Source organism: Macrotis lagotis, chromosome 1 (assembly GCF_037893015.1).
Source record: "Macrotis lagotis isolate mMagLag1 chromosome 1, bilby.v1.9.chrom.fasta, whole genome shotgun sequence".
Taxonomy (NCBI): Eukaryota; Metazoa; Chordata; class Mammalia; order Peramelemorphia; family Peramelidae; genus Macrotis; species Macrotis lagotis.
Window position 1 is genome coordinate 239,714,346 of NC_133658.1, and position 58,864 is coordinate 239,773,209.

A 58,864-nucleotide genomic window follows, 5' to 3' on the forward strand; every position below is an offset into this window, starting at 1 on the left:
ATATATTTATAGTTTTAATAGTAGTTTGGACCTTGAATACCCTCTGAAAGGAAATCTGAGCTCCTCGCAGGGGGTCTACACTTTGAGAACTACTGCATGAAGAAAAGGATTCCTGAAGGTATCATTATTGGTTTAGAAAACTCCAAATTAGCGTTATGTTTGGTTAAATATTTCTCAATTTTTTGGGGGGGGGTTAAGTGGCTTGGCCGAGGCCACACACTAGGTCATTAAGTGTGTGAGGCGGCATTTGAACCCAGGGCCGGTGCCCTCTCCACTGCCAGCTCTCAGACTGTGGACCTTAGCGGCTTCCCCGAAGCCCTAACGCGTCCGGTGTTCAGATTCATGAAGCCCGAGGCGCGGCGCTGGAACTCGGCTCTTCCGGCCTTTTTTAGGGGAACGAGGGCTTACTAGCAGAGTTCTGAGACTCGGTCGCCCGCGCTCACTGGGCGCCGGGCACCGCTCCCGCGGGCCACAGGCTCTGCCCAAAGCAGGGGGCTGCCCACCGGAAGTGGGCCTTCCGTTTAGCTGAGGGCTCTTCGGCTGGGACGGCGCGGGACCAGTCGGACAAAGGTCCCTCATGGAGGGAGGAGGAAGGGAGGGAGGCGCCTCGGATGGCGGAAGCGGGCCGGCCCCGCCCCGCGAGGCCTAGTCGGCCCGACCCCGGGCCGCAGCCCGCCTCAGCCCCGCCCTCGGGGGCCCGCGGCCGTTAGAGGGCGTGGCCTCAGGCCGAGTCTCGCGGGAAATTCCGTTGGCGGGGCTGTTGTCCCCGGCGGGAGAGCGGAGGGGCAGTTGCTAAGGAAATGACTCTTAAGCACCGCCCCGTCTGGTCGGGCGGGGTCTCCTCCCGGAGCGATTTCCGGTTCCGTTCCCCCTCAGATCCCTGGGTCCCGTTACCGCGGCCGCCGCCTCCTTCGGCCCCCGGCCGCCGTCCTCCCTCGCAGGCTTCGCGCCTCTCGCCGGCACGTCGCCTTGGCCACGCCTTGCTTCCTGCCCGCTCCCCGCGGCGCGTGCCCCCGGAGCTCCTGCACCGGGACGGGTCACGGCTTCCCTCGCCCGCCCTGCCCGTCTGCCGGGCCTTCCCTCGTCGAGATGGGCGCCTATCTCTCTCAGCCCAACACGGTGAAGAGCTCTGGGGATGGGGAGGGCACCGGGGGCTCGGGGGGACACGGCACCCCGCGCCTGCCGCTGCCCTACGGCTTCTCGGCCATGCAAGGCTGGCGCGTCTCGATGGAGGTAATTGTGGGAGGGTGGCAGCTCCCCGCCGGCCGGGCAACCGCCGGGAGACGGGAGGCGGGAGGCGGGCGGCGGGCGCCGACCTCACGTGGAGTAGGGGAGGCACCTTGCCGGCCCTCGGGGTTGGGGTGGGCAGGCCCCGGGGCGCCCGCACCGAGCCTCCCGGGCTCCTCGGGGCAGCGGCCGCGTGAGCCCGGGTCTAGCAGCCAACCTCTCCCGCCCGGCCTGCCCACCTCTCTCCTCATTTCTGAGGACACGGTGACTTTTACCCCCCCACCCCGAGTGTTGACAAGTAAATATACTGTGTGTGTGTGTGTGTTTAGACATAAATACATACAAAACGGGAAGGCCTGCTTTGGGCAGGGAGGCCGCCTAAATGGAATGCTGAGCAAGCATTCTGTGTTGGAATTCTCCAACTCCCCAGTTGCTGTTGCTTGGCACCGTGTGGTGTTAATGCCAAGGCCCCAAGCTTGTCTTCCAGAACCTGTCATGAAGAGTGGCCCTTGTGCGGTGCGAGATTATTTCCAGCATTTTTTTTTTTTACATACTGTCTAGATCTCAGCTCAGTGTTTTTCTTTATCAAACTCCAAAAATTAGTTTTTGTCGCGGTTCGGCCTACTTTGCCTTTCTTAACAAACTTTAATCGTTTTAAACTTTGTTTTCTGTGACTTGACCATTTTTCTTCTTTTGCATGTTTGCAAGGAATCCTTTTTATTCCCTTTAGGGCGATGGAATACAAAGAAAGTTGTTGAGTTGGAATCATGTATGAAAATATAGAAAACAATAATGAGGTATTGGTACTAAGAAAGATGACAATAAAGATAGATACATCTTCTTTAGCACTTCTTTCCTCTTTAATGATTTATCTTCTAGCTCCAAAAGAGAGGTGTATATGGGTGGATGGGGGGGGGTTAAGAGGGAAGTAGGTCTAGATGAAAGACTGGAGTGAGACAACCGGGTTAATAGAGGTTAAAACTGATGTTTTATCTCTCAAGGCATTCTTGGGGTTTCCCCTTTTGCCCCTTCTCTGGATTTAACTCTAGAATGGAAGCATGGAGTTAAAGCAGTTTTGGTTTCAGCTAATTTTGTAGCTGAATAATATATTTTGGCTGTTACAACCAAGCTGTCTCGATAAATTCTGAAGGGGACTGAATGGACTGATATCTTTGTACTGTTTATTTTCCTCAATATTATAAGTCCTTTAAGGTCAGGGACATTGTCTCCCATTTTTGTATAATTCTCCACCATGCACAGTGATACAAGGTAGATGCACAAGTTGGAACTTTGGGATAGTTTAGAGGTCAGGTTTGCCTTAAGGAAAGTGAGTTGGGTGATTTGGGGAGGTTCCTTTCACTTTTACAGTTTTTCCATTGAGGGTCTTTGTTTTGGCCTTATAGTTTGTTTAGGATGTATATGAAAAATGGCAAGATTTTTTCCTCCAGGGTTCCTCATTCCATACATTTTCTCCCTGTTAAATATGTGAAATAGTCTTTTTTTTTATCTTTTCTATTTCATTTGTTGCCATTCTTTGGCAACAATATTTCTGGTTTCTTATTTTAACTTAATTGTCTGAATCTAGATTCACTTCCTACATCCTACAGTATTCCTTTTCATTTTACATTTTCTGTATTTTGAGATTTATATCTTCCTCAGCTTAACACCTTCAATTAATAAAATTTCCCTACTTAACCTACTTAACCTGCTTGATCTTGTTGGTTTAGATTTGGGAAGTTAATTATCCTAATAAATCTTACATTTGGTAAAGCCTTGTTGCATCTTGAGGATTCTTATTAGTTACAACAGTCTGTTGTAATAAGGTTGGAATATATTACAACTGCTCTAAGTTTTTTTTTTTTTTAGGTTTCTGCAAGGCAATGGGGTTAAGTGGCTTGCCCAAGGTCACACAGCTAGGTAGTTATTAAGTGTCTGAGGCCAAATTTGAAGTCAAGTACTCCTGACTCCAGGGCCAGTGCTCTATCCACTGCGCCACCTAGTTGCCCCTCTAGGTTTTTTTTACTAACCCTTTTTTATGATGTGATAAACTAAAATTGGCATGGTCTTGATTAGAGAACACCATGACTTCTAGTAAAATTATTGACCTGCTATCTTTGGAATTCCCTAGAAATGATGCTCTAATTCTGTATCTTAAATGATTTATCATGATTCCTTTCACACTGAGAACACTTTGTACTTAGAATGGAAGATTTGGAGTAGTTGAACCATTAACCTTGGTACAAGAGTTAATTTCAGATATGTAGTGGATTATATAAGATATGACTCCAGGGTTTGATATAAAAATGTGAGTCGTGGTGGTGGAAAATTTTAAGGTGCCTGATAGGCAACTAGGTGGCTTGATGGACAAACTGCTAGGCCTATAGTCAGAAAGATCTGAGTTCGAATGTGACCTTAGATAATTATTAGCAGTATGACCCTAGTCAAAGTCACTTACCACTTAATCCACTGGAGAAGGAAATGGCAAACCAATATCTTTGCCAAGAAAACCCCATGGACAGTGTTGTCATGAAGAATCGGACACAACTATACAGTGACAACAGCAGCAGTTTCTAATATTGTGTCATTCATGTGGGATGATAAAAGGGAAGCTGTGTTTAACTAAAAAGAGTCCCTTAGGCATTAGAACTGATGTTTCTAGATTGGAATCTAATCCTCTGGTAGTCAGAAAGCAGTGGCTACATTTGCTGAACCAAACTGGAACTCACTCTACCTAGAGTGTGGCATTTCACTTTTAGAAAGTTTTAAGAGACCTTTTGTTTTTTAAATATACCATCTCCTCACTATCTTTCAGAGAGCCCTGAAGGCTGTATTTGGAATCTTTTACCTCAGACTTTTTTTTTTTTTTTTTTTAGGTTTTTGCAAGGCAAAGGGGGTTTAAGTAGCTTGCCCAAGGCCACACAGCTAGGTAATTATTAAGTGTCTGAGACCAGATTTGAACCCAGGTACTCCTGACTCCAGGGCCGGTGCTTTATCCACTATGCCACCTAGCTGCCCCTACCTCAGACTTCTGAGACATTCTGAACAAATTTATTTCCAACTCTTAGTCCTTCCCTTACCTCTTACAATCTCTCTCTGTTCAATTATCCTCTCGAGGCTTTGCACTGCACTTTTAGAGGTCCTTAAGGACTTAGATTTGTGTGTAAAAACTTGTGGAGAGACAGGATCCAGGTCTATTATCTCTCATGTCCATGTGCTACTTTTAACAAGGATGTTGTCTCTAGAGGTACAAAACCACAGAACAAAACTTAAATGTCATTGCTAAGTGGAACGTTCCAAATGAACATTGAACAGTAATTCCTATTTAATGAATGATTTTTATTTGCTTTTTCTGGACATGTAAAACCTTGTAACCTATAAAAGATCCTCTGAGAGGGAGGGGGAAAATGAAATTAGGAAATAAGCATTTAGTGAGCAGCTAGTTGCTACTGTGTGTTGTTTGAAATTATTTTCTCATTTGTATCTATAACAAGATGCTATTATTATACCCATTTTATGCTTGAGAAAACATGAGACAGACATCAGAGTCACACTGATAGTAAGGACCTCATACTGGATTTGAACTTGGTTCTGTTTTGGCCCTAAATCCATTACTCTTCATTGACCCATATAGTAGTGCCAATAAACTTTGACTCATTGTAATCAGTGGTCTTCTGTGTCCTCCTGAATATTTAATGCTTTCTGGAAATGTTAAGTAGTTGTATATGTTATATCATTAGAAATTGTCATGTTTCATTTTTAAATATTAACATTTTAAATTGAGTCATTATGTGCAGAGGTAGAGACTAAAAGGGCTGGAGTTAGACCCACAGGTAATATGAAGATGATGCAGATAGTGTGTTCAGAGATAGCCTCAATTTCTGAGCAATAGTCTGGTGTGAAGAAGGACTCAGAATATTGGAAGTTTTTCCAAGGAGTTTATAATGGTCACTTTTAAGAATATTTGAATGACAAAGATCATAAAAAAGGGAAATGTACAAAAATATTGATAGCAGCTCTTTCCTTAATGGCAAAGAATTGGAAATTGAGGGTATGCTCATCAATTGGGGGATGACTGAATAAGTTATGGTATATAAATGTAATGGAATATTATTTTTCTATAAGAAATGATGAGCAGACTGATTTCATAAAAATCCTGAAAAAAACTTCATGAACTAATGCTGAGTGAAATCAGCAAAACCAGGAGATTGTTGTACTCCTTACCAGCAACATTGTGTGATGATCAACCATGATAGACTTCTTAGCAATATAGTGATCACAGACAATACTAAGAGTCTTGTGATGGAAAATGCCATTCACTAAGAGAAAGAACTATGGAGTCTGAATGCAGATCAAAGCAAACTATTTTCACTTTTTATTTGTTTTTTTCTCATGCTTTCTCCCTTTTGTTCTGAATCTTCTTTCACAACATGAATAATATGGAAATAAGTTTAACATGATTGTGCATGTATAGCCTATATCAAATTGCTTGCTGTCTTGGGGAGGGGAAGGGAGGGAAAGAGAAAATTTTACAAAAATGATTGTTGAGGGGCAGCTAGGTGGCGCAGTGGATAGAGCACCAGCCCTGGAGTCAGCACTGCCTTGGTTCAAATCTGACCTCAGACACTTACCTAGCTGTGTGTGTGGCCTTGGGCAAGCCACCTAACCCATTGCCTAGCAAAAACTAAAAAAAAAAAAGATTGTTAAACTACATATGTAATTGGAAAAAAATTTTTTTTAATACTATTTTAAAAAAAGAATGGTTAAAATACTGTTTAAAAGAAATACAGAAATACAGTGATTGGGTTGTGTTGAAGATATGATGGCATCTCATTATAGGGCCTATTTCCCAATGAACTGTTTAATCAGGTGTTGGCTCTGCAGGGCTTTCAGTTGTGGCCCTAACATTTCCATTCTCACTATTCTAAGAAGTAGAGTTTTCAACATTTCATTATTTATTCATTCATTTTTGTTGAAATGAGGTAATAAAGACATTTTTTTCAGTTTCATATTATCTCTTTTCCCACCCTTGAGAAGGCAAGAAATACAACATACATTTTACATATAAGGCATGTTGCAAAAAAAAAAGAAAAGAAAAAGATTATGCTCCAATCTCCATCCAAGACTCCATCCATTCTCCCTTTAGAGGTGGATAGCATTTTTCATCATAAGTCCTTTGGAGTTGTCTTAGATCATTTAATTGATGAAAGTAACTAAGTATTTCACAGTTGATCATTCTTTTTGTTGTGTTTTTTGTTTTTTGGGGGGGGGGTTGCAAGGCAAACGGGGTTAAGTGGCTTGCCCAAGGCCACACAGCTAGTTAATTATTAAGTGACAGAGACCGGATTTGAACCCAGGTACTCCTGACTCCAGGGCCGGTGCTTTAAAGATCCACTACACCACCTAGCCTCCCCTAATCATTCTTATAGTATATGCAAAACATTCCTGTATCAGTCATCTTCTGAGAGGGAAAAGACAAGACGTCTTAAGAAAAGAAAAGAAAAAAGTATATGCTTCAGTCTTCACTCTGAGTTCATCAGTTCTCTATCTGGAAGTGGTCAGCATTTTATATCATGAGTCTTTTGGATTGTGATAACTTAGTTGATTATTCTTACAATATTGCTATTATGTGTAAATTGTTATTTTGGTTTTGCTCACTTCACTTTGCATCAATTCACATAAGTCTTCCCAGATTTTCTGAAGCCATCCCTTCATCATTTCTTGAGCACAAAAAGTATTCCATCACATTCAAATAGCAAAATTTCTCAATATTTTATTTAGAAAATGTGATAACTTCTTGTAGGCAAAAGACCATGTCATTTGTTTGTAAATACTTAATATTAGTGATTTGCAGGCGGTAGTTACTTATTAATTACTTAAAAATTAATGAATTATTAAACCCTTACAATATCTGAAGTGGTTGTCAATGAGTGAATGAATGAATGAATGAATGAAAGAAAAGTATTTATTAAGTGCTAAGTACCGGGTATATAAATAGAAAAGAAAGATGCTTCTTTCCAAAGTACTCAAACTTTAATAGAAACAACATGTATAAGGGGTTTCAACTGCAAGTCAGAAAAGTTAGGGTCCTTAGGGTTCAGTGGCAGTAATGTATCTTCTTTAATGTCATTCCTGTTGATAAAATCCTATCTGCTTCTGATGTTGAACGTTTTGATAATGCCAAGGTATCAGGAACTTTCATCTCCAGGTCTTTGGTAGATATGGTTCCTGAGGAGCACTCACTAAAGCAGTTGTCAGGTTATGTTCCACAGGTATTGATTCCAAGGGTGATGTCTGAAAGGACTGGATTGGAAGCAGGACCACTAGCCTGGGAGAGGCTGCAACTCCTGGGACTGACATGTTCATTAGTTAGTTGGAGGTTGATTTTGAGTGAGTCCCTTTTCCATAGTGACTCCTCCCCTCAGTAATGGTTAGGAGGTCTCTGGACTAAGTTGTAAGCCTAACAGTCCAGGAAGCACTGCTAGGCTATCTCAATTAGAGAATAATGAATTATGACCATATCATCATTATTATGATATAAGATGAATTGATGATCTCTTTCTATACTTCCTTCTTTACTGTCTTTTTCTATTTTTACACAATTTTGGTTCTTTAGGAACAGTAAAACTATTGTGTATACCTTGATTTGTTTCTAAAAATATTTTTTATATACTTTATATTTAAAAATATAGTTTTCAAATATTTGTTAATAAGTTTATAATAGAATTTACTTTAACAGTTTTGTTGATATATTTTATAAATTGCCTTAATTTTGGACTATATTCCTTCTCCTTTTCCTCCTTATGAAACTGTCCCTTATTAAAAAGGGGAGAAGGATAAGAGGGAGGCAGTTCAGCAAAATAAACATCAACCAAATATATGTAACCTGGAATTAACTTTTAAATAATTGGAATTTTTATTACAAATGGGGCTTCTTGATTTTAATGATAATATTCATTGCTAGATTCCTCAAATTCTTCTGGAAGATCTAAAAACTGATTCTTAACAGTCTCTGGGTCTTCTTCCCTCCTTTTTTTTTTTTTTTTTTTTTTTGCTGCTATCACTACAGAGAGAAAAGGGTTGCATAGTGAAAAATATTGTGTGCTTTGCTTGTTTCATGTATTGACAATAAAATAATAATAATGATGATGATGATGATAATCTTAGTGGCCAACTTTCTGGTGATAAGCCTCTTTATCTAAATATCTAGCCTAATATCTTCAGACAGTCTTTCACTGAACCTAAATCTGCAAATCTTGTATTTTTCCACCATAACCTTCAGAAATCCAGGATCACCTTATGATGGGACATCAAAGTAGAATTTTGATGGAATCTAGCATATCTTAATTTTTTGCCAGTTTGAGGCAGTGTGGCATACACATAGTGCATAAATAGCAAATCTAACCTGGGAATCAAGAAGACCTTAGTTCCAAGTCTTGTCTCTGGCCCATATCACTTAATATAGAAGTGGGCAAATTACTTAACCTTTCAGTGCTCCCAAGCAACACTCTAAAAGTGTAATTTACAGTTTAGTTACTAAATTGTTTAGCTAGCATTTCCACACCTGTAAGTTTCCTATATGAAGAAAATCTTAGGGGGGGGGCAAGTAAAATTTCAAACAGAATAAACTATTAACATCATAGTGAAACTAGATTATATTTTCTAGATTTAGTGAAACTGATACACCATAACTTTTTTTTTAGGTTTTTTTGCAAGGCAAATGGGGTTAAGTGGCTTGCCCAAGGCCACACAGCTAGGTAATTATTAAGTGTCTGAGGCCGGATTTGAACTCAGGTGCTCCTGACTCCAGGGCCAGTGCTCTATCCACTGCACCACCCAACTGCCCCTCACTGTGCCACCTAGCCGCCCCTCACACCATAACTTTTTTAAAGAAAAAATATTGTGAAAAAAGGAGTTTAGTTTACCTCATTCAACTTTATCTTATCAGTTTCTTTTTTGACCATCTTCTGATTCTTTATTTTTATCATCGTCATAGACTTATAATTTGAAGACATTTACAGATTGTGACATAGCTCTTGGGTTTTTAATATGCTTAGCTCTTAATGATATAGATCAGATAATGTGATTAGAGAAATCTGAAGAAGAAATCAGAATCTGTCTTGCAGAGCCTTGCCCACAATATAGTAGGACTCAGGTACTTGCTAGTATCCTGAACTCTAGACTTCAGTGCCTAAAGATTCACTTTAATAATTCAATTCAATAAACATTAGATATCAACTATGTGCAAAGCAATCTTTGTATTGGAAAGAATAGAAGAAATTCAGGGAGTTGATCCCCAAAACAAATGGAGGTGAAAATAAGAAAACATTTGATTTTGTCTTTTAAGCATTCAAGTTTCTTCATTATGTAACATGCCTTTCAGGAAATTGTAAGAACTGATGAATGTTATTACTGAAACTTTATCCATAGACTTCAAAAGATACCAGAGAAGAAAAGAGGTTGTGAAAAGATTGGAGAAAATTTCATTTTTTTTCCCATTTAAAAAACAAAACATGAGGGGAACAGGATAGAGACAATAAACTTGACAAAATTATAGGATGTATTATTGAAAGGATAGTGCACATCTAAAAAAAGAAGCAGTAGCCACAAAATTCATGTTGATTTTATCAAGATCAAGTCATATTAGATTCTTGTTTCTTTTTTTGGATAAGTTTATTAGACAAATCAGGGAAATGCTAGTAGATATAATCTGTCTAGATTTAGTAAAGCATTTGATTTATTTTTTGTGCTCTTTTTGTGGACAATAGAGATGTGACTAGGTAATAGTAAAATATTAGATTTAGGACCTACTGAGTGGCCAGACTCCCAAAATAGTAGTTAACTATCAGTGTTGTCAACCCAGGGTTCTGTCCTTTGTCTTGTGCTGTTTTTGTCATTTTTTTAAGTCAGTATTGAATATTGGACAAAAGCATATATGGTATGCTTATCAGCAATTATTACAGAACTAGGAGGAATACCCAGGATATTGCATGACAGTAGAGTGGAAATGAGCCTGGTAGACTATAATATTGGCCAAATCTAATTAGATGAATACATTTGAATAAAAATAAAGCACTTTATACATAAAATGGGGAAGGCATTCTTATCAGAATTTTCTTAATTAGAAAAAAGATCTGAGAGTTTTAATGAATTGCAGTGTCAACATGAGTCAGCAGTGTGATATGACCACCAAGGGAGAAGTTATCTGACTTGGGTTCTTGGTGGAGAAGTTCCAAAGTAGTGAAGTCAGGTGAGAAATGAGGAAAGATGTCCGAGCTGAGTTCTCTCTTTAAATAGAGATTTGGGGTTTAAACACACCCCACCCCCTTTAAGCAGAAAGTCAGAGGGTAGTGATGAGGTCCTGGAGTCTCAAGACTGACAAGATTTTGCAGGATGATGAGGTTGTCCCAATAATTAGCTTCCTGGGGGTATGATAGAAAAGTTGGTCAATCAGGTGGGAAATCAGATGTCTGAGCTGAGCTCTCTTCTTAAATGACAGGCAGGCAGACCTAGGAACTTTTGAATTGTTTATTCAAGATATTTTATGCCCCAGTTTTCATGACTACTTTCTTAGTAAGGAAAACCTGATGGTAAAGCAGATTTTAAAGCTTGATGTAAGGAAAAACTTCTTAACAATTACAACTGGAATAAGCTTCCTTGGAAAATAGTACATTCCTCTTTATTAGAGTTCTTCATGCAATGACTGTATGACCATTCCTTTGGTACATTGTAGAAAGAAGGTTTTTGTATTCTAAACTGGATTTGATGATTTGCAACTCTGATTTTATGTTCTCCATTATCTTAACATATTTGAAAAGATCTTTCCAGTTTCAAGTTATTTGTTGATTCTACTTCAGTGGCAGAACTCTCATGATTTACATTTTTACCTTTGAATCTTCAGAGTTCAAAGACTTTAGAATTAAGGTTTATAGAAATAGAAATTGACAATAGTCTTAAAATTTCTTAATGATTTTTGTTTTACCCCTATGCTTTTGTAATGTTTGATCAATGTACATGATGCAGGAACTATCATAGCTATGCAATTACCAAAAAAATCCTTTAGAAATAATTTAGTTTGGTAGATATCTTATTTTAAACATTTATACTTTTAAAATATTTTTTAATCCTTCATTTTAGGGCATTATTGTTAATTATTCTGAGCGTATATAATAGCACCTTTAGCATGTCCCATTATGGCTAGGATGAATACTGACTGTTTACTAAATCTTGATATCAAAAAGAATACAGCCTTTGAGATTTAAAAGTACATAGTAAGCTTATAAAATTTATTATCAGATGGGGAGATTCAGAATGAAAATATAACTATTTTCAAGGTGGTGGGAAGTTTAGATAAATGTAGGAATGGTAAATTTGCAATGAATTATTTGATGGGGGAAATGAGATGTTTGGGGAAAACATTCCTTAATTTTTTGAATTTTGATTGAGGAGATATAACTATTTCCTACACAGACTATTATAGTCATATAGATTTCATAAATTATAATATTTCCCGATAAGCTTTGACTCATGCTGTTTTATTATTGGGTTTTTGTTTTGTTTTTGCTGTGTTTATTCTAAGGACAAATAGTCTTGGAAGTGCTGTGGTAGTCTTTGGGTTTGAAATATAAGGGATTGAAAATATAGAAGTAGGATGATTTTCATTTATTGTCTACCTGCTTCCCATGTCATATTTTTACTTTTAAAATATATCAATACAGGGGCAGCTAGGTGTGGTGCATTGGAGAGAGCACTGACTTGGAATCAGGAGAATCTGAGTTCAAATCCAACCTCAGACACGTAATACCTATGTGACCCTGGGCAAGTCACTTAACCCCCAATTTCCTTCATACATACAGAAAACAAAAATGACAACACAAAACAACCTATAATAATCTAATATAAAGGATAAATGTTATAGGAGCTTTGAAGAAAGAACTTGAATGGTCAGACAAAACTATATTGAAAACAAGCATTTCACCAAATACTTACCATATGCCCGTCTTTTACAAATAGTATCTCATTTGATTCTCACCACAACACAGGGAGTACTTATTATTATCATCTCCATTTAACAGTTGAAGAAACTGAGGAGGACAGGTGTTAAATGACTTGCCCAGGGCTACATAGTTAGAAGTTTGTGAGAATTTAATCGATCCTTTAAGGTAGGATATAACTTGAATAAGAGAGCAGGGGGAAAGGCTTTAGAGGTGGAAACAAAAGAATAAGTATGAATGCTTGGGTTATGTTAAGGAAATGGTGAGTGAAAAATTTGAGCAGGAATTTAGGATATGTTGAGGTAGGTAGGTGTTATATTGTGGAGGGTCTTGAATACTAGGCCAAGTGGTTTGAATGATATTAATGAGAGACGGGAGCCATGAGTAAGAGGATGGGAAAGTGTTTTGAATCGATATTTTAGGAAGGTTAATGTATTTATTATACATAGACAGGTTTAGAGAAACTGGAAACTGAAAGTTTAGTTAAACTACTACAACAATATTAGTGTGAACTAATAAATGCCTAAACAAAGGTGGTAGCATTTGGAAATGGAAAGGAGGAAAGTGTGTAAGAGGTTACAAAGGAAGAAATGTTTACTATAAACAAATGTCTACTAAAGATTAGACTACTTGGGATTGTGTGATTAATAATAATGTGAATGAACCCTGTTCTCAAGAAGCTTAAAATCTTTTGGGATAGATGGATAGGAAATGGACATGTGTACAGATAACTTTATGATAAAAGTAGAATATAATAGGGCAAAGAAGAATTTCAAAATATTAAGAAAAATTTGAAGGACAAGATACTTTCAGCTGAAGGGATCAGGTAATGATCCAGATTGGAGGTGGCAGTCAGCATAAACATTGAAGGAAGAAAAAAAATTCCTGTGTGTGAGGTGAGGAACACAATAATTTAGTTTGATTATAATGTTGACTATGTGCCACAGTTAATGTGAAATGTAGGTTGAAGCTAGCCTTCTATGCCAGCCTAAGGAATTAGTGTTTGAAGTATGATAGAAATCTTATTCTCCCTGACTCCAAGTCCATTACTACCACATTATACTACTTTTATCTGTACTTCAATTTCCTTACCTATAGAGTGAGTGGACCAAATAGTTCCTTATATTAGGACAAATGAAAGACAAATGCAGAATGAAATACTCCCTCATGTCATGATTTGATGATAGCTTCAGAAAAGATATGATTGGATAGTTTCTGAAAAGATAAGGGTCTTGGAGGTCTCTTTCAGCATTGAGATTCTGTGGTACTGTGTGAGTTTATATTTTTATCCTGTATTAGGCAATAAGGAGATTTTTGAGCAGGCAAATCTCTTTAGGAAAGTTATTTTGGCAGATGTATAAATATTGGATTGGAGAAAAGGGTCCTCAACAAATGTGGTGACAATAGGATTGGAAATAGGGGGTTGGATTTGTGAAGGTAGAATTTAAAGAATTTGTTTAATTTTATGTGGGGTTTGAGGGAATAGTAAAAGTGGATATTTTTAGTTTGAGTGACAAGGGAAATGATGTCAACAATGGTAGTATGGAAGTGGTAGGAGATAATTCAGTACTGGATCAGTATCAACAGGATATACAGATATGAATGTCTTAGCTGAGAGATGGGGACTAAAGCTCTGAATTTGGGTCAATTTACATATGAGTGATCCTTGAAGATATGGAAATTAATAAAGTCATACAGAATTAATAGAGAAAAGATGGGGCACCCATACTGAGGAGGTGGGGGAAGATAATGAACTGGTAAAAGAGACCTTAGAAATGGTTTTAACATGGAGAACCAAAAAAGAATAAAGAACCTCTAATGTCTTTAAACCTTCACAAATAGTTAACCCCCAGCTTTAGATGTCAGATGTCTTGATCTTGATGCTTGGAACTGCTTGGTATCCTGGGTTCAAAGATTTTCTGCACCCAGCCTCTAATTTCATTTTTTAATTCCAAATTCTCTCCCTTCATCCCTGATATGGTAAAGGTTATACACATGTACAGTCATGCAAAACATATTTCTCTATTAGTCATGCTATGAAAGAAAGCACAAAAGAAAAACCCACCCCCCAAAAAAGGTGAAAAGTAGTATTCTTTGATCTGCAGTCAGACTCCTATCAGTTGTTCTCTGGTGGTAGGTAACATGTTTTCATCATTTGTCCTTTGTAATTGTCTTAGATCATTGTATAGCTGAGAATAGATAAATCATTCAGAGTTGATCATCATGCAATACTGCTATTACTTTGTACAATATTCTCCTGGTTCTGCTCACTTCACTCTGCATCTGTTCATGTGAGTCCAAGTTTTTCCTGAAATCATCCTGCTTACCATTTCTTATAGCATAATAGTTTTCCATTACAATCCTATATCACAACTTTTCATTTATTCCCCAATTGATGTACATCCTCTCATTTTCCATTTCTTTGCTGAGAGATATTTATCTAAAAGGGAAATTATTTCAATTGAGAAATATTATGTCAAAAATTTTCTGCCTAGACAAGTCCTAGCTGTTCTTGTTAGCTGTTCTCCAGGCTGGAAGCCCAAGCCTCAGCATGCTGCTATTCTACTCCCACTCCCACAAGGTCCTTAAAAAGAATTTCAGCGCTTACCTAAAAACACCAACTGCCTATTAAGAATTCTGCTCACCTTAGGTTCTCTTGACCAAATTTATTTATCTGTTTCATAATTTGGGGCTCACTTAGCTAGTTAAGGAAGCTTCCTGATTACTAGCAAGGACTTTGGATGATTGCTGATTAGCTTTAAGAAGAGGAAAGAGGGAAAAGCCCCCCCCCCCCTCTCCCTCTCCCTCTCCCTCTCCCTCTCCCTCGCCCTCTCCCTCTCCCTCTCCCTCTCCCTCTCCCTCTCCCTCTCCCTCTCCCTCTCCCTCTCCCTCTCCCTCTCCCTCTCCCTCTCCCTCTCCCTCTCCCCTCTCCCTCTCCCTCTCCCTCTCCCTCTCCCTCTCCCTCTCCCCTCTCCCTCTCCCTCTCCCTCTCCCTCTCCCTCTCCCTCTCCCTCTCCCTCTCCCTCTCCCTCTCCCTCTCCCTCTCCCTCTCCCTCTCCCTCTCCCTCTCCCTCTCCTCTCCCTCTCCCTCTCCCTCTCCCTCTCCCTCTCCCTCTCCCTCTCCCTCTCCCTCTCCCTCTCCCTCTCCCTCTCCCTCTCCCTCTCCCTCTCCCTCTCCCTCTCCCTCTCCCTCTCCCTCTCCCTCTCCCTCTCCCTCTCCCTCTCCCTCTCCCTCTCCCTCTCCCTCTCCCTCTCCCTCTCCCTCTCCCTCTCCCTCTCCCTCTCCCTCTCCCTCTCCCTCTCCCTCTCCCTCTCCCTCCCTCTCCCTCTCCCTCTCCCTCTCCCTCTCCCTCTCCCTCTCCCTCTCCCTCTCCCCTCTCCCTCTCCCTCTCCCTCTCCCTCTCCCTCTCCCTCCCTCTCCCTCTCCCTCTCCCTCTCCCTCTCCCTCTCCCTCTCCCTCTCCCCTCTCCCTCCCTCTCCCTCTCCCTCTCCCTCTCCCTCTCCCTCTCCCTCTCCCTCTCCCTCTCCCTCTCCCTCTCCCCTCTCCCTCTCCCTCTCCCTCTCCCTCTCCCTCTCCCTCTCCCTCTCCCTCTCCCTCTCCCTCTCCCTCTCCCTCTCCTCTCCCTCTCCCTCTCCCTCTCCCTCTCCCTCTCCCTCTCCCTCTCCCTCTCCCTCTCCCCTCCCTCTCCTCTCTCTCTCTCTCTCTCTCTCTCTCTCTCTTAAGTTTTTAACAAGGCAAATGGGGTTAAGTGGCTTGCCCAAGGCCACACATCTAGGTAATTATTAAGTGTCTGAGGTCAGATTTGAACTCAGGTACTCCTGACTCCAGGGCCAGTGCTCTATCCACTGCACCACTTAGCTGCCCCTTTGCCACCTAATCGCCTTGTAATCGCCTCTCTTAAATCGCCTCTCTTAAAAGCTATTAAATTCTTGTAATTTTTTGAGAATAACCTCCCCAAATCCCCCATGACAGACAATGATAATTCTCCATGACAATTCATTCACCACTAACTTTCACAAATTTCCTTTAATTAGAAAATTACAAGTGTCCATGATCCCTTTTTTTTTAAGGTTTTTGCAAGGCAGTGGGGTTAAGTGGCTTGCCCAAGGTCACACAGCTAGGTAATTATTAAGTGTCTGAGGCTGGACTTGGACTCAGGCACACCTGACTCCAGGGCTGCCATTGTGCCACCTAGCCGCCGCCCCCCCCACGATCCCTTTTAAAACTTCTTTTTTTGTCTGTGATTTCACCTGTGTACAAAGCTCATGGTATAGAAACTTCTACTCAGCCTTGTCTCCTCCTGTCAAGATCAGTCATTTACTTGGTAACTCATTTATAGTTGTCTGAGAGTTAAGTGACTTGACCAGAGCCAAACAACTAGTGTGTCAGGCAGAACTTAAACCTGGGTCTACTTATTCTAAGACTGGTCTTTATTCTGCCATGCTGCTTTTTTCTCTCTCCTAGAACTTGGAATACTTAAAGTCTGTTAGTCTTTCAGAGCTATTTCTCATGTTTTCCCTCCCTTTCTCTGCCAAGCAGAGCATGTTTAATCCCCTTTCTTTATAATTCTTCAAAATATTTGAAGTTATCTACCAAAAGCATCCCCAATTGCTTCAGCCAATCCTCTTATTACATGAATTGCAGGCTTAATTTATGGATATTATTCCTAAAATATGGTGCTAAATCAGAAACACAGTAGCACAATATTTTAAATTGATCATGGTGAAGAGTACAGTGGGACTGTTACTTCTCTAATCCTAGGTACTTGTCTTTTTTATTTAATATTTATTTCTCATTTTGTACAAATACTGTTTTTTATACATTAATAAAATATTATTGTTTAAGAGTAAACAAAATACCCTCTCCCCGCAAAAATAGACTCACTTGAGTGATAAAGGGGAGAGAAAAAATTAAAATTAAAATTAAAAAAATTGTAGGTGTGGCCAGGTGGTGCAGTGGACAGAGCACCAGCCCTGGAGCCAGGAGCACTCGAACCCATATCTGGCCCCGCACACACAACAATCACCCAGTTGTGTGACATGCAAGCCACCCCAACCCCACTTCCCTGCAAAAACCAAAAAAAGAAAAAAAAAGACCTAAAGTAAAATAAAATAGTAATAATAGGGGTGGCTGGGTGATGGACAGAGCACTGGCACTTGAGCCAGGAGCACCTGGGTCCAAATCCAGCCTCAAACACCCAAAGATCACCCTGCTGTGCAGCCCCAGGCAGGCCACTCAGGCCCATTTGCCCTGCACCCCCCCCCCCCCCAAAAATAATAATAATAAAAAATGTGCTTCAGTCTGTGTTTCAACACCACCAACTCTGTCACGGGTGTATCACATTCTTTATAAGTCTATCACACAAAAGTTACTTCCATAATTTTCCACCGTTGCCATTGCTGATTGCAATTCCCTCCTTTCGTATTTCTCCACTACCATGTACTATATTTTCTCTCTCCTTTCACTCCAACTCTGCTGTAGGGTATCTGAGTGGTGCAGCAGACAGATCCCTGGTCCTGGGGCCAAGAGGCCCCCAGCCCACCACATACCACCCCCTTAGGCCCAGAATCCACCTGGCCCTATGGTCTCGGACAGGCCATCCAATCCTAGCTCCTCGCAAGAAGTAAAAGAGAAAATGTGTTATATCTGACCACTCTCCCCCCATGGTCCATCCTCTCCTCCATCACTCACATCCCCCCTTCCCCCTGTCCCCCTTCTCTCCTTCTTACTCCAGATGTCTATACCCCATTGAGTATATATGCTGTTTCCTGTCCTAGCCACCTCTGATGAGAGTGAAGATTCCCTCATTCCCCCTTGCCTTTCCCCTTCCATATCATTGCAATAGCTCATTGTAAATAGAGAAAAATCTTATTATGCGAAATATCTTGGCCTATTTCCCCCCTCTTTTTTCTTTCTCCCATTATATTTCTCTTTTCTCTATTGACTCCATTTTTACACCATATTTTATCTTCAAATTCAGCTTTCTCCTGTGCTTCATCTATAAAATCTCCTAACTGCTCTGTTAATTGAGAAGGTTCATATGAGTATCATCAGTGTCATTTTTCTATGCAGGAATACATGCAGTTCATCATCATTAAGTCCCTCATATTTTCCCCTTCTCCTCCAATCTCTGTGCTTCACCTGAGTCCTGTATTTGAAGATCAAACCTTCTGTTCAGCTCTGGCCATTCCAACAGGAACATTTGAAATTCCCCGGGTTCATTGAAAGTCCATCTTTTTCCCTGGAAGAGGACATTCAGCCTTACTGGGTAGTTGATTCTCGGTTGCATTCTAAGCTCTTGCCTTCTGGTATATTATATTCCAAGCCCTACGATCTTTTAATGTAGCTGCTGCTAAGTCCTATGAGATTCTGATTGCAGCTCCATAGTATTTGAATTGTATTCTTCTGGCTGCTTGTAATATTTTCTCTTTGACTTGGGAGTTCTGGAACTTGGCTATAATATTCCTAGGGGTTGGTTTTTTGGGATCTCTTTCTCCGGGGGATTGGTGGATTCCCTCCATTTCTATTTTTCCTCTGCTTCTAGAATATCAGGGCAGTTTTCTTGTAGTAATTTTTTGAAAATGATGTCAAGGCTCTTTTCCTGATCATGACTTTCAGGTATTCCAATCATTTTTAAATTATCTTTCCTAAATCTGTTTTCCATATCAGTTGTTTTTTCTATGAGATGTTTCACATTTTCTTCTAATTTTTCATTCTTTTGGTTTTGAAGTATTTAGTCCTGATTTCTGGTAAATTCATCAATCTCCCTGAGTTCTATTCTTTGTCTGAAGGATTTGTTTTCCTCAGAGAGTTTTCTTATCTCTTTTTCCATCTGGCCAATTTTGCTTTTTAAAGCATTCTTCTCCTCAATAACTTTTTGAACTGTTTTATCCCTTTGACCTAAGCTGGTTTTTAGCATGCTATTTTCTTCAGCATTTTTTTGGATTAACTTGATTAAGCTGCTGATTTCATTTTCATGTTTTTCCTGCATCTCTCTCCTTTCTTTTCCCAGTTTTTCTTCTAACTCCCTCATTTGATTTTCAAAGTCTTTTTTTGAGCTCTGTCATAGCCTGAGCCCAATTTCTGTTTTTCTTGGAGTCTGCATCTGCAGGAGCTTGTGCTTCCTCATCCTCAGACTATTTTGAACCTTCTTGGGCTCATATGCAAAATATTTCTCAATGGTGTTCCTCTTGTTTCTCTGCTTGCTCATTTTTTCCCAGCCTAAGCCTGGTTTTGGGGTGCTTCCTGAGATTTTGGGACACTCCCACAAGGGTCTCAGTGTGTGAGGCTCTGTCCTCCCTCCTGGTCTGTGAATGACCATAAGCACCCCCCTCTGGAACAGGGCAGCTGGGGGGGGGGCTAGACTGGGATCAGGATCTGAATGTGTTCAGAACCCCAGTGTCCTGTTCCAGGGGCAGAGGACAAATCTATGCAGTCTCTCTCTTCACTTTCTTCCCTTGAGTTCAATGGGCTCATGCCCTGGAGGCTCCTACTTACTGGCTCTGCCTGCTTCTGTTTCCTGGATCTGGAATGCAGTGGTCAAGAGGCTAGCTGTGTGCTTTGAGGGCTGGGCTTCATGTGCTCTGGCAGAGGCCCCCCCCATTCCCCCAAGTTGTGCCCGGTGCTCCCAGGGCTGTAGCCCAGGAAACTCCCCCGCTTCTGTGAGCTGGGGCTCCCAGGGCCCTAGAGCTGCCTCCCGGAGGCTGAAGTTCTTGCACTCTGGTGCACCACCCCTCTGGCAGGCCACCCCTCCAACCCCGGGGAAGCAGAGCCTTTCTGTTCTTTTCCAGGTTACCTTGAGTAGGAGAACTGCCTCACTGCATCCCTCTGTGTGTTCTGTCTCTCGAAAATTTAGAGTCCTTAGTTTATAAGTTTTATGAGAGAAAGCCTAAGAGATGATGGTCTCTTGTTGCCATCTTAGCTCCGCCCCTGACACTTGTCTTTTAATGTAACCTAATCCTAAACAATATACTTTGGATATAAAATCACACTTATCTTCTAATATCTTCACATATCTTTTCAAATGAACTTCTATCTGGCCTTATCTTCTCCATTTTATATTTGTGAAGTTGATTTTTTTAAAGCCAAGTTCAAAACTTTACATTTACCCCTGTTAAATTTCAACTAATTAAATTTGGACCAATATTCTAGCCTGTAAAAATACATTTAGATCCCAGCTCTGTCATCCAGTTTGTTAGTCATACCCTTCAGTTATGTCTTAGTTGACAAAAGAAATGATGATTGTGTAACATAACCTTAAGAAAAGTTGCTGTGTATGTGGAAAATTGCATATATTTCCAGGTTTTTTTTTTTAATGTTGATTAGTTATGTTGGATTTTTTTCCTTTATAAATTTGTCATATGGGGTAGAAGAATAGGGAGGGATACGGGGAGATATTAAGTAAATGTAAAAAACAAAAATTAACAATACAAATTTTATTTAAAAGGAGCAGGTACCATTGCTGTTTATTCAGTAATTTTACCACTGCTTGATATTATTTTCCAGTATAGAACTGTAGTCAATAAACATATTGCTGTTTTGATTTTGCTTTTTGATTTCTGCATCATTTCTTGTCTTGTAATTATTTGTTTTCTTCACATTCCTCATTTCTTAGGGTTATCTTTGTCCTTCCATGAAAACCTATTATATCTGAGTAAAGCTTCTCTGATTCTTTTAATATTTCACAGATACCAATGTAATACTTGGTTTGTATTTTCTTTCACTTTTCACTAAGTGATCTCCTTTTTTCCTTATTCTACTCAGTATATTTAAGTAATGCTTCCTCTGATTTCTTTTATTTTTTTTAATTAGATTTTTCTTTTTCTTTTTTTTTTTTTACAAGGCAATGGGGTTAAGTGGCTTACCCAAGGCCACACAGCTAGGTAATTATTAAATGTCTGAGACCGGATTTGAACCCAGGTACTCCTGACTCCAGGGACGGTGCTTTATCCACTATACCACGTAGCTGCCCCTAAATTAGATATTTCTCTTTTTTTTTGGCAAAGAGGTTAATAAGTGACTTGCCCAAGGCCATACAGCTAAGTACTGAGTTTGAGCCCAAATTTGAACTATTTAGAAACCAATATAATACTTGAATTGTATTTTCTCTCACTTTTTACTAAGTGACCTCTCCTCCTTTTTTTCCTTATCACATATTTGAGATTTTTTTAAGCCTAAAGCTGTTATTTACTATAACCTTTTAACATCTGGAATGTGTTTTTCAATTATCTTTTGTAATTCTTATCACAAATTCTTATCTGCAATTATTATTCTAAGGGCAGGGGATTTGTGATTTCAAAACCATAGAATATAACCAAGAAAATGTTGATGTCAATAATGAGTTTGTATAACTGTTTGGGATCACTGAAAGCATTGCTTTTGAACGTGATGAGATCTAATATTGGACATCATTATCAAAAGCATAATGAATTGCCTCTTCCCCCATCTACACCAAAGAATCCACAGAGCATTATTGGAAAGGATATCATAAGTCATCTAGTATAACGTCTCTTTAAATAATAATTCACTCTACAATATTTAACCTTAACTTTTTTCTGACCTTTTAAGTATTGCATCTCCAAATGCCTTTCAGACATCTCAGTATGTTCAAAATAGAGCTTTCCCCCTACATCTTTCCTTTTTCAAACTTCCCTTCACTGTTCTCCTAGTCCCCTTTACTTGCATCCTAGCAGTCATTCTTGATTCCTCCCTGTCTCTCATTCACTCACACTTCCATCTTCCCCCATGTCCACTGAATTGTCCAAGGACTGTTAATTTCAACTTTGTAACATCTTTTGAATATGCCTTTCATTTATTGCCACAACCCTGGCGCAGGCTCTCACCTTGATTATTGCCATAGCTTGCTGATGGGTTGCCTGTCTTAAGCCCTCTCCCCAGTACATTGTGTCCTCCATTTAGTAATTTCTTTTTAAAAAACCCCTACTGTTTTCTGTCACCTTCAGGATCAAATATAAAGCTCTCCGTTAGGCATTTAAAGCCCCTGGTAACATTGCCAACCCACCTTCCAGTCTCTTTTCATCTCATACACTCTTTAGTCCAATGATACTGACCTCCATTAATAAGATACTCCACATCTGGGCTCCAGGCTTTCTGGTTGTCATCCATATCTGGATTACTGCCACCATGCTTTGCTGGCTTTCTTCAAGTTCAACTAAAATCCCATCTTCTACAGAAGTCTTTCTCAATTTTTCTTAATTCTATAAGTTAATTATTTTGTTTATCCTATACATAGCAGTTTGTTTGTACATAATTATTTGCTTTTCTCCATTAAATTGGAAGTCTTGGAGGGCAGAGACTGTTTTTTGTCATTTTTATTTTTCCAATTACATACAAAGATAATTTTCAATATTCATCCTTTTGCAATATTTTTGAGTTCCACATTTTTCCATCACCCTCCCTTCCCCCTTCCCCTTCTCCATATCATCGAACAGTCAGATATAGGTTGTATATATACAATCGTGTTTAGCATATTTCCATATTAGATTATGGAAGAATAAAAACTGGGGGGGAAGTATGAGAGAGAAAGAAATAATATAAAAGACTTTAAAAAGTGAACATAGTTTTTTTTCTCTAAATGTGGATGGCATTTTCCACAACAATGTCTCAGCATTGTCCTTGATCACTGAACTTCTGAGAAGAGTTGCATGCATCATAGTTGATCATCTCACAGTGTTGCTGTTAATATATACAATGTTCTTCTGATTCTGCTCACTTCACTCAGATTAGCTCATTCAAGTCTTTTCAAGCTTTTCTAAAGTCTGGCTCCTTGTGATTTTTCACAGAACAATAGTACTACTTCACATTCATATACCATAATTTGTTCAGCCATTCCTCAATTGATGGGCATCCTCTCAAATTTCAATTTGCTACTACAAAAAGAGATGTCTAAATATTTTTGTACATGTGTATCTTTCCCCCTTTTTTATGATCTCTTTGAGATACAAACTTAGTAGTGATATTGCTGGATCAAAGTTTTATTCTCTCTGGACGTACAAACTTCTTTTTTTCAAGTGTCTGTGCTCACCTTCCTCTCATTTTAGAAGGCAGGAAGTTTTTCAAGTTTCTTTTCTATCCCTGATGGTCGGGGAAATTAATGAGTTGTTGAGAAAGGCCTCAGAAATTATTTAGCTTTACCTTCTCCCCCCCCCCCCCCCCACCCCATTCTCTTCATTTTTTGGTAAGAAAACTGAGATTTAAGGAACTTTTGATTTGTTCAGAGTTGCATGTCAGAGGCTGGACTGAACTTGGATCCCCAGATTCCTATTTCATTTTCTTTCCATTAGACTTCCCTCTATCCTGACAGAACAGAGATTATTAGAATAATTCTAATCTTTCAGTCTTTAAAAAGAAAATGCTTTCCTAATTTTACAACTGTAGGTATACTGACTTTGTTCTCATCTGGACTCAATAGCCTCCTACTTGATTTTCCAGCCTCATGTCCCCTCTGTCTAATCAATACTAAATACAGCTGTCAAAGTGGTTTTCTTAGTGCCTATCTAACTAGGTCACCCATCCTTCTTATTAAACTCCAATGACTCCCTTACTTTTAGGAAAAACTATAAACTACTTTTTCTGAGATTTAAAGTTCTTTACAACCTGCTATTAGTTTTCCAGATTTCTTTGACCTTACTTCCTTCATGTACTCTATTGTCCTTGGCTTAATTGCTATTTTTACTCAGTACTCAGTTTTTCATGTCTGTGCCTTTTTGTTATTCTCCATGCCTGGGAATGTTCTCCCTCCTCATCTCTATGTCTTGGAATCTTCAGTTTTTTTCAGAACTCAAATACCACTTTCTCTAAGGATCCTCCTTCTGTGGCCTTCTTTCCCAAATCATCTTGTATTGAAGGTTGTGTATGTTCCTTTTACTTTCATATATATGCATGCCATCTTCCCCAATAGAGTATACACTCTTGGGGCAATTTGTAGAGTTCAATGTATTTCTAGAGTTCTTCGAAGGTTTAGAAAGTGATGATCTTCTACTTTAGTATTATGCTGCTGGTACAGTCCCATCTCTCTTCTTCTTTTATATATGGATTACAAGTCAATTCTTGTCCATTTGTGTTCACCATCATAAAGACCTGTCAGGGAATTACTTGAACTTTTTGTCTTGGGTTTTTTCCTGAATTCCTTTAGAAATATTGTGTATAAATCCTGACTTCTTTGCTTCTTCCTAAGTACATAACTGAATCTAGCTCAACTTTTTCAAATTGAACTAATCCCATTCCTAGAAAAGTAGCCTGTTTGGACTTTGGGTCTTGCTAATATTAGAGAAACCCTTTCTTTCCCTTAAGGGGACAGCTGGTGTGGGATATATTCTTGTGACTGGGTCATGTCCTTTTGGGGGCTAGGCTTAATGACATCTTGGGACATAGCACATCCTTATCTGAGAAAAGAACCCTTATAATAGAATACTCTTTGTCTCTTCTGTTTGGAGGAACTTTATAAGTAAAGTTGAGGCATCATTTCTTCTTTGGAATGGGCAGGGTTATCATTTCATTCCTATTCAAATTTGGAGCAAATTAGCTGATCTACTTGTTCCAGGGGTATAGTCCCGTCTTTTCTTTGTGTTTGCTTATCAGGTGAATGGTTGGAAGGGTCTGATTCCATGCCAAACATCTTTGACTGAAGGATTAGGATTCAGTTGAGAGCTTAATAGAATTTCTTCTTGACTTTATAAAGCAGGGCATGATTCATACTTGGACCCCCTGAATCCTCCAGAAATCTCCTTGGACAGCTTTACAGTGGTATATCTCCCAGGTAACCAAGTGGAAAATTCTGTAGAAAAAAGTCAGACTTATATTGTTTCTCTTCCCACTACCCTACCACAGCATCAATCTCTTTTCTCTGAGGTCTTAGACTTTCCTTGCTTGGGGCAGATTTTTTCAGCTTGATTTAGTTTTATTTATTAAGTCAATGGTTTTCTTGCTTTCTATTTTATTTCTCTCTCCCTTGATTTTCAGAATATTTAATTGGTATTTAATTGAGGATCTTTTAATTTGTTCTTTTTCTTGCTTTTTTAGATGCATACCCAATTCATTGATCTCTTTCTGTTTTATTCATATAAAAAAATTTCCCCTAAAAACTGCTTTGGCTGCAGTTCATAAATTTTGGTATGATGTCTCATTGTTATCATTTTCTTGAATGAAATGATTGATTAAATAATTTTGATTAAATGATGATTTGTTGTTTGATCCACTCCTTTAAAATTGTTGTTTAGTTTCCAATTAATTTTTGATTTATCTTTCTTTCCATGGCCCTTTTTATTACATGTAATTTTTATTGTGTCATGATGTGAAAAGTATGCATTCATTATTTCTGCCTTTCTGCATTTGATTGTAAGGTTTTTATGCCCTAGTACATGGTCAGTTTTGGTTATAGGCACCATGTACTGCAGAAGAAGATTTTATTCACATTCTTAACTTCCTTCTTGTTTAATTTAAAGTTTTGCTATCCATGTCTCCTTGTAATTCTTTCAACTTCTTCTCTAAAAATATGGACCACTAGGTCCATATATGTTTCATAATAATATTACTTCATTGCCTGTGGTACTTTTTAAGAAGATATTGTTCTTTTCCTTTTCTCTTTTAATGAGATCTGTTTTTACTTTTGCTTTGTCAGAGACTAGGATTGCTACTCCTGCTTTGACTTAAGCATGATATATTTTGCTCCAATCTTTTACCTTTACCCTGTGTGTATCTCTCTGCTTCAAATATGTTTCTTGTAAACAACATATTGTAGGATTCTGGTTTTTTAATCCATTCTGCTATCTGCTTTCATTTTCACCCCATTCACGTTTACAGTTAAGATTACTAATTTTGTATTTCCTTCTATGCTATTTCCCCCCATTTATACTTTTCTCTTTCCTTTCCTCTCCTCTTATTCTCACCAAGGTTTTATTCCCCTTTAACTTTTCTTTTAAATTTTAACTTTCAGTTTATTTTCACTTATAACTTCAACTTTCCTTTTCTTTCTCTTCTCTGTAGAATAGGATAGTTTCTAAATCCAGTTGGGAATGTATCTTATTTCCTCTCTGGGCCAAATCTATTCAATCGAATTTACTCAGTGTTCACACCTTCCCTTCTTTTCCTCTTCACCTGGTGTTATTTATCCTCTAGTGACTATTCTCCTTTTTATGTTTTTATTGTTTTAATTTTCCTCTGAGTGCCTCTTTTAAAGAATTTTTCATAACTTCCTTTGCAGCCTTGGCTTCAACATAGGAACCTCTAATTTTTATCTGTTGAGCAGGATTTGATGTGACTGTGATCACATTAATTAACTTTTATTTTGTCCTGTGGTAAGAAACTTAATGGAAAGGGAGAAATGAGTTGTAAATCCTCTGGGTTTAAAACATTTGATTTTGTTTGGCAAATAGTTGTACTACCACTTCTGTCACATCCAATCTTTTCCCATTCTCTAGCCAATTCTCTGTCTTTAACCATTCCAATACTGCAGATTTCAACAAAACATTATAATTCACTAGGGATATTGTTTCAACCTGAAATACAGGTAGAATAATGTTGTCCTTGGTTTTATTTTGGGGAGCAATTTTTCTTGAAAATTGAGTTAGAGAAATCTGCCTCTTTCTTGGATGGCTCTGTAAAGGAAAGCTCAAGAATATTTTGATCCTCTGATCTCTAGGCCAAGCTTTCTGGCCCAGCTTCTTCTCTGCTTGTGGCTGCTTGTGTTGGGTGTACCACATCAAGTGACCATCTAGGTTCACTTTCCTTTTTCTTCACTTGTAGACTGTCCACATTCCCCTTGAGGCTCTTGGCTTCCTTCAAATGAAATAATACTGGGACGTCAACTGAAAGCTCTCCTTGAAAAGAATCCCTCCCTCCCTCCTTTGGCTTCCTTTTTTCTTTACTACTTTCCAAGACTATTTTCCAAGTCCCCTTTTCATTCTAGATCCTTTTTTCTTGCTGTTCTTGGATTTCCAATTCTAGCACTTTCAGTTTCTCCATTTCTTTCCTGCTCTTAGATCTGAATTGGGCTTTATCTCTTCTAATAATTTTCTTATTCTTGCTTTCTTGAGGAGAGCCTGTTTGACTTAATCCCTTCTAGATTCCCCAAAGTATAGTTATGACACTCCTAACATTTATCATTTATATGTGTAATGACCTTTGTTACCATCAGGGGTCCTTTCCCTTTCAGGAAATTAGGCTTACCCATGCAGTTCCAGGGTCAGTCTTGCATCTCTCATTGAATATCATAGAAATGCCACATTCAGTATATGAATTCAGTATATGTCTTTTTTCATTCCATCATTTAGACTACAATATATAAAAGTTCAAGGGTTCCCTAATCTAGTTAGATCAGCCTTAAAGGGCAGGGTCTTTTAAAAGAGATCACTTAGTAACCTTGGAAAGACATTTTTAGTAGCACATTGAGTCAGGGAACCAGATTATAAGGTTTTATGGTTTGAAATGAATGAATATAATAAATGTAGGAGCTTCTTTGAAGAAGTTTGACATTGAATAAAAAGAGAAGACTGCAGCTTGAAGGGGAAGCAAGATTGAGTTATATGTTTTGCTTTTCTTGTAGACAGGATGGAGAGATAGAACAGGATGGCAGCAGTACGTACTCTATGGATCTCATAGAGCCATTTTTTGGGGAAATAGTTATCAAAACCTCAACAATGTGCTTCTAAGAAGACTACTACAGCTTTTAGAAATCTTAAAGTTGAATCAATTCAGAAATAGAGAGCTTCTGCCAATTTTGTGTTTAACCTTTCTTGTTCTTGTCCAAATTTTTGTTCATAATAAAGTCTTGTCTCTTCCTTAAGCAAGAGATCCAGGACGACAATGGGAATATGGCTAGAAGGGAGCCTTTTAGGAAATCAAACTGTTAGGGAAATAGCTGAAAGTAAGCCCTAAGAAATTTAATAGAGCTTTGAACTCAGTCAGAAGACGTGGTTTATAACCCTTTTTTGCCCCTTTCCTGATTTTTATTTTCCTTATTTCTTATTTCCTGTTTGATTGAATGGTCTCTAAAGTCCCTTTTTTGGTTAGGAAAGCTATAGTGGGGCTCAAGGAATTTCATGAGAGTTATCACTTTTTTTTTCCTCTCTTGGTAATTAATTTTGAGTCATTATTTCTTGATACTTGATCACTTTTCTTTGAGATGGTTCTGTTCAATGTTGAGATGTCCAACAATGAAATAACTAGGCTAAGGCTGCCAATATAGTGTGGTTGCCACTTAATTTCCCTTCTTTCCACCATTAAAAACAAACTATAACAAAACAAAAAAATTGCCATCTCTAAATTGCCTTAGTTAGGAAAAGATTCATGAGGTTGTGCCCTGAGGGAAATCTTCAAGACCTTAGGTGATACAGGAAAATTTCAGGGAATTTGCCCTGGGAATATTAGTCTGACTTTGTTCTTCTCCCAGGATGCTCACAACTGTATTCCTGAATTGGACAGTGAGACAGCCATGTTTTCGGTCTACGATGGACATGGAGGTAAGTGAAGCTTGGCAAATTGTCACATTCAAGGTTCTGGGACATCTTTTCTATGTTAAAAACAGGCCCATCAGACTCTAGTATTCTGAGCCCTTGAACTGACTAGATTTGTGCACTCTTGGGACAAAAGAGCTGTAAGCTCTTTACTAAAAGCTATTGTCTTTTTAATATTTAGTGATCAGATCTGGAGTTTGCTCCTCCACATTGGCAGCAGGTGAAATAGGGACAGGATTGCCTCAAGCGATTTTCCTAATTTTCATGGTCTCTTCAGCTTTCAGTATGCTATATTGTTCTTATTTGGGGACCTCCCCTAGGTTACTTTATTTCTTTCTCTGGGCTGAGGGTTAGATATACAAAAAGATATATATAGAGATATATAGATATATAGATATAGATAGATAGATATAGATATATAGATATATTAAAAAAAAGAAATATGGACAGTTAATTCTTGTTTTACATGAATTTGCATTACACAAATTGGATTTAAAGAATTTCGAACAAAAAAAAACGTACTGTAAAGTTCGTTGTCCCTCTGTCTGACTCTACTAGGCATTATTGTGGAGGCTTGCCTTGAGACTTTCAGCACTGAGAGGGACCTTTTTGTGTGTCTAGCCTCCACATGTCCATCTTCCATTGATTGTGTCTGTCCTTGACCTTGTGTGTGTTGCCTGTCCTCTCCTATCTGGCCATCTCCATTCCCCCGCTGCATATTCTTTCTTCTGCTCTCAACTCTGTGCCTCTTTCCCTTTTCTCCGCATCTTTGGGCAAATTCACATTACATGAAAATCTCTGCATACAAGGCTGTGGAATGATCCATTTACTAAAGTGAGAACTGTCTTTTTTGAATGTGGATACACCTCTTAAGAAAAGTGATGAAACAGACTTAGTGATGGCACCTTTTTTTCTAGGGGAAGAAGTCGCTTTATACTGTGCCAAATATCTCCCTGAGATCATCAAAGATCAGAAAGCATACAAAGAAGGAAAACTACAAAAGGTAAGAGCCCCAGAGTGCATCTTTAGGTGGCTCAAGAGACCTGAGTTCAAATCCAGTCTCAGGCATTTCCTAGTTGGGTGACCCTGGACACTTAACTTTTGCCTCATCTATAAAATGAGAATGTCTAGCTCATAACAAGCCCTTATCATTATTATTTTTGTCTTTGTATCCAGGACCATTCAGTTTGTGGTTAATTGGGGTTGATCTCTTGGGCAAGTTACTTAATCTTTGTGTCCACCTCCATTTACACATTAGTAAAATGGGGATAATAATACCACTCAACTCTCAGAATTTGTTTCAAGGATCAGATATTTGTAAAGACTTGTTCCCTCTCCCTCTTTATTCCCTGCCTGTGAACTAGTTTGGGTAGCTATTTCATTTTCTTTTCTGGACCTTTAGAATCGAACTTATTTATTTCCCCTCCCTCATCAGGACCTTTTGCCAAGTCTGAATTTAAGCCTAGCCCTGGGGCCTTAATCCAGATCCTTGAGAATAGAATGTGTCATATTTACATGTACACCTTGGCATTGTGGGCAGACATTTCTGTTAAGGCCAGCAGTTCTAAAGTGGGGTCTCTTAGGCCCTTTTCGGGGTCTACAGGGTCAAAACTATTTTCATTAATAATATTAAGATATTGTTTACTTATTAAAATATTTCCTCCCTTTTCCTACTACATATCTGTGTGAGGCCAGATTTTCTTCATATACTTCAACCAAAACAACATATTGCAACAGATTGAAAACAGAAGTAGATATGAGGATCCAGCTGTCTTTTACTAAGCCAGACATTAAAGAAATCTGCAAAAATATGTAAAACGATGACATTTTTCTCATCATTTTTTCTTGTTTTGGAAGTTTTTATTAAAACGTCATGTTAACATGCAATGGGTTTAATTTTAAAATATGAGTTTACATTTCTAATATGATAATATTGATAGATATTATAACTCACATAAACAAAAGGCTCTTTGGGTTTCCCAATTTTTTTAAGAATGTAAAGGCATCCTGAGACCAAAAAGTTTTATGACTTTGACTTTAGGCTCTTAAGTTTTTTTTCCATCTCTCTGTGTTCTTGACACTTAAATTCAGGCTTTGGAAGATGCCTTCTTGGCTATTGATGCCAAACTGACCACAGAAGAGGTCATTAAAGAGCTGGCACAGATTGCAGGAAGGCCCCCTGAGGATGAGGATGAAAAAGAAAAGGTGGCTGATGAGGATGATGGTGAGTAGAATTTAATGATGTTATTTATTTCAAAAAGCAGCATCAAAAGCCATCCAATAGTGTTAATAGAATGCATAGTACCATTAGTAAAAGTCACTTGGGAAGTTGATCTCCTGAGGACTAAGGGAGTCTTTACCAATCACTATAGTAGGTTAGGGTACCACTGCATTGTGACCCTTGGACTCTTCTGGGCTCATAGTAGATTTCTTTGCTTCTTTCAAAAATTCAGGCAGCCCAGCATGTTAGAATGTTTCCTAAGTAGGGAGCAGTATCTTAGTTTTCTGGGTGACTGATGTCATTCTCCAGATTAGGTTTTGTGATAAAATTGAAAGGGAGATTGAGGGTGCCATAGATTGATGATGGGGGAGGATGTGAAAGGTCAGCCTTTAGTCCCTTTCCCAAGTAGTCTATAAGAAAAGGAGGATCCCTCTGAGACCAAATAATAAGAGATACCTTAGGCACACTGTTGAGACAGAAAAGTTACAATCTTCAGCTTCCAAGACTATTGAATGAAAGTGGGGAATAATTCCACAAGGAAAAGGGCTCTGATTTAGCCTGTTCCCTGCAGTGGACAATGAGGAGGCAGCCCTGCTTCACGAAGAGGCCACCATGACCATTGAGGAACTTCTCACACGCTACGGGCAGAACTGTCACAAGGGCCCTCCCCACATCAAGGCTGGGGCTGGGTTGGGTGAGGAACCAGGGTCCCAGGGCCTCAATGGGGAGGCAGGGCCTGAGGAACCGTCAGGGGAATCCCCTGTGGAGGAGAATGGCCCCATAGCTGAGGCCCACACAGACCTTTCCTCCAACTTGGAACGTGGGACTGAGGCAGTCCAGGGCGATGAGCCTATCACCCCCACTGGAGAGGCTGGCCCCTCCTGCTCTTCCACCCCCGCCAAGCCACCTCGTGCTGCTAAGTCCAAGTTCTTTGAGGACAGTGAGGATGAGTCAGATGAGGCAGAGGAGGAAGAGGAAGACAGTGAGGTAAGGGCCTGTGAGGGCCAACAGGTGCTAGAGTTGCACAGAGGGACTGTCTTGTCCCCACCCCACTTTTTCAAACTTTCCCTCCCATCCTCCCCACTCCCCTAAAGGTTTAGCCTCCTTGAGCCTAATATCGCCACCATCACAATTAACATCAACTCTCTTCCTGGGTGGAGGCAATAAGAAATAGACCCAGTCTTGGCCCTCAGAAGCCCAACCATCTCCCAAAGAGGAAACAAGAAGGTAGATGATAATTGGGATATTAGGGCATTTCCTTCTCTTTGGGGAGGTTATTTTTTGGCTGTGTTTTGGGGAGGTGACTAGGACCTTTGACATCTCTGGCCTTCCCTGGGGTTTTCCACTTGTGACAGCTAAACCCAGTTTAGGTACTTATGCCCTTCCCACCCTGAAATTTTCCCACCCCAGCTTTTAGGGGCTGTGGAGAGAGTGTGATTAGGTAGGACTTGATGGTGGTAGATGGGTGGACGTCAGGGTAGGGAAGTTTCAGCCTCATCTCAGTAGCATGGCCTCATTCCTGTGGCAGGAGTGCAGTGAAGATGAGGATGGCTATAGCAGTGAGGAAGCTAACGAAGAGGATGAAGATGATACCGAGGAGGCAGAAGAAGAGGATGAGGAAGAAGAGGAGGAGATGATGCTGCCAGGGATGGAGGGCAAAGAGGAGGTTTGTGTGGTGGAGACAGGGAATGGGCCTGCAGTAGTGAATGTTTGTGCAGAGGCATGTGTGGTAAGGCTTTGACTTGGGGGACGGGATCACATCTGTGTATCAGCAAGGAAGCCCTTGCCCAGAGAGTATCTATTAGGAGCCAAATGGCATCTGTAAAATCTTTACACTAAGAGAGGGTAGGTTCCTTGGAAAGATTATTTGATCCAGCCTCCATTTATTAAAACTGTGGATACAGTTCCTATCCTAGGAGCCTCCTTGGCTAGGAACAAGAGTATGAAGCTTGGGGACCAACTTCCTGGATGAACATCAATGAGCAGGACTGAGGTCCTCACAACTCTTTCCTTTTTCTTCTCCCATAAGCCTGGCTCAGACAGTGGTACAACAGCAGTGGTGGCTCTGATTCGGGGGAAGCAGCTGATCGTGGCAAATGCAGGGGACTCCCGATGTGTGGTGTCTGAAGCTGGCAAAGCCCTAGACATGTCCTATGACCATAAACCTGAAGATGAACTGGAGCTAGCACGAATCAAAAATGCTGGTGGCAAGGTGACCATGGATGGGCGAGTCAATGGGGGCCTCAACCTGTCTAGAGCCATTGGTAAGAGACTTGGGGGGGGGGGCATGGGATATGGGCCCTTCCAAGACAGTCTATGGTAAAATTTGTACAGGACTTTTTAATATCTGAGGACATTTTATGTGTAATATATTTCTCCTTATAAATTGAAAGGGGAGGTTATCATTTTATAGATGACTAACTAGAATGAAGGGTCAAGTTACAGTTAAATGACAGCTGGAACCAGGCCTTGGTCTCCTGGTTCCTCACTCAGAGCTCTTTGCACTGTACCACATGATTTCCTAAAGTCCTAGCAAGTGCCCTATCCAGATGGCGACACTTCTGGTAATTGATCCTCCTACCAGGTGACCACTTCTATAAGAGAAATAAGAACCTGCCCCCTGAGGAGCAGATGATCTCTGCGCTGCCTGACATTAAGGTGCTAACCCTCAATGAGGACCACGACTTCATGGTCATTGCCTGCGATGGCATCTGGTGAGCTTGGGGATGGGATGGGAGACCTCTGACTGCCTGCTGTGGACTTCAGTGGTGGTGTCCTAAGTGCCTGCCTTGAGCAGCTTTATATTTCCTGAGCTGCTTTAGGAATGGAAGGCCAGGCCTTTGTGACTTGGGGAGACATGATTGGATCTTCTCTGTATGACCTTTACTCTGGTGGGTCCTGAGCAGTGCTCTGATCATTGTGTCTGGCCATAGGAATGTGATGAGCAGCCAAGAAGTGGTGGACTTTATCCAGGCCAAGATCAGCCAGAGGGATGAAAATGGGGAGCTTCGGCTGCTTTCCTCCATCGTAGAAGAGGTGAGCTGAGCACACTGGAGAGAAATGGGAGGGTCCTCTAAATGTAATTGAAATTGAGTCCCTGTGGCAAACTAAACCATCCAGATGGAAGTTTTTCTTGCTGACTGTAGTTTTTAGCTGATCAGCAGGTGATAGCCTTTTCATGAAGCTTGAGGCCCTTTCCCTGCTCTTTTTATCCCTACTGAGCAGGGCTAGCCCTGTTATGAACTTATCCAGGTTCAGCCTCTTATCTCCACCCCATGACTGAAGTAACCTGTTCCTCCTGCAGCTGCTGGATCAGTGCTTGGCACCCGACACTTCTGGGGATGGCACTGGGTGTGACAACATGACCTGCATAATCATCTGCTTCAAACCCCGAAGCACAGCAACACCCCTGCCTGAGAGTGGCAAGAGAAGACTAGAGGAGGTTGTGACCTCTGAAGCCTCTGGGGAAAATGGCAGCAGTGACAACAGCAAGAAAGCCAAACAGGAATAGCAACTATCTCCTCCCCTGCCCACCCAGACTGTTTTCTGAGCCCATTGGACTTAAGACTGAGTTTTGTCTTTTTCCTTTAGCCTTAGCAGTGGAAATGAGGTGTGCAGGGGGATCGGGGTGGCTTTGCTTAGCCCATTCCAAAGAGGGCTCTCCCTCCACACAGCACACTGCGGGAGCCCCTTCTTTCTCCCCCAACTGGCCCCCTCACCGGGCATTGGGAGAGGTGGAGCACGGCACCAGCTGGAGGCCTTGATCCTGTGCAAGTCACCATTAATGTGCCTGTGCTGTTGTGTTGGAGGGAAGGACTGGTGGTTCTGGTTTTTACTCTGTGAACACTTTATTTAAGAACTTTCTTTTTTATTGGCGGCTCCCCGGTCCCTTAGCCGCCTCCACCCACTCTGTTGTACACTTTCAATCAACACTTTTTCAGACTAAAGGCCAAAACCCAACTCTGCCCTGTGGTGTCCTTCTTTCCTGCAGTCCACTTACAAGGTCGCCAGCCTAATTCGGCAAACTCTGGTGGCACCTGCTTTATGCAGGGTGCTGAGCAGTTCCCAGCCTGATGGGGGGGGAAGCCCCCGCCCGGCGAGGAACCGAGGGGCCTCACTCGGTACCAGTGAAGGAGAGGCCCGGGCCCGGCCACAGAGCCGGGCGGCGCTCAGGGCACGGATGGCGGGGCCCAAAGGGCAACGGGCATCATTGGGGAGGGGAAGGGCGTCACGGGCCCAGAAAGGCCCAGGCGAGACGCCTGTCTGCCCAACTCGGGCATGCGGCCTTGTCCGCGGGCGAGGGCGCTCCCGGGGGCGGCGGCGGCTTAGGACGGTGGGGAGAGGCTGGGAGAGGCGGGCCCTGTTCGGGGTTCGGGCCCGGGTCCGGGGCGCCAAGCTCCGCAGCGGACCTGATGGGAACGGGGAGGCCACGCCCGCGTGCGGGGCCGGGGCTGGCTGCCCACCGCCGCCTCTGCCCGAGGGAAACGAGGACAGTTGAGCTCGAGCGGAGGGCGCCAGACGCTTAAAGAAGGGGGGGGTGGGGAAGCACCGGAAATCCAGCTCCTGATTGGGCCTCGTGCCGCTTCGTCACAATTACTTCCGGGTCGAGCCACTAAGCCGCGGAAGCGGCTGGTTTTTCTGTTTCCTCCGGACTACGAGTTCCGTGGGGCTCGGCGGCGACGGAAGCGGAAGCGAATACGGAGGTACCAGCTGGTCTCCGAAAGGAGGGGGGTTGGGGGGCTCCATGAATGGAAGCGGCGGCGGCGGCGGCGGGAGCGGCCTGAGCTGGGCGCCGGGGCCAGGGCCGGGGGCTGCCCGGGGCCCGCGCCGCTGCATGGGGGCGGCCCGCGGGCCCTGAGTGGGAGTGAGGGCGGGCCGAGGCGGGCGGGCAGGGGCGGGGCGGCCTCGGGGCCGGAGGCGCGTCGGGCTGGAGCCGGTCACGATGCCCCGAAGGAAGCAAAGCCACCCACAGCCCGTGAAATGTGAGGGGGGTCAGGGGTCAGGGGGGAAGGAGCGCAGGGGCGGGGGGGGGTTGGGGCGGGGCGGGGGAGGGGTCAGCCGCGGGGTGGGGGAGGGGCGGAGCCGAGGTGGGGGGGCCGGGCACGGGGGGGGGGGCGGCGCGCCCGGCGAACCCCCCGGAGCCCGGGCTGCGGCGGGCAGGGCGCGGGCCCGGGGCCCGGGGCCCGGGGGAGCAGGCGGGGCTGGGCCCGGCGGCCGGCGGGGGCAGGTGCCCTTGCCGGGGGGGAGGCGGCATGCCCGCGCCCCGCGGCCCCCGCCCCCCGAGGCGCAGCCCGCGAGCTTTGTGTCTCTCCCCAGTGGACACGGAAGACCCCCTGGAGGAGGGCCCGGGGGCCCTGGTGCTGGAGAGCGACCTGCTGCTAGGCCAGGACCTGGAGTTTGAGGAGGAAGAGGAAGAGGAGGAGGAGGAGGAGGAGGAGGGCGACGGCAGCGGCGACCAGCTCATGGGCTTCGAGCGGGACTCGGAAGGTGGGTTGGGGGCGGCCGGGCCGCCTGCGGGGGGCTGCGGCCGGAGCGGGCGCGCCGGGGAGCGGGAGAGGAAGCCCGGGGCCGGGCCGGGCCGCCGCCGCCCGGCTTGTGTCTTAACTGGCCCCGGCCGGCGCGGCGCCCCTCCGTGCTCGCCCCGTTATTTGGCCCCGAGTGGGGTGCTGGTGTCCCCAGCCCCCGCCCAGGGCCGGGCACTAGCGTGCCCCCACCTCCCCGACCCCCGACTTTGTCCAGGCTACACTTTAAGAACTCTTTAGCCCGCGTTTACTTTCTTTCCTCCCATTCTGTAGCCCGGCATTCTTCTGGCCCTGTTCATTTCTCATTAGTTTTGTGAAAACGAAGGAAGGACTGCGAGGTAGAGGCGGGGGGCGCCGCCAGGGAGGCGGCAGGGCCCTCCTTTGTGTGGTCCTACCCCGAACTTGCTGGAAGGTGCCTGTGCTGAGGCTGGATGGGCGCGGAGGCTAGGAGCTAGCTGTTAGAGCAGTGATTCACCCTCCGCTTGTGGTCCTCCTGGCTCCTCCTAGATGCTTATCTAGAGCAGATGGAAGCATCTCATGAAACTTTGGGCTTATTCTCTTTATAGTTCCTCTTTTTCTCCTTATGTTTTTACCCATGTTTGCGTCACAATGTGGAAAGGATCAAAACGATGCTGTCATTTTTATCAACCCAGCTGTCGCTCAGAGCTGACGATACAAGCCTCTTACCAAAGGAGAGCTTTTCGTTCACCTGTCAAATATTCACTGACACCGAAATTAATGGTTTAGAGAAAACTCAAAAGGGTTACTACCTTTAAGCTAGGAAGTAGGGGAATCTCTCTTCTCTGTCCCCAGTGAGAAATAGATGAAATGACTTATTAGGTCAAAGGAACAAATAAAGGTGAGTTCTCCTGGATAATGAAACGGGAAAGTGAAAACTAGGAGGGGATAGGCCTACCACGACCCGCTTTTGACATCCCCTCCTGTGTCTGTCTTGCCAGGAGACTCTCTAGGGGCCCGGCCAGGGCTGCCCTATGGACTGAGTGACGACGAATCTGGGGGCGGCCGGGCGCTGAGCGCAGAGAGTGAGGTTGAGGAACCGGCCAGGGGCCAAGGGGAGGCTGGGGGTGAGAGGCCAGGCCCAGCTTGCCAGCTGTGTGGGGGGCCTGCTTGTGAAGGACCATGCTGTGGGGCAGGAGGACCAGGTGGGGGACCGCCACTCCCCCCACGGCTGCTGTATTCGTGCCGGCTTTGCGCCTTCGTGTCCCACTACTCTAGCCACTTGAAGCGGCACATGCAAACCCACAGTGGGGAAAAGCCATTCCGCTGTGGCCGCTGCCCCTATGCCTCTGCCCAGCTTGTCAATCTGACACGCCACACCCGCACCCACACCGGTGAGAAGCCGTACCGCTGTCCCCATTGCCCCTTTGCCTGCAGCAGCCTGGGCAACCTGAGGCGCCATCAGCGCACCCACACGGGCCCCCCCGGCCCTCCCTGCCCGACCTGCGGCTTCCGGTGTTGTGCCCCAAGACCCCCCAGGCCTCCCAGCCCCACGGAGCAGGAGGGGACGGTGCCCCATCGACCGGAAGGTAATGGGCTAGCGGGGAGGGTGGCTCAGACCGAGAATGAGAACCCTGGGACGGAAGGGTGGAGTGGTCCTCCGGCACCTGGAGTCACAGCACCACCACCCCCACCTTCTCCCCACAGATGCTGTGCTCCTTCCAGATTTGAGCCTCCATGTGCCGCCAGGTGGTGCCAGTTTCCTGCCAGACTGCGGGCAGCTGCGGGGAGAGGGGGAGGGGCTGAGAGGTACTGGACCAGAGCCACTGCCCGAGCTGCTCTTCCCTTGGGCCTGTCGAGGCTGCGGGCAAGAGCTGGAGGAAGGGGAAGGAGAGGGAGGCCGCCTGGGTGCCACCATGTGTGGGCGCTGCATGCGGGGAGAAGCTGGAGGGGGAGGCAGCGGGGGTCCCCGTGGTCCTGGAGACAAGGGCTTTGCCTGCAGTCTCTGCCCTTTTGCCACTCACTACCCCAACCACCTTGCCCGGCACATGAAGACACACAGTGGCGAAAAACCATTCCGCTGTGCCCGCTGCCCCTATGCCTCAGCCCACCTGGACAACCTGAAGCGGCACCAGCGAGTCCACACCGGGGAGAAGCCCTACAAATGCCCCCTATGTCCTTATGCCTGTGGCAACCTGGCCAACCTCAAACGCCACGGTCGAATCCACTCGGGTGACAAGCCCTTCCGCTGCAGCCTCTGCAACTACAGCTGCAATCAGAGCATGAACCTGAAGCGCCACATGCTCAGGCACACGGGGGAGAAGCCCTTCCGCTGTGGGACCTGCGCCTATACCACAGGCCACTGGGACAACTACAAGCGCCATCAGAAGGTGCATGGCCATGGAGGGGCTGGAGGGCCTGCCTCAGAAGGGTGGGTACCACCCCACAGCACATCCTCTGCCCTCAGTCCTCATGGCCCTACATCTTTGAGCACCACCAGTGGGAGGGGACTCCACACGGACTCACCCTGAAACGAGTCCCCTCACCAACACTGGACTCCACATGGACCAGTTCTACACAGACTGAGGCTGATGCCTGTTCCCCACACCCCCCAATCCCTTTTTTTCTTCTCCCCCCCGCTGGCCAGGGGTTCCATACAGACTAATCCAGACCCTTACATGGACCAGCCCAGAAACCCATGGAGGGGGGACCCTCCCATGGACCAGGAGGCCTTGCCTTCCAACACTCCTCGAGTGCAGTGGACAAGGCCCTCTCCTCCCCTCCTCTGTCAGCTGAGGGGCTGAGGAGGGAATGGCTGGGGGCCGGCCCAGCTCCCACCTCTTTATTTAACTTATTTCAGTGCTTTATAATAAAGGAAACACTAACGGAGCCATGTCTGCTGTGGTGGCAGAGCTGGGCACAGAGAGCTCCTCTGGAGAAGCAGGGTCAAGTGAGAGGGGAATGCCAGAGGCAGGTGGCAATCAGGCTGAGTTTAATGATGGGGCAGCAGGGCCAAACTATACACAAAGAGGCTCTCCCCAACCCCTGCCTCCCTCCCCTCCCCCAATCAAGGAATTAAAAGCAGTTCAGGGGTGTTGAGAATCTCCATCCTCCAGACGGGTGTCCACAGTCCACATGGGGCTTTGTGCAAAAATACTAAATGCTAATTTGGCATTAAGAGCAAGGAAAGGGGTGGTTAGGAGGTCACTGGCCTGGGGTAAAGAAGGCAAGGAGACAGAGAAGAGGGGAAAAGGGCCCCCAACCTGGGGGGCACAGGCACAGGGCAAGTTCCTGTACATTCCTCCAGAGGAGCTGGAAGAGTCATCCAGGCAGCAGGGAGGTTACAGATCCTCATCCCCAATGCCTTCAAAGGCATAATTGCCATGGACATCGCTGGTGCTGGTATCAGGGCTTGGGCTGCTGATCCCTCGGAGGCTCACAGCACTCAACTTACTCTGTAATAAGGATAAGGGGATGATAAGAGGCTGAAAATTCTCTAAAAATATCAACTTCACCCACCCTGAGCTAGGAACTCACTGAGAGTTTGACCATCGACTCCCGGGTTGCATCGGGTGAATCCTAGGGAAATGGAACAGAAATATTACTAAACAAGGGCAACACTGGTTTAAAGGCAGATAGCTAAAGGGTTGATACTTACAAGTAATGGCGGGGACTTGACTGCTTGCTGACTGTCTGAACGCCTCAGGGTCCCACCTGCTCGTCTTCGTAGCATCTATGAATGAATTAATAAATGCTTAAATGATTAAGACAGATGCACTGACTGGCTAGCAGGATGAAAACATAACAACCCCTTCCTACCAATCCCAGGAAACCCCTCATAAGGTAAAAGTTATGAATATGGTCACCTCTCACCTTCCTGATGCTGCCCCCTGATTTTTTGACCATCAGTTCATCCACCATGGATTGCAAGCAGATGCTCATCATGATGGCCTAGAGACATAAGTAGAACTTGAGTATGACAAGGGGTCACAAGATAACCAAGCTTCCATGACATGTTAAGGTGAAGTATATATTCAGGGATATAGACTTCCCCAACCCAGATGCACAAAATAGATAAGATGGGAGAGCAAGGTCTAAGTTGGGGGAGGGGAGTGTGTGCCAGAATGAAGATGAAGCCCATACCTGTGGGCTGGTGATGGTGACCCACTGCAGTCTATCCTTGCTCATGAGATACTCAAAGGCTAGTTCCAGTCGAACTTCTCCCCGGCCTCGGCCTGGGCTGCTTGTGCTCCCGCTGGGCAATGGCACCTGGTGGTGTGGAGGACAGAGCTAAGTTCACCTCCGTTACATTTCCCTTCCCTCTTTTGTTTTTTTTGCAGGCAGTGGGGTTAGGTTAAGTGACTTGTCCAAGGTCATACAGCCAGGTAATTATTAAGTACCTGAAGTCTGAATTTGAACTCAGGTCCTGACTTCAGATTTGATGTGCCACCTAGCTGTCCCCCCTTTATAATTATAATCCATTTTATTCCCTGACATTTTTATTTCCTAAGTCATTAACTCTTGTCAGATTATCTTTACCTTTAAGAAGTCCCTCATGTGTCTCAACCCCAACTCACAGAAGAAGTAACCCGCCAGCACCGCATGCGGGTGACCCGGAAGGAGCCCTCACGAAGCTGCTGACCAGGCAGACGGAGCTGTAGGCTAAGCTCGCTGTTGCCAGCACTCACTACCACAGGGCAACCCTTCTCTGGGAAGTCTGCCACACAAGGCTCAAACCGAAGATAGCCATAGTGCCTCAGGGTCTGTGCTAACCGAAGAAACTGAAAGGAAACAGGAAGTAGAATATACAGGGTCAGACAAGAGCTTCAAAATAATTATAGTGTAAAGAAGGGCAGACAGTGAAGAGAGGGCAACTTGTGAGTGTTACTAAGGAGTGTGAAGAGACAAATGGCACCATCTGTACCTCTTTCTTGGAGACCTTCTCCTGTAGAGATTTGAGTTGCCGATGCTGTTCCTTAGTAACCAGGATCCAGCCATGCTCAATGTCAGAAACTGTCTATAGATGGGACAACAGTGCAGAGTGGGAAGAAATACTGTATTAGCCAGAGCCTTGGACTTAAGCTACCTTTTTCACAAGGGTTTCTGCTTATACTTCATTTCAAAGGGATCAGGGTGGGTTTTCCAAGAACACAAGTTGAGCATGAAAGCAATTTTCTTGAACAGTTTCCAGTTTACCTGGGCGTAAAGTAGATTTAGTCCAACCCGGTTCTCCATAACATCATCATCATAGGCAGAGTCCCAGTAACTGAAACCAAGGAAGGAAAATGATGGCTAAGATACAGCAAAAGAAATTTCAATAAACAACTGGGATGAGTGAGTAGGGACACATATAGGAGGAAGCTTAGGAAATTTGACTATTATCCAGCTCTATCCCTTTCCTAGATTGTTCTGTCCATTCCATGCCCTAATAACCCACACCTGAGACCACCCCAATGCACTAGGCCATCCCTGACCTCTTCCTAAGCACAATTTTATACTCTTGACTCCGTAGGCTGGTAACAGATACATAAGGCAGCTCAAACTCCTGCAACTTCCTCACAACTGTGGAAGAGAAAAGAAGAAAACATGAAACTCGGGAAGGGAGAGAAAACCTGTACCATGCAACACTGATCTGATGAATCAAAGGGAAGTGTTCAGGACTGGTCATCCCAAGGCATTGGTAGTAACTAGTGACTCACAGGAGAAGGCACCATCCTCTTGCTCTCGAACAAGAAAGAGGCTGAAGTAGCCAATCAAGTCATCTGGAAGGTCCAACTTTGCAGCTACTGCCTGGGGAGAGGGACAAAAATAAGAACTGGACACATACATTCTCATTCATTCTCTCTCTCTCTCTCTCTCTCTCTCCCCCTCCCTCCCTGCCCATTATCCTCAAGCAAAGAGCAGGTAGAGGTCTCACCTCCAAGACATCTTCAGTCTGGTCAGAAGTCAGTATAGTAACCAGAACCTTCTGCCCGTTGCTTAGAAGCACCTCCAGGGATACCTCCTCTGTTGGTACCTGCTGTGTTTCCTGGACATAAAGATAAGACTAGATAGATTTGTGATGCTCAGATCCTCTCCTGGGGTTGAGACTTCACAAGCTTTCATGGAGTCTAACTCTTCTAATTCCTTTCATTCTTTAGACACACAGAAAGATAGACTACCTTAATCTTATCCCCATAAGACAGACCATTACCCAGTAACATGGGATCAGAAACTATATTTAGTCTTACCTGCCCTTTGCCTATCCTCCTGAAATGACAATCCCTTAGCCCATACTCTTTCCCATGCACCTCCTCCATGTACCCCAATCAACTCCTCACCTGTTGTGCCCGACGAAGGAAACTGTTAAAAGTTTCACTGCCCCCAAGCAATGGATCTTGTCGAACTGTAAGGGGTTAGAAGATTTATAACTACATACCTGTTGTTCAGACTCCCACAACCCTTGGCTACCCCAGTTCTGTTCCTGATTGGCCCCACCCCTGGTTCCATGTCCTGGACTGATGTTAATTAACCAGCTAACTCCTAGAGCTGGCCTCACCTCACTCACTCACTCCTTGCATAAATTCTTCACCTGCCCCACCCTTGGCTGGTCCTGTCATCTAGTTAGGTCCAATCTACAGAGCTAAGGAAATAATAGTAAAGTTAATCTAAAGCAGGTAAGAAACAAATTAAATCTCTCCCCTCCCTGTCTCCCAATTTATATCAATTATCATTTAATGGTACTTATTTCTTTAAAACGTTAATGATTATTTGTCAACATAGCACTTCTGTAAAGCTTAAGTATTCATTTCTGCTATAGAATTTTTTCTCTTTGGTTCAGCAAACAATTAGCTTTAGGGACTCAGAAGTGAATTAGAAACCTTCTGAACAACCAGTCCTATTTGGCCATCCTGTTCTAGCTGTTTCTCATCTTTTCTCCAACCAACCAGCCTAATATTCTTTCTCACAACTCACCAGCTTGCATGTATTTCTCGAGCTGTTCCCTTCGCTGTTCCACTTCAGCTGGTGTCAGAGTAAAAAGTTTCTTTGGAGGAAATGCTGGGAGAACGTTAGCCCCATACTCCTTCCGAAGCTGTTGGAGGGAAAAAGGGCAATTTCACAAAGTAATGAAGGGATGTAAATAAAGACTGGTTCATCTAGCCTCTGTAAGCAATCAAGTTCTTCCCCCACCCCAATAAACCCCCCCCCCCAAACAAAACTTAACTTGGAGAAGAAAGATTTCTTCCTGCAGCAGAGCAGGAATTGGGTCTGCCTGATAAAATACCTCTATCTTTTGCCCTCATAATAAACTAATCTGCCTTTCACGATGAAGTTGGGTGGAGAAAACAGGACCAGAGTCTAAAGTCCTTTCCCTAAGTCATCTATGTTTCTGTATTAATTAAATTCTAACAAGGAACACAGCAGCAAACAAGAAACACATTAATGATCAGAAATATCCCCCAATTTAAAGATTACAACCTAACAGTAAGTCAGACTTAGTTGAACTGAAAGGTATACTCTAGCTTGCTCAATGTCATATCATTTGTGTAACACCTGGGATTTGAACCTTTAGGCTTTTTTTTAATCGACCTTTAGCTCAATTCCTAACGTTGTATGCTTCTTCTATGGTGTCAAACGTAGAGATGATTTTAACAGGTTAACTTAGCATTACAAAAGATGGCAGAATTTTGAGCCCAAACAATTGGATGAAGGTGCATCCCTGGGTAAATTACTTAACCTTTCTTTGCCTCAGTTTCCTCATCTGAAAATAGGAAGGATGCTAGTAACCTATCTCCCAGGGTTGCTACGCAGATCAAAGGAGAAAATAAATACCAGGTTTGGCTGGTCTGGGACACAGTGGGTGTTCATAAATGTTCCCTCTTATTATTTTTACTATTAGCATTCCCTAGGTGACCGGATAATCACAAGCTTTTCTAGAAAGGGAAGCCGTTATCAGAAGCGGCCCTCCCACCGGTGACTGGTCTGGAGCGGCTGGGGAACGGGAAGTTGGGCCAGTGGGAAGGCCTGGGCGGGCGCCAGGCCGAGGACGGGCCGGCCGGGCCGGGCGGCGCCCACCTGCTCGTGCAGCCCCAGCAGCTGGCTGTAGCGCACCCGGCAGTGCAGCACTCCGTTCACGTGGATGTTGTAGGCCTGCGGGGACAGACAGGTGCGGTCCGAGAGCCGCCACAGCCCCCGCCCCGCCCCGCCCCGCCCCGGCCCCGGCCCCGGCCCCGCGGGAGGGCCGGAGCGGGGCGAAGCGCCCCCGCCCAGGACGGCGGCCGGGAGGGCGCGGAGGGGGCCCGGGGCCGGGCCCGGCCCTCCCGGCCCTCCGGCCCGGCCGCCCGGCCGCCCCGCCCCCCCTGCTCACCACGTAGTTGGAGCCGCCGCTGTCCCCGCTGCGGGACTCGGTCTCGGGGATGGAGAAGTGCATCTTCGCGCCTGGGACGCCCGGCCCGGCCCCGGGCCCCGAGCGCCGCTTCGCCTCCGCTCGTCTCCGCCGCTCAGCGCGCCCCCGCCGCCACACTCGCCATTTTGGGGGCCGAGGGGGAGGCGGGGGGGGGACCGAGGCGGGGCGGCGCCAGAGGCATGCTGGGAGCCGTAGTTCCCGGCCGCCCGCGGTGCACGCCGGGCCTCCCGGGACGCGGAGTCGGGGCCGGCCGCGGTGGCTGCCGGGCTCGGGCGTCCGTGCGCGCGCCGGGAGTTGTAGGCGCCCTTCCCCCGCGCGCCCATCCTCGCCCGGCCGGGCGGGCGCGGTGACCTCGGGGCCGGGGCGCGAGGGCCCGAAGCTCCCGGCGGGCCGGGCCGGGCTCCGGGCCGCCCATGGCCGCCGCGGCCCTGCTGGAGGGTAAGCGCGGCGGGGAGGCGGGGGGAGGGGAGCGGCCCCGCGGGGCGGCCCGGCCCCGCCCGCGCCTCCCCCGGCGCCGCGTCCCCACGCCGCGGGCCGCGCCGCCCCTCCCCCGGCCCGCCGCCTGGGCTCCCCGCAGACGCCCCGGCCCGCCGCATGCAGCCGCCGCCGGCCGGAGCCCCGGGCCCCCCGCGGGCGCCCCCGGCCTCACTCTGCGCTCTTTTCTCGGACTCAGGTGCGCCGGCCACGATGACGGCCCCGCCGCCCGGCAGACCCGGGGTAAGTCCGCCGGAAGCCTCCCCCGGCCGCGGGAGCGGAGGGACCGGGGGGGGCCCGGCCCGGCCCGGGCTGAGCCTCGGCTTCTGTGCCCCAGGCCGGCGGCGGGGAGATGTCCCAGGAGGAGAAGCTGCAGCTGCGGAAGGAGAAGAAGCAGCAGAAGAAGAAGCGGAAGGAGCCCGAGGCCGCGGCCGCCGCGGCCTCCGCAGCCCCCGGCCAGGCCCAAGGTGGGAGACCGGGCGAAGGAGGCCCGGGAGTCCGGGGGGGCAGCTTGGGCCCGGCAGGGATGCCGCGGCCCGTTGCTGAGGGCCTGCGCCTCTCCGTTCCAGGCCCCGGCGGTGAGCTGGCAGCCTCGGGGGAGAGGGCGCCGGGCACCCGCAGCAGAGCGGAGCTTCGGGCGGAGCGCAGGGCCAGGCAGGAAGCCGAGCGGGCCCTGAAACAGGGACGAAAGGGGGAGCCGGCAGGGCCATCCGCTCAGGCGCGCCCCAACACAGCCGCAGAGACCCCCGGAGGTATGTTTTCAGTGCCTAGTAGGCCTAAGTGCCCCTTTCCCCTTGGTACCCGCCAGCATCCTGAGATTGCTAGGAATGACGCCGATCTCTTCATTAAGATTCCTCTTAGCCAACTTCACGTCCGTGTTCTTCTTTTCTTGATAACGTTTGCACACAAGGTACAACACGCCTAATACCAACACTTGTTTGTTCTTACGAACAAAACAGAGCAACCTCTTACTTCCCCTGCAGGAGCAAAACCAGAGCATGTTCAAGTGGATGAGACCACGATTTTAAGAAGACTTCTTAAGAAACCAGAGCGGCAACAGGTAAGGGTTATAACTGAAGGGCTAGGAAGAAGCCAAGGAGGTGTCCTGGAGAGCAGGGGCTAAGTCAGAGGACAGAGCAAGAGCAGAATAAGCATGGTGTTTTATAGCAGATCTTTACACCTGTTTTCCTGCGTTGTTCCTGGGTGGTGTGGAAATTTCCTTTTGGGAATATTTTTTTAATGTCTAGTGTTTTGTTTGTTTTCCCCAAAAAACAATTTTTAACTCCTTTATAAAAATCTTGAGTTCCAAATTCCATCCTTCCCCCTAGCCCCCCCATCAAGAAGCAATTTGATATGGGTTATACATATGTAGTTGTACCAAACCATTTTCATGTTCTGAAGGAAAATATAGAACAAAATAAAAACCTCCAGAAAAAAATAAAGTTAAAAAATATGCTTCAACCTGTATTCAGATGCCATCAGCTCTTTCTGTGGGAATGGATAGCAGTTTTCATCATAAGTCTTTCAAATTTGACTTGGATCGTTGTATTTCTGGGAATAGCAAAGTCATTCATAGCTGATCATCTCACGATATTGGTGTTACTTTGTATACACTACATTTCACTTTGCAACAGCTCATGTAAGCATTTAAAGGTTCTTTTAGGTTTGTTTTTTTTTGCAAAGCAATGGAGTTAATTGACTTGGGCCAAGATCACACAGCTAGGTAATTATTAAGTGTCTGAGGTCGAATTTGAACTCAGATCCTCCTGACTCCAGGGCCCCTACTCTATTCACTGCACCACCTAGTTGCCCCTAAAGGTTTTTTTCTGAGAGCATCTTATTCATTATTTTTTAGGGCAGAATAGTATTCCATCATAATCACATACCACCTTACCACAGTTCAGTCATTCCCCAATTAACGGGCATCCCATCAATATCCACTTTTTTGGCACCAGAAGAGAAATCCTATGTTTTTGTACACACCAGTCCTTTTCCTTATTGTGTTTTTTTTTTGTCTCTTTTGGGATACAGATCTAGCAGGGGTATTGCTAGGCCAAAGGGTGGGTATACATGGTTTTATAGCCCTTTGTGCATAGTTTTAAACCATTCAAGAGAATGGTTGGCTCGGTTTACAACTCCACCATCAGTGTATTAAATATCTCATTTTTCCTACCACCCCTCCAACATTTGTCGTTTTCCTTTTTTGTCCCATCTTTTGGGTACTCTTGTTTTCTACAGGTGCCTTCTCGAAAGGATTATGGCTCCAAAGTCAGCCTCTTCTCCCACCTGCATCAGTACAGTCGACGTATTCCTCTAACCCAGTATATGAGGTAGATGTTTTCTAAATCAGCAGAACTCAAAACAAATCAGAGCAGCATAATTTTAAAGTGGCTGAAAATTTTGGGTGGAAGTGAAAGGATCTGGGGTTTGGGGGAGGGCAAATGGGGGGGCATGGAGAAAGATAAATCAGTCTTCTAAGTCAGAAATTGGAGGGTTTTCTAAGACTCCACTCCAAAGTGTATGACACCCACATCCTCTCAGCATCCCATCCTCTGTGATCCACCCAGCTGTGGTGCGACTTGGCCTGCAGTACTCCCAGGGCCTAATCAGTGGCTCCAATGCCAGATGCATCGCCCTTCTTCGTGCCTTCCAGCAGGTATGCCTCATTTGTCTTCATCTTTAAACACCTCTCCTCATAATATCTCATATTCATCTCTCCCATCTCATGGTGGGTGGGGGAATGATATCCCCATAGCTACCATCATATTTAACCTTGAGGGACTCAAGTCCCTTCGATTCCCATGTGGCCTGTTCTCCCCAGGTGATTCAAGACTACACCACACCTCCCAATGAGGAACTCTCTAGAGATCTGGTTAATAAGCTGAAACCTCATATCAGGTGAACACCCATGGCATCAGTTCCCGCTTATTCTTGCCCTGCCTCATGCCATTTCTATTCTACTTTACTTTTTCCCCTTTGTCTTCTTTGCCCCCACTCTTTCTCTGCCTCTGGGTTCTACTCCCTGTCTTAACCAGAATGTCTGTGGTCTCTTCCTGCTCTACCAACACCTACTCCAGCACTAATTTCTGCCAGTTTTTGTCCATTTGCCTTTTTAATGGCTTTTATTCTTTTTCCTTTCTCTATTCCTCCACCTCCCTGATCTGAGCTCTCCACTCCCACTGATCTGGACCCTCTGTGTTCCTCTAGCTTCTTGACTCAGTGTCGACCACTCTCAGCCAGCATGTACAACGCCATCAAGTTCCTCACAAAAGAGATTACAGCTGTGAGCAGCACCCAACGAGAAGAGGAGGTGATGACTAGGATATGGGGCATAGGGGCTAGAGGGAGCAGCTGATGAGAATTGACGTCTTATAGCTTAAGGATGTCTAGAAAGAATCAGCAAGGCCATCTTGCTTCTGACTTGGAGGGGGTCAGGCTTACATTCCTGAAAAACTCTGTGTTTCATCTGAGTCCTTTTCTTCTCTAGAAGAACAATGTAACATCCCAAAGCTGGCAGTGTGTGCATTCTTAACCTTCTCATCCTTTTCCTTTCTGATTAGGCAAAGTCAGAACTCCGAGCAGCCATGGACATGTATGTGCAAGAGAAGATTGTATTGGCAGCTCGGGCAATCTCCCGCTCAGCCTCTGAGAAGATCAGTAATGGGGATGTGATCCTGGTGTATGGATGGTAGGGTTCAAATCAGGTGATAAAGATGGGGACCATGTAGCTGGAAAATTTGTAGGGTGGTGATAATACACTAGGGAAAGTCTGAATTGTACCCACTGTAGTTGCTCATTTAAAAATGGTATGGCTCCAACTGGTTCCAAAAACTGACTCTAGCAAAATGACATTTATAACTTGAGTTCTTCCCCCCTTCTCTAGTTCATCCCTAGTATCCTTTATTCTTCGGGAAGCTTGGACTAGTGGCCGCCGATTTCGAGTGGTAGTGGTGGACAGCCGACCACGGCTTGAAGGACGGCGTACTCTGCATTGTCTGGTCCATGCTGGGGTCCCTGCCTCCTATCTGATGATTCCTGCGGCTTCTTATGTGCTCCCTGAGGTGAGGACAGGGCTGGATGGTAGAACATTCCAGGCTTCTACGTAACAAGCCATGTATACTTCCCAGGTGACCATCCAAGAATGGGGAAAAGAATAGGGTAGGAGTGGTGTATAGTAACTGACTTTAGTAGTCTTAGTCATGGAATTGATAACAAAAATGAATAAATATATGCCATATTGGAGTTAACTATTGGAATAGTGTCACATAAAACCAGTAGCAATTAAGAAGTAGTAGTCTTCAATGAAAATAGAATTTATTATCGCTTTCTGATGCTAGTGGGTCAAGGATGACACCATTTTTCATATCAGAAGACTCATCATTGAGATTTGTTTATCGTTGCCTCTGCGTTGCTATCCTGGAGAAAAGTCAGAAACCTCTTCATTGACATTTATCATGATGTTCTCTCCTACTTCAGGTGTCTAAGGTGCTATTAGGGGCTCATGCGCTGCTGGCCAATGGGTCTGTGATGTCACGGGTGGGGACAGCACAGCTAGCATTGGTGGCTCGTGCTTATAATGTACCTGTATTGGTCTGCTGTGAGACCTACAAGTTCTGCGAGCGCGTACAAACTGATGCCTTTGTCTCAAATGAGCTGGGTAAGAGGGAAGAGAAGAGCCTGGAAGGGCAAGGTGGGGAACATGAGATATAAGATGGGCTGGGAGGAAAGGTTGAGGTGACTAGTTGATAAAGGGGAAGAAGCATGATTGACAGCTTGGTTTCTAGAGGGGTCCAGTTGAGAACATTCTATAAGGTCTGATCACCCCTCTTCTTACCAGATGATCCTGATGATTTGCTGTGTGAACGAGAAGACCATGTGGCTTTGGATAATTGGCAGAAACACCGGTCTCTGCGACTGCTGAATCTGGTGTATGATGTGACACCTCCAGAATTGGTGGATCTAGTGATCACTGAGCTAGGAATGATTCCTTGCAGTTCTGTGCCTGTTGTCTTACGAGTCAAGAGTGGTGACCAGTGAGATGTGGAATAGCCAGACTTAATAAATGATATCCTCTCCCCCTCTAGCAACTCTGCCTCCTTTTCTATATGTCCTCTGTAACCTTCCCAGCCATTTACAGTGGGGTTTCTGGGTTTAGACCAAACACTTAAGGGAATTTTAGGTGCTTCTTGGATATCCTTGATCTGTACTTGAAGGTGAAGGGAAAAGTCTGTTTTGAGATTAGAAACCATTGAAATCTAGAGCTGACTTGTGGCCACTGCTCTTCAGATCAGCTTTTTGGTCAGTCCTTCCCTCATGGACTTGTGAAGACCACATAAGATAGAATATATTTGAAGAGCTCTGTAACCATCTAGAAAATAACTTTCTATTATCATCTCCATCCCTTTTGGGGATAATGTGCTTTAGTTTTGTGTTGGAGTTCTCAGCTCTGTGGCTTAATATTTTTACTTTGTGGAAATACTTAGGGGTATTTCCTCAGGCCTCAGGCATGCTATTCCAGTGAAGGGTAGGACACGTCAGTAACTGGGCGAAAGGCCAATGAAAACATGGAAACACTAGTAAGTCTCCCATATCAGTGGAGTAAACCTAGAAACAACCTGGAAAGTCTTGGATTTCAAATGCCACAGACTGTTTTTCTAAAGAGAATTTAAAGTAGTACAAAACTGTCTTCCCCTCAGTCCAGCCCTGATGTGATTTTCTTTTAGGAAAAGAAAATATTTGTGAGGTGTTATTAAAAGGTGTTTTGTTAGTCACCAAACATTTATTTAATACCCACTTTGTGTCTGTTGTCTTTATTGTGTCTATTTAGAGCTTATATTCTTTGAGAGAACATATGCACAAAGCATATACAAAATAAATACAAGGTAATTTTTTTGGATGGAGGCACTAGCAACTGATAACCAGGAAAGGCCTTGTGTTAGAGATGAACTTTGACAAACTGGGAACTGAAAGGCAGAGAAGGGGCATGCTTGATGTAAAGGGGTCAGCCTATATAACGGGATAGAGACAGAAGATGTAGTGTTGTGGGGGAAAGCAATTAGTCTCATTTGGCCAGTCTATAGAGAGTGTTAAACAGTCATGCATAAGGCAACGAAGGCTGACAGCTTTGTTGGAGGTCTCAAGTTCTAGGTGGAATAATTTGTGTTTTATCCTAAAAGAAACAGCCAGTGAAGATTTCTGAACGGGGAATCCACTGGGGATAGGGAGTCCCAAGTTAGGAATCTATTGCGATTATCCAGGTGTAGAGGAATGGTCTTAAATGATATTGGCTAGAGGTTGAATGTGAGAGATGTAAAGGTGAAAACGGGAATTAGCAAATGATTGGGTTGAGGGGACTTGACCAGGATTCAGAAACCTGGGGGATTGGAAGAATGGGTTGCTATCAGTAGGGAAGTCTTGAGGTAGGCAAGTTTGAGGGGGAAGAGGAATTGTTTTAGAGAATTTGAGTCGGAAGGTCCTGGACTAGTCACCAAGGCTAATGTCAAGGAAGCAGCTGAAATTCAGGAGAGAAAGGAAAGAACTGATTACTTTGGTTCTGGAAATGAAGACTAAGCACATAAGACAAAATTACATGGATTTTCTATTTATTGATGACCCCAAGATATTTATAGCACCATACTTTTATTGAAAAATTGGAAATAGACATCTATCAATTGGGAAATGACTGGACAAATAGTGGTACATGAATTTAATAGAATATCACTTTGCTATGAGAAATAAAAAAATGAATGCAGAGAATTGTGGAAAGATGGATGCGAATTGCTATTGCGTGAAAGCCAAAGAAGCAATGTACACAATGAAACCAGTGATGTAAATGAAAGAACTACAGAACAATCAGAAGTGAATGTTGCAAAATTGGAAAGAACAAGTATTGCCCAAAAGAAGAGATGTTAGAAGACACCGCCTCCCCCACCCCCAAACCCTTAGCAGAGGTGAGAAGTTCATGGACGTAGATCACAAATAATTTCAGACTTTTTTAATGGGTTTTTTTGTTGTTGAATGTTTTTCCTCTTTTTTTTAAAAATGTTTTTATGTATGGGATTGTTCTCAGAGGAGGTGGAGAGGAATACAAGGTTAAATGTATATCGTGTAAACAAGTTATAATTTTTAAAAAATCGAGGGAATGTAAAAATGGTTCAGGACAGTTGGGGAACTAGGAACCTAGTCACATCCGTACTTAGAGACAGAGGCCAAGCTAGGGAAGGATGTTTAAATTAGATGGCTAAGGGTAGACACTACACAGAGGATTCTGTCAGCAAAGTCACAGAACTGAGGGCAGGGGTTGTATCTTGAGGGAGTAGAAATCCAGCCAAAGCAGATGACATATAGGATGCCCCATTCATTTAGCAAGCCCTTGCTTGTTGACTGACCTTATTCAGATCTTGTCTTTGTTTCTAGTTGCATTGCTGAGTTTTCTTGTGTCTTCTCAGAATCTCAGTAGATCTTTCAACAGACCAGGGACTGAAAGTCCTTGAATTAGAAAAAAAAAAATTACCTGCTCCCATTTAGCTCAGGCACCAGTCCTTACTGCTATGGCAAAAGTTTGGAAAAGAAACTGGAGGAGTAAGCACACTCTGAGAAAGCTGAGAAGGTGCTGGTTTTCTCATGTGTCTTGTGTCTTGTTAAAAGAATAATTATAGCAAAGCAGTTTCCTAGTATTAAGAGGATAAGACTGAGACAAATCTGAGTGAAGCAGGAAAATAATCAGGGAAAATTCAGAAGTGAAACTAGAGATGTCTACAAAGATCAGATTACAGGGTAAATAGGTAAGGAGTCTTCTTGTAGGCAGAAAAGATTCAGAAGCAATGATTTTTATTTTTTTATTTTTTGGCAAAGCAGTGATTTTTATAAATTTATCTTTAGCTAAGTTGCAGTTTCTTTTTATAGAGTTGTGTTCCTCCCTTTTCCTCCCTACTTAATTAAATGCTACAGATTGGGATCATTCTGAGCTGTCTCCCCATACCTATAGTCCAGTGATTGCTTGTTCTCTCTCATTCTTTCCCTTCCTGTTCACAAAGTCTTTAACCTTTAATGCCTTATTTTGTTAATTCTCAAACTTTTTGGTTTTAGGATTTCTTTACACTTAAAAAAAATTATCAAGCTGAGTTGGGGAATGGCTAAGCAAATTGTAGGTCATGAATGTGATGAATTACCATTGTGCTATAAGAAATTATGTATGAGTTAGCAATAGCAACTGTGGGATAAAATACTAAAGCAACTTCTCTGATGGACTTATAAAGAATATTATTCATCCCAAAGACAGAGCTGATGGTATCTGAATTCAGACTAAAGCACATTTTTTTCTCTCACTTTATTTTTCTTGAGGTTTCTCTATCTTTGTGGGGGAAGGGGGGATTATGTTTACTTCTCCAACAAGACTACTTGTAATGTGAAAATTAATTTTTAAAAAAGAAATATATAAGGTGAATACAGAGAAGCATGGAAATATCTACATGAATTGCTGTATAGTGAAGGAGGACCAAGAAAACAATATACACAATAACTACATTGAAAATGGAAAGAACAAGCACACTACAAAAAATGAAAAGTGAATGTTAACAGAATAATAAATATCAAGCAGAACTTAAAGAAATATATGAGAATATCCAAAACCAACCTCTTCATGGAGATGGGAGGTCCATAGGTATTACACATTGCAAATTATTTTGGGCTTTTTCAATGTAGTGACCAGTTCTGTTAATATTTTTTTCTTTAAAAATTCTATATGTTTGTTCATCAATTGAGGAATGGCTTAATAAACTGTGGTATATGTATGTGATGGAACACTATTATTCTATGAGAAACCAGGAAGAATGTGGATTCCGGGAAGCCTGGAAAGATTTGCATGAACTGATGCTGAGTGAGATGAACAGAACCAGAAGAACATTGTACACCCTAACAGCAACATGGGGGTGATGATCAACCTTTATGGACTTGGTCATTCCAACAGTGCAACCATCAGGGACAATTTTGGTATATCTGTGATGGAAAATGCCATGTGTATCCTGAGAAAGAACTGTGGAGTTTGAACAAAGACTATTATCTTTAATTTTTTTAAAAAATGTTATCTTATGTAGTTCTGCTATATCTCATACTTTATGTTTCTTCCTTAAGGATATGATTTCTCTCTCATCACATTCAACTTAGATCAATGCATACCATAGAAACAATGTAAAGACTAATAAATTGCTTTCTGTGGGGGGTGGGGTGAGGGAAGCAAGATTAGGGGAAAAATTGTAAAAAATTCAAAATAAATAAAATCTAAAAAAATAAATACAAATTTAAAAAAGTCTATTTGTTAAATGAGATGGCTTTCTGGAAAGCAGAGAGAAAGGGATACTGGGAATAATCATGTTTACCTGAAAGAGAAAATAACAATAAAAACTTATTTTTAAAAATGAAGGATCCAAAGAGCTTTTGTTTATGTGGATTAAAGCTATAGATGTTTATCAAAATTAAAATCCATAAATTTTTTAAATATGCAGGTTAGCTATTGATACTATTAGAAATTAAAACTGATGCGGAATCAAATACAATACCAAAAGAACAACATTTACTGATTCCAGACCTGTCCTGGAAAATAGTATCAAACAGTGGCAAAACTACTATCAAGTACAATAGATATTGATGGTACTTTTTATTTAAGTAAAATTTTTATTGATAATTTTTGTTTTTTACATTAACTAAATTATTCTCCCTGTATTCCTCCCTATTTTACTAGAGAGGCAGGGGAGTAGGGTGTGTTCAAAAAAGACCTTTGGTGTGAAGACTGCCAAACCCATTCCACCTTTGATGTCCACCTGAGCCACCTAACTCTCACCTATGGCTTCAAGAAACTAGTATGCAGAAGAGCCACACCTCAGTAAAGTGTTTTGGCCAATAGGCTAAACCAGGTTGAGGGTAATCAAAGGAGTCAAACTCATCAAACTGAGTTGTGGGGGTTGTCTGCCCCCAAAATGTGAAGTCTTCCACTAGTGGAAGGGGCAGATGAGAACACTTCATTCCAATGGCCATGAAGCCAGCTGAAGCAGGTGTTGTGGAATGCTTAGAGTTTGGTTAGACATCAAAGACACCAAAGTCATCCACTGCATCTAGAGTTGTCTTGCCACTGGATCATGATGAATTTGGAATAGAGAGTGAGGCAGATGACTTCATGACTTCACTTAAATCCAAGACCACCCATATTTTTATTCCTCAAAGTTCTGTGGTAAAAGGCAAATGACGAAGCAGCAGGTGCAGATACACTGGGAACTGTAGTCATAAACCCTGTATACAGGTGGCCCAGGTCATGGCTTTGTTTCCCCACTGAAAGCGGCAGTGAGATTCAGCAGCCCCCAGGTGATTAAGCAGTCCTTTTAAAGGATTGCATTGGGACTTCTGGGGAGTAGCCAAGATGGTGGCACAAAGCTAACATGATCCAGGAGCCTTTCCCTACCAAAGATAAATGAAGTCTCTATTCTGAAATCCACACTACAGATTCCACCATAAAAATAAAAGATTAAAAGAAGTTTTCAACTGCAGACATGGAGGAGCTTCAGTGAAGGTCCATCTCTTTAGGGGGGGAAAGGGGAAGTAAAGTCCAGGAGAAGGGAGAGCAGAAAAAGCCAGCAGGGGGCTTTTAGGCACAGTGTAATCCAGATCCCAGCAGCTTAATAATAATAGAGGTCCCAGAAGCTAGATAGCAAGCCAGCAAGGAGGATCCCAATCCTAAACAAAGTCTGAAATGTGAGAGCACCGTGGTAAAAGACAGGACTGGGTCAGGAACAATTCTCTGTTGGGTCAGAACCTGGACATAAAGGAGGAAGCAAACCTCTGCAAAGGCAAAGTCTAGACTACATAGGCAACATCTTGACCCAACAATAAGCCAGGGATCAGATCCCAGTCCCAGCAAAATAAAAGTTTGGATCTATATTCCATATACCCCAGGAGCAGAACTACAACAACAAAAATGAACAAAACGGTTAAAAGAGTGCTCACTATAGAAAACTACTTCACAGATAAAGATGACAGCAATGTCAAATATGAAGAAGAAAGCTGTGAAAAATCACTGGCAGGAGAAAGTATCAAAACAGTCTATAATTTGGACTCAAATACAAAAGCTCATTGAAGAGCTTGAAAAAGAATTTAAAAACCAAAGAAGAGAGGAAGGAGAAAAATGGAAAAAAGAAATGAAAGTCAGGCAGGAAATTGTGACCAACCAATTAGAAAAGGAAACACAGAAGATAATTGAAGAAAATAAAAATCCTAAAAATAAAATATAAAAATAAAAATAAAAAATAAAATCCTAAAAATTAGAATTGAACAGGTAGAAACTAATGAATCTACAAGACTACAAGATTCCATCAAAGAAAATAAAAAGACTGAGAAAACTGAAGAAAATGTAAAGTACCTTCTAAAGAAAATGAATGACCTGGAAAACAGATCCAGAAGAGATAATCTACAAATTATTGTACTACCAGAAAGCCTGGACCAACAAAAGAACCTAGAAAACATCATGCAGGAAATTATAAGGGAAAACTGCCCCAATCTACTAAAACAAGATAACAATATAACAACTGAAAGAATACACAGAACCCCTCCAGAAAGAAACCCCAGGATAAAAACTCTAAGGGCTGTAATAGTCAGATTCCAGAACCCTCAAATAAAAGAGAGAATATTGCAAGTAGCAAAAAGAAAATACTTCAAATACAAAGGAAACACAATCAGACTAATATAAGACCTATCAGTTTCAACTCTGAAGGATTGGAAGTACTGAAATAACATATTTTGGAGAGCTAAGCACCTGGGATTATCACCCAGAATATACTACCCAGCAAAATTCAACATATACTGTCAGGGGAAAAAATGGATATTCAATGAAAACAGAACTTAAAGAATTTCCTGACACAAAGACCAGAACTGAACAGAGAATTCAATCACCAAATACATGACTGAAGAAAAGGGGACTGAAAAAAACAAAATTGTTTTAAACAAATGTTGATTTTTTTTTTTAGAGATTGAGTCAAACTTTATTTATTTTAAGTTTAAGTAAATTTAAAATTTTTTCCAAATTACATATAGACAAATATTGACATTCTTTCTTGCCTAAATGAATTAAAAAATTTTTTTGTTTATTTTTTTTTTATTTTTTTTTAGATAGTATAAAACTTTTATTCATTCATTCGTAGGTTAAGGTCCACCTCTGGATTAAACACAGCCTATTTACAAAACTCTGTTCATATCATAGGGAAAAAAATCCCCAAAGCAAATAAGATGTACTCAAGAAAATTAATATCGTTCAACAAGATATTTTCCTCTAAAATAACTGTCTGACCAATTTCTTGTATTTCCAAGTCTACCATTACAAACTTCCCAGGCCAGTTCTTTTTTTTTTTATATACCTTCTGGTACCTTCTGGCTTTTTAAAATTTAATATTTATTCTCATTTTGTACAAATAATGTTTTTACATTAATAAAATATTCTTGTTTAAGAGTAAATGAAATATCCCCTCCCCCCATAAATATAGACTTGCTTGAGTGATAAAGGGGAGAGAAAAAAATTAAAATTAAAAAAATAGTAGTAATAATTGTAGGTATGGCCAGGTGGTGCAATGTACGGAGCACCAGCCCTGGAGCCATGAGCACCTGAGCCCACATCTGGCCCCATACACCCAACAATCACCCAGCCATGTGACATGCAAGCCACCCCAACTCCACTGCCCTGCAAAAACCAAAAAAAAAAAAAAAAGACCCAAAATAAAATAAAATAGTAATACTAGGGGTGGCTGGGTGGCAGACAGAGCATTGGCCCTTGAGCCAGGAGCACCTGGGTCCAAATCCATCCACAGACACCCAACGATCACCCTGCTATGCGGCCCCAGGCAGGCCACCCAGCCCCATTTGCCCTGCACCCCCCTCCGAAATAATAATAATAAAAATTGTGCTTGAGTCTTTGTTCCAACACCAACAACTCTGTCACGGGTGGATCACATTCTTTATGATAAGTCCATGGCAAAAGTTAACTTCCATATTTTTCTACTGTTGCCATTGCTGATCGCAACTCCCTCCTTTCGTATTTCTCCACTACCTTGTACTATATTTTCTCTCTCCTTTCACTCTGACTCTACTGTAGGGTAGCTGAGTGGCGCAGCAGACAGATCCCCAGCTCTGGGGCCAAGAAGCCCTGAGCCCCCATAACACCCCTTAGGTCCAGCATCCACCTGGCCCTATGGTCCCAGACAGGCCATGCAATCCCAGCCCCTTGTAAGAAGTAAAAAAGAAAATGTGTTATATCTGACCACTCTCCCCCCCATGGTCCATCCTCTCCTCCTTCATTCACATCCCCCTGCTTCCCCCTGTTCCCCCCCTCCTTCTTACTCCAGATGTCTATACCCCGTTGAGTATATATGCTGTTTCCTCTCCTAGCCACCTCTGATGAGAGTGAAGTTTCCCTCATTCCCCCTTGCCTTCCCCCCTTCCATATTATTGCAATAGCTCATTGTAATAAAGAAAAATCTTATTTTATGAAATATCTTGGCCTATTCCCCCCTCTCCTTTTTCTTTCTCCCATTACATTTCCCTTTTTTCTATATTTTATCGTCAAATTCAGCTTTCT

General features: G+C 43.5%; 4 protein-coding genes across 9 annotated transcripts; 3 read left to right on the top strand and 1 right to left on the bottom strand.

Moving 5' to 3' along the window:
• Positions 1-426: 426 nt before the first annotated feature.
• PPM1G (protein phosphatase, Mg2+/Mn2+ dependent 1G) lies at positions 427-34,872 on the top strand. 2 transcript variants are annotated; one of them, XM_074209835.1, is made up of 10 exons: positions 427-570; positions 28,628-28,697; positions 29,609-29,694; positions 30,783-30,915; positions 31,484-31,899; positions 32,441-32,578; positions 32,942-33,176; positions 33,497-33,626; positions 33,846-33,948; positions 34,217-34,872. In XM_074209835.1, the coding sequence occupies exons 2-10, from the start codon at positions 28,670-28,672 to the stop codon at positions 34,421-34,423; spliced, it is 1,476 nt and encodes a 491-aa protein (XP_074065936.1). In that variant the 5' UTR covers positions 427-570; positions 28,628-28,669; the 3' UTR covers positions 34,424-34,872. The 2 variants fall into 2 exon arrangements, with proteins under 2 accessions (XP_074065936.1, XP_074065938.1); XM_074209837.1 differs by lacking the exon at positions 427-570 and adding an exon at positions 850-1,233.
• Positions 34,873-35,508: 636 nt separating this feature from the next.
• Positions 35,509-43,531, top strand: ZNF513 (zinc finger protein 513). Of its 4 annotated transcripts, none has more exons than XM_074209833.1 (4): positions 35,509-35,615; positions 36,229-36,399; positions 37,394-37,981; positions 38,100-43,531. In XM_074209833.1, exons 2-4 carry the CDS (start codon positions 36,375-36,377, stop codon positions 38,921-38,923), a joined length of 1,437 nt encoding a protein of 478 aa, XP_074065934.1. In that variant the 5' UTR covers positions 35,509-35,615; positions 36,229-36,374; the 3' UTR covers positions 38,924-43,531. The 4 variants fall into 4 exon arrangements, 3 of the variants coding, with proteins under 3 accessions (XP_074065934.1, XP_074065933.1, XP_074065932.1); XM_074209832.1 differs by lacking the exon at positions 35,509-35,615 and adding an exon at positions 35,811-35,894; XR_012473453.1 differs by lacking the exon at positions 35,509-35,615 and having other exon boundaries at positions 36,091-36,399; positions 38,100-40,413; positions 40,733-43,531.
• SNX17 (sorting nexin 17) lies at positions 39,299-44,967 on the bottom strand. Of its 2 annotated transcripts, XM_074209838.1 has the most exons (15): positions 44,740-44,967; positions 44,448-44,522; positions 43,347-43,464; positions 42,713-42,777; positions 42,310-42,420; positions 42,092-42,182; positions 41,867-41,954; positions 41,589-41,658; positions 41,317-41,409; positions 40,970-41,173; positions 40,536-40,661; positions 40,266-40,343; positions 40,051-40,125; positions 39,930-39,971; positions 39,299-39,847 (listed from the first exon to the last, which is right to left on the bottom strand). In XM_074209838.1, the coding sequence occupies exons 1-15, from the start codon at positions 44,800-44,802 to the stop codon at positions 39,734-39,736; spliced, it is 1,413 nt and encodes a 470-aa protein (XP_074065939.1). In that variant the 5' UTR covers positions 44,803-44,967; the 3' UTR covers positions 39,299-39,733. The 2 variants fall into 2 exon arrangements, with proteins under 2 accessions (XP_074065939.1, XP_074065940.1); XM_074209839.1 differs by lacking the exons at positions 44,448-44,522; positions 44,740-44,967 and adding an exon at positions 44,205-44,379 and having other exon boundaries at positions 39,301-39,847.
• A 161-nt stretch (positions 44,968-45,128) lies between these two features.
• EIF2B4 (eukaryotic translation initiation factor 2B subunit delta) lies at positions 45,129-51,041 on the top strand. Its single transcript, XM_074209834.1, has 13 exons — positions 45,129-45,216; positions 45,452-45,495; positions 45,590-45,719; positions 45,822-46,004; positions 46,236-46,312; positions 47,491-47,582; positions 47,794-47,908; positions 48,074-48,150; positions 48,460-48,562; positions 48,813-48,940; positions 49,136-49,313; positions 49,729-49,909; positions 50,090-51,041. The coding sequence occupies exons 1-13, from the start codon at positions 45,192-45,194 to the stop codon at positions 50,287-50,289; spliced, it is 1,533 nt and encodes a 510-aa protein (XP_074065935.1). The 5' UTR covers positions 45,129-45,191; the 3' UTR covers positions 50,290-51,041.
• Positions 51,042-58,864: the final 7,823 nt, after the last annotated feature.

What these genes read in the sequence shown, in the direction of transcription:
- PPM1G (XM_074209837.1), top strand. Translation starts at nt 1,090, where the DNA reads ATGGGCGCCTATCTCTCTCAGCCCAACACGGTGAAGAGCTCTGGGGAT. An exon ending in GGTCTACGATGGACATGGAG is followed by an intron (nt 28,698 to 29,608) that starts GTAAGTGAAGCT and finishes CTTTTTTTCTAG; the next exon opens with GGGAAGAAGTCGCTTTATAC. An exon ending in GGATGGAGGGCAAAGAGGAG is followed by an intron (nt 32,579 to 32,941) that starts GTTTGTGTGGTG and finishes TTCTCCCATAAG; the next exon opens with CCTGGCTCAGACAGTGGTAC.
- ZNF513 (XM_074209831.1), top strand. Translation starts at nt 36,165, where the DNA reads ATGCCCGCGCCCCGCGGCCCCCGCCCCCCGAGGCGCAGCCCGCGAGCT. An exon ending in CTTCGAGCGGGACTCGGAAG is followed by an intron (nt 36,400 to 37,393) that starts GTGGGTTGGGGG and finishes CTGTCTTGCCAG; the next exon opens with GAGACTCTCTAGGGGCCCGG. An exon ending in GGTGCCCCATCGACCGGAAG is followed by an intron (nt 37,982 to 38,099) that starts GTAATGGGCTAG and finishes TTCTCCCCACAG; the next exon opens with ATGCTGTGCTCCTTCCAGAT.
- SNX17 (XM_074209838.1), bottom strand. Translation starts at nt 44,802, where the DNA reads ATGCACTTCTCCATCCCCGAGACCGAGTCCCGCAGCGGGGACAGCGGC. An exon ending in CGAGAAATACATGCAAGCTG is followed by an intron (nt 42,778 to 43,346) that starts GTGAGTTGTGAG and finishes AACCCCTTACAG; the next exon opens with TTCGACAAGATCCATTGCTT. An exon ending in CAGGGGGCAGCATCAGGAAG is followed by an intron (nt 40,126 to 40,265) that starts GTGAGAGGTGAC and finishes ATTCATTCATAG; the next exon opens with ATGCTACGAAGACGAGCAGG.
- EIF2B4 (XM_074209834.1), top strand. Translation starts at nt 45,192, where the DNA reads ATGGCCGCCGCGGCCCTGCTGGAGG. An exon ending in AGCCGCAGAGACCCCCGGAG is followed by an intron (nt 46,005 to 46,235) that starts GTATGTTTTCAG and finishes CTTCCCCTGCAG; the next exon opens with GAGCAAAACCAGAGCATGTT. An exon ending in CTTTGTCTCAAATGAGCTGG is followed by an intron (nt 49,910 to 50,089) that starts GTAAGAGGGAAG and finishes TCTTCTTACCAG; the next exon opens with ATGATCCTGATGATTTGCTG.